This window comes from Ixodes scapularis, unplaced genomic scaffold (genome assembly GCF_016920785.2).
Source record: "Ixodes scapularis isolate PalLabHiFi unplaced genomic scaffold, ASM1692078v2 PGA_scaffold10__122_contigs__length_95168666, whole genome shotgun sequence".
NCBI lineage: Eukaryota > Metazoa > Arthropoda > Arachnida > Ixodida > Ixodidae > Ixodes > Ixodes scapularis.
The window spans coordinates 89,987,330-90,059,418 of NW_024609836.1; the positions used below are offsets into that span (position 1 = coordinate 89,987,330).

At 45.4% G+C, this 72,089-nt stretch overlaps 5 protein-coding genes across 5 annotated transcripts in view; 4 read left to right on the forward strand and 1 right to left on the reverse strand.

The window, feature by feature from the left end:
* Positions 1–15,233: 15,233 nt before the first annotated feature.
* LOC120850600 (sulfotransferase ssu-1-like) lies at positions 15,234–16,181 on the forward strand. The gene has a single exon (XM_040223157.1). The coding sequence runs from the start codon at positions 15,234–15,236 to the stop codon at positions 16,179–16,181; it is 948 nt and encodes a 315-aa protein (XP_040079091.1).
* Positions 16,182–20,377: 4,196 nt separating this feature from the next.
* LOC120850599 (amine sulfotransferase) lies at positions 20,378–24,919 on the forward strand. Its single transcript, XM_040223156.3, has 2 exons — positions 20,378–21,224; positions 24,263–24,919. Exons 1-2 carry the CDS (start codon positions 20,400–20,402, stop codon positions 24,386–24,388), a joined length of 951 nt encoding a protein of 316 aa, XP_040079090.1. The 5' UTR covers positions 20,378–20,399; the 3' UTR covers positions 24,389–24,919.
* A 1,804-nt stretch (positions 24,920–26,723) lies between these two features.
* LOC120850601 (sulfotransferase 1E1) lies at positions 26,724–35,876 on the forward strand. The gene is made up of 2 exons (XM_040223158.3): positions 26,724–27,006; positions 34,597–35,876. The coding sequence occupies exons 1-2, from the start codon at positions 26,728–26,730 to the stop codon at positions 35,557–35,559; spliced, it is 1,242 nt and encodes a 413-aa protein (XP_040079092.2). The 5' UTR covers positions 26,724–26,727; the 3' UTR covers positions 35,560–35,876.
* A 6,486-nt stretch (positions 35,877–42,362) lies between these two features.
* LOC120850602 lies at positions 42,363–43,593 on the reverse strand. The gene has a single exon (XM_040223159.3). It carries the CDS (start codon positions 43,584–43,586, stop codon positions 42,363–42,365), a length of 1,224 nt encoding a protein of 407 aa, XP_040079093.1. The 5' UTR covers positions 43,587–43,593.
* Positions 43,594–68,652: 25,059 nt separating this feature from the next.
* Positions 68,653–72,089, forward strand: part of LOC8036991 (sulfotransferase ssu-1) — an 8,532-nt gene continuing 5,095 nt past the window's right edge. The window contains exon 1 of the mRNA XM_002412111.5: positions 68,653–68,755. Within this exon, the coding sequence (XP_002412156.4) occupies positions 68,711–68,755 (45 nt within the window). The 5' untranslated portion in view covers positions 68,653–68,710. The remainder of the gene's footprint in view (positions 68,756–72,089) is intronic.

A 72,089-nucleotide genomic window follows, 5' to 3' on the forward strand; every position in this document is an offset into this window, starting at 1 on the left:
AGAAGAGTGGAAACAACACAAGGCGCACTCGCAGTTGAAGTTTATTTAAAAAAACAAAAAAATGTCGGGGCTGTGGTATCACCTGCAACGATGGCCCACTGCACTATACGAAATGATGGACGAAAGAACAGTAAATGCACTGCACAAAAACACTTCATATACAGGGTGTTTCACGTAAGAGTGACAAAAATGACTAAAATGAGTGCATTCGAGCGAAAAAATATAAATTTCTCGGAACCGTAAGCTCGTGGTGGTGGACGTTAGAAAATGTGCGACACTCACCGAATTAGTTCGCTAATAAACTAATATGACTAGTTAACTTTATAATTAGTGAAACTAGACATATGGTTCAAATTAGAAACTTGCTGAGCGTCATAAAATCCTTAAGTCGGTCATTTTCACAAAGACTTTGAGTGCATGAGAAGCGGAGTAGTGCACTAAAGTTACCACTCGTGGAGCAGGTACATGGCTGACAGTTGCGGTGAGGCGCCTGGTTGATATTTCCGTCTCTTACGAGAACCCGACTTGTACATACCGGATCCACGAGTGGTAACTTCAGCGCACTACTGCGCTTCACACGCGCTCAAAGTCTTTCTAAAAAATACTGATTTAGGGGTTTTCTCGTGATTTACTGAAACGAATGCTGCGCTGTATGTATACGCATGATATGCACTTTTCGCTTCAATCGCTGAAGGTGTTTTCCCTGTGAGGACGACGACACGAGGAAATTCCAGAAATCCGATCTGTGAGATCCTATACAGCTTCGCTGTAAAACACAAACACAGAACGACACGTTCTGTGTTTGTCCCTTATCCATGTCCCCAGTCTCGGGTTTACAACTATGCTCAATTCACACCAGCTAGCCTGCACCCTCACCATTGCTTCACTGCAAAATATAATTGCCGCTGTAGAACGCGTATTCATCACAATCACCTATAAAACCCCGTGACAAAAAAAAAAATCCTCTGGGAAGGCAAGCGAGGACTCGCTGACGCACCCATTTCTTTTTGCCCTAATCTCGAAATGCCTCGTGAACTTCCGGGCACACTTTTTCTTAATATTTCGGTATAGAATCTTAACATTATGCAGAACTGGGGAGCATGGTCAAGGACAACAATGGATGGCGAGATTACCATAATATAAAGGAAAGTTGCACAGCGTTTTAAAGTTCCTGTGGCATTTTCAGCCCCCCCGATAAAATGGTATACGTCTTTGCCGCAGTATCAATAGTCCTCGGCCAATGAAAGAGCAGTGCGACATAAAACATGGGACCAAATATTATTAGTGTGCCATGGGAGCGGTGTACAAGATACCGCTGACTTGCGGTTCCATGTACATTGGTCAGACGGGTATACGTGCGCCAATGACCGTGCTCGCGAACATGCGGCAGCCATATGAAAGCAAGCCCTTCTGGCAATCTCGCCAGCCATTGTAGTCGTTGCCCACGCTCACCAGTTCTGCATCATTTTAATATTCTAGCGAAACATAAAGAAAAAGTGTGCCCGAGAAGTTCGCGAGTCATTCGAGATTAGCACAGAAGAACATCTTCGACGGCTTATATTATATGATTTTCTTAAATATACTTCAGTTGCGAGTGCGGCTTGTGCTGTTTCCACTCTTCTCTTTTCGTGTCGTTTTAGGCACTTCCTTGTATTTAATCCTATTACTCCGCAGCCAATAGAATTGCGGCATTGACCAATAAGAACCACAAATAAGAAATTAACCACAAAGCCACAAGCGTGGCCATGACACGGCACGCCTTGCGTCTATTAAGTTGTCGGTGACGACAGTTGTTGTGGCGTCTTGACAGATAATGCTATGTTCACACTACGAAAAAATACGCGCCGATCTTTCACAACACATGCAAACGTAATCGCAAGAAGCGGAACGATTTTGTTCAGACTGCAAGCAATCGTGGTCTGAACGAACTCGTTCCGCTTGTTGCACTTAGGCTTGCGAGTGTCAAACATAGGCTGGCGCCTACGTTTTCGTATTGTGAACATAGCATTTGTTTATTAAAGCTCGGCTACGTTAAGCACAGGGTATCTACACTCTTCGTGCATTGCCGCGTCTCTCGCGACTTGAAGAAAGAAGCGATCAAGGAACTTGATGTCCTGCTTTACTCGGGGATGATTTTTCTTGGCAATGCAGTCAAAAGTACGGGCACGCGTGTCCTCTCCCATTTTGAGCGCTCATTAAAGCTCTCCGCGCTCTCTTCTCCTTTCCTCGAAAATGCCCCAAGAAAAGTCGCCCCTGAGGGTAGGTGTCTCGATACATCTGTTCGTTTTAGGGTGAAGACATCTTATTCGTTGGAGGGTTCCAGCAGCACGTGATAAAGCCGACATATAAATACGCTCTGGGTTACCAAAAAGAATCAAAAGCACGGACTAAAGCATTCGATTAGAGGAATTCCGCATTGCACCCTGTGAAAAAAGGTATTGTGTATGAAAGACTCAAGCCAGAAAATGACGACAGCACAACGCGCGAAAAGTTTAGAACTTTCTTTGCTGACGAAAGAATATAACAACAACCCCCGACCCCGACCCCTCCCCACACACACACACACAATATTCTACACGCGCATGTTCATAAGCAGACCCTTTGGTCTCGCGATTCAGCTACTGTCTCCTCGAAGACGTCCGCCCTACTTTTCGAACAACCAGCGCGGATCAGAACCCGCCTGTTGGTGGAGCAGTAACTGCTGTCTTATACGAGTGTTTTGTTCTATGAGAAATAAAAATCAATGTTTCTTCGTAACACACGGCTCGCTCTCTTGAAATGCAAAAAAAAAAAAAAAATAATAATAAAGAAGCGACAGATCCTTATATAGCCAAGATTACACGTAGGGACGTCGTATATAAAACAGAAAGTAGCTGATATACTTTGTTTCACCTTATGATGTACCGCAAGAAAGGCTGTAAGCGCGAGCTCCTTGCTCTAGGGCACATCTCGGCGGCACAAGCTCTCGTGCGTTAAGAGCAGCTCCCAACGCTATGAGCTTGCGCTTCTAGCCTTCTCTGCGGTACAACATCAGGTGAAACGGAGTATAGTAACAGGCAGCTCAGGAAAGGTAGGCTGGATACGGAGTCTCCAGCGTATTATGGTCGCTTCGCAGTTAATGAGATGTGGGCGTCAGTCAATACGAATGCCGGAGGACTAATCACGAGGCGTGAAGTGATAACATAATAAGCCACCACGTTTTCTTAAACTGTCTGTGACGTGATAATGAACCAAATAGACCAAATTGTCGTTTTGGTGACTAGAAATGTTAGAAACATGCCCATTTGTAGTGCCATTTGGTCAAAGTGCGGACACTATGAAATTGGAATGGGCCCAAATGGCGGGATATATGTACCCCATTGGGATATGTCTCGAGAAGATTAAAATAAGAGAGTTCGACTGAGAATTGGTAAACGTGAGAAATGTAGAAATGCGAATGAGTAATCCTAAAATATACCAAAAAATAAAAAAATGAACGCCTATGTTAGGATATGTATTATATTTCTTTTTTAATCGAGGCAAGACTCCGCACAACGAAGTTGTAGCACCTTTGTGTTATATTGAATCACTCGGAAAATGTCGATAGAAAACTAATCTCGGGTGTCACTCTACGCGACGTGAAAGGGTCGTGCTTACAAGGTCTCACGCCAATCCGCAACTTTCATTTGAGCACCACGCATCGGGGTTGTTTTCTTTTTTCTTTTTTAATTATTTGTGCTTTTTTTTTTCAAATGAGCCCGGACATTTATGTATGTATTGAACTGAAGAACGAACATTGAAAGGATATAGAGGCGCAGACAGCTTAAATAGACGATAGAACGGTTTTTGCACTTTGCCCAAATACCGTTAAGAACGGATTCCTGATGTTAATGTCCTGTAAAAAAAATAAAAAAAAACTGTTCGCTTTTTACTACACGCAATCGAAGTCGCAGAAAAAAATTAAACAAACAAAAAACCGCATCTCCACGTGGTGAATGATGTTGATTGGGGCGAAGCTCTGGTGGTGCTTGCCTGCGTAGACGGTGAGCCGCAGCATGCCGAGCCTTTCGTTCGTTTTCATCCATGTCACGCTGCGGTCAAATGCTCAAATGGGTATATAGCCACGTTCCATACCACACACTCTCTTTTAGGCATGGATAAAAACGAACGAAAGGCCATGCTCGGGTCCAACCTATGAGTCGCATTCAAATATCGTCACTGATCGGAACTGCTACCGTCCAGCTACGTCATCAGGTTTTGCGAAGGAGAGATTGAATGAAAACACTCGGTTTTGTCGTCGAAATTAGACCGCAACAAAGGAGTTTCTTGGTCAATGGCGTTGCGTGCGAGTATCCTTGAGTACCACTAGTGCCCGTAAGCTCGTGTAAACTGAAAAAACATTCCAATTGAATATCGTTGCACCGCCCCTTTAAGGAGTTTCGCTTCTAAAACGAGCAGCGTTCACTTCCTCAACTCGCAGTCAGAACAAGCGGCCACGTGATCTGGAGCCGATTCTATGCCGCCAATGTTGATCATAGCCGTGCGCTGGGGTTGGCAAGGCACAGGACACGCGCTGAGTTCCAGACATTGCTAGGGTTCGGCTATTATCGTCATTGCAGCGATTGGACTCGTGCCACTACCCGAATGCTTCTCGAGGTATCGATTAACGAGCCCAAATCGAGTGCCCACGCAATGCTCGGGTCCAATCTATGAACCGCTTTCAAATATAGTCCCCCTGGGCGGTACTGCGACCGCCCAGAAACGCCATCAAGTTTCGCGAAGGAGGGATTGTATGAGAACGCTCGCTTTTGCCCTTGAAATATCAAATCAAATCAGTTTATTTTCACCTTGCACAAAGAAGATGAGGGACCTGTGGAAAAAAGCCACAGCATTGCAGCTTGACGAGTCCACAGACCCTTAATATTGGCAGCTAAGCAGCATCGTGCTAAGATCTCACTGCAACAAAGGAGTTTCTTGGTTAGTGGCGTTGCGTGCGAGTATCCTTGAATCCCACTAGTGCCAGTAAGCTCGTGTAAAGTGAAAAAAACATTCACACTGAATATCGTTGCACCACTTCTTTAAAAACGCAATGTGTGGCGAGTACCACGAATTTTATTATCGCTTCGTGGCCGATCACATTGCAGCATAAGTTGATAAGGCCGGTTCAGACACTTGCGTTTGAGTGCGTTTGACTGCGTTGCGCCCAGAACCGAATGCGAGTCACCGGCACATCTGTGCTTCGAAGGAATCATCTCGGCACGCGATAGAAGCAGCAGGCATGTCCTGCTGCTTTTATCGCTCTCGTCGCACTCCCAGAAAAATGCTTCTCTGGGAGAGCGACGAAAAATGGGTCGAAGGCTGGCGTTGGAGCCGTTATTGCTTCTGGTTGCTGCTCAGACTGGGCCATGGCGCCAATTTGGATGGGGGGAAACTGTAGCCGCTGAATTGCTACGCTAGCACCGCTGCCACAATGTCGTGGTCGAGATAAGATCGACTGAACTGCGTAGGTTTATTCTAACATAGCAATACAGGTATTTTCAAAAATCAGGGCTAAAGAGTCAGGCGCTCTTCCCCAAGCTGGTAATCGGGGAGAAATCGGGGTTTTCAAAACATTATTCTGCGATTTCGAATTTTCGAGTTATATATAGAAATATGCAATTAAAATATACAATCAAAACCATTGATTGGTTTGAAGGCATAAAAAAAATTAAAGTATGCAAGATGGACATAAAACATGGTACCAGGGCTTGATTTAAAAACTTTTCGTAAATCCTTGTCGCTTACATAATTGTCTACACTCTTAGAAAAAAGGGTACGTATAGTCCTCCCTTACGGGAGGAACGGTCTTGTAACCTATGTTCCTTTAGAAAGGGAGAAACCTTCGTCCCTGAAGCAGGGGAGCAAAGTTCCTCCGTCGCTTGCATCTCAATATGGCGGCCCCGAATCGAGCAAATCGAGCCCAATAAGGCTTAACGAGGACGCTACGTCTCTTGTACGGGACGAGAGCAGCAGCAAATGAAAGCGCAACACGAACTTTCCGCAAACTGTTTATTTCCGAAGCCAGATTCCCCCCACAGGTACAGAAACCTGCGTTTCCAAAGCAGTTACTCAGTCTTCTCGTCGACAGCACTGCGATGTTAAACGGAGACAACCGATACCCAGTTACTTCGCGCACTTTGTGTCTTACCTTTGGTGTTCCTCGAGTCACAATTCCTTCGTCAACCGCACATCACGGAGAAGGGCAAACTCACTCCGCGAAACCAAAAGCCGCTCTCGGAAGAACGAACTCGAAGACGCTGTTTATCGCGTAGCGTGAAAGAAGGTTAAATCGCTAGCGGCCAGATGGCGGGGTCAAGCAGAGTAATTGCAAGTAGCTAGGCTAGGTGGCGCTAGGTACCGCCCAATTCATGTTCTACAAAATATTATTTGCTTCTCTTAGGCCGCTACTGCGCTTGAGGACCCTCTACTATACACACATGACACCCATACACTTATTACAAGCATCAGGTGAACATACATTAAGCACATGCACTGCACACACAAATATCAATACAACGGAGCACCACACTAACCCGAACACTACACCCGTGCTCTGCGTTTCCGTCTTTTATACTGGTCGTTTTGAACGTGCGGAACTTTTCGGTGACTCCCTAAGCAATAAAAAATATTCCCAGCATGTCGATTTTTTCCCTGCAATGTCATACCTCTGAAAGTATTTTGAATGGCCGTAATTATTTGAAAGCCAATAAATCAAGCCGCTCCAATGCGGTTCGAAGCCATGAGTTTGTTTCCCCACACGGCACGTCGTAGCTTGTATTTCTATTTGTGCTGTCCGCGCAAAGCTGCAATTGCCGTTTGAATTAATCTCTGTAGAGCGGATATTCAGTCAGCTGGAAGTGATGCTTCACGGGCAGAGAAATCGCTTTTCGATCAACCTGAATGCAGTCAAAGCCGCGACTTGCGGCAGGTTTAAGTCTACGGAACTACGCCGTGGCGAGCCCGAAAACTTCTAGCGCTCATCCCAGCGCGCCACGGAGGGCAGTTTCTCCAGCAACCGTAGTATAATTAAACAGCAAAATAAAGGGTAGCTTTTTTTTTTTTTTTCGATTTTACCTACTATTGTTTTTAATGCCGAAATTCCATACTGTAAATATACGTACTTTAGGTCACGATTTCGTACTGTTCAGTCCTTGCCCCAGAGCGCAATCGCTGTCGGGGACGAGACCATTCCGACAGTCACATTGGCCACTGTACGATAGGAGCTTCTACTGTTCAGACCAGCGTTCCAACATGACTATCCGCACGTTGATCGATTGCACGTAATCCCTCAAGTGGTATTAAACTTTTTAATGTAAAGCGGAATGTCGACCTGCGACACCCCGCCCCCCCCGATCACAACCCGACCAGCGGCATCAATGCCGAACAGTTTACGATCTCGTCTTGTTGTTACACCACTGATACGCGAACACACGGTCACATCGGCGATAATTCCAGTCTTCTGTTCACAACCCAACACTGTCATCACGATGTTGCAGCTATGTTGCTGACACGCACAAATACAGAACCACGTTGAACGCCGGTTGCACTCGGCATCGGAAAACAGAACCGAACTCAGGGGGGAAGGCACCCAGGCAGCCGGCAGGAAAACCTGCCTGTCTTGGACGCAGTTCCTGCGGTTTCCATAACGTCGAAAACGTCGACACAGTTCCGCGTGCTTTCGCTACTGTAGTCTGTAGTGCTGCAGCCTGCAGTGGCTGTAGCATAGTTCCGTGCCGCGCGAGTCACGCAATCCGGAGACGGCCATCCCCCAGTGTACGTGGCGCTGCTGGCACTGCTCCGGAACTTCGCTGTTTCTAGCGGCTTCGTTGGCCCATTTAATAAAATTAGTGATAAAAACGTCAATGCAACCGAAATGTTCTGGACGTTTAAACTGGAAGACGGAATTACAGGCGGCCTTCGCTGCTGCTGAAGCTCAATCAACTCAACAGCTATTTATTAAACAACGTGCGCGACCTGCTCGAAAAACGAAACCGAAAGAAGATGAGTCGGGAGGGCGGAGGCTTTCTCCCGTCTGCCTGGAGAAGGAGAAAAAAATTTCGTTCCTCCCCTTTTCTCGTGTCCGCTTGGGGGCGCGTCGGTAGAAGGGAGGAAGGCGCGCCGTTGCTACTTTTTTCCTCCATTTTTTCTTAGAGTGTACGAGCACAGCAGCCTCCTTGTCTCCATCCTAGACCTGCCAGGTCTTAGGACATATTTTATTTGAGAGACTGTTTCTCAGGATCTCGGCTTACATAAATTTGCGATGCACAGCAGTATCGCTTCAGCTAGACAGTAACAAATTATCTGCTTATTCTGTCAAAATAAAATTCTGAAAAGTTTTCCACTTTTGTATTTTGATTGGTAGAAAATTTAAGCGGAAACATGAAAAGGGCAAAGGATACTTCACGATGGACATAAAAGGGACATCTGGGGGCTCGACCTATGTTACTGCAGTTCACTGAAGCCCAAAAAGAAAAAAAAAAGATTCAGTTCCTTTTCGAGGCCTGGCGCTAGCCGCATGTATTCTCACCAACTCTATTTCAAACATCTCTCTCTCTCTCTCTATATATATATATATATAGAGAGAGAGAGAGAGATAGAGAGAGAGAGAGAGAGATACTGTGAAATTTACTTCCAGATCTGGGGAAGAAATTGGGTTTAACCCGAGTTTCAAGAAACTTGTTTGGGGTGCAAATATCGGGAAATATATGGTTTTACCCAAACACGAAGGGCACTATACCTATAGGACATGTTTAGGGTTCGGTGGTATTGGTTTAAACCGATAGACATGTGCCAAATTTATATTTCAGAATTTTTTTTTTTTTTACCTATAAATGTTGGCCTGTCACACAGATGACTTCAGTCAAGAGGTGTGCGGACACCAATCATTTTGATAAACGTTTTCCGATCTGATCTATAAATGTTGGCATTTTACAGCAGTATGGCACAGGTGTTGTGTCGAAAAGGAGGGGGGGGGGGGGGGTTGTGAGATCTCTGGGATCAGCCTACGTTATGCTAGGGAGATTTAAACTCTCTTTCGGGTTTTAAACTTTGGCTTTCCTCCGAGATTGGGTTTTGTGTGCCCAGTTTTCTCTCCACTGAAGATAGTGTTTGGGTTGTTTTATTGCCTGAAATGTTCCTCAGCTTGTCAAAGTAAGAAAGTATTTTCTAAGTTTCTGTCCTTGTTTCTAATCCTTGTTAATGAACATACAATCCTCCTGTATTGTTTTTTGTTTGTTTTGTTTTAACAATACAGGGAGGAATATTACAACGTTTGGAGGTTTCCCATCCATTTGGTTCACCATAATGTGAAGTTTAACAGAAACATATAAAAACAAGCAGTATTATGAATCGACTTGCAAATTTGTATCGGACATTCCTCTCGGAAAGTTGGCACGTTGCTCTGGGCCGCAGCCCCAACTTTACTCTGGCCTACACAGCTTCATAAGCAATCACTGCTTCATTCGTGCAAAAAGCTATTTTACTCTGGTTAGTAAAGAAACACATATTTGTCATTCAGCAGCAGCATGTTGATTTTCAACGTAAAAAGCTTGTGTTAAATGAAAAAAAAAAGAGAGATATTGCTATGTATAACACTTTTCAAAATGAATGTTGCTTCGAGATGGCCCATTTTTGGCACTTTCTATTTTTGTGGCAATTACCGGTAAATCTATGGCGGCGTTTTGACTCCCCGGTTATTACTTGCCCAGGGAAGATAACAGCTTGCCTAGCGACTGATTTACTTTTAAGCAATCACTGCTATATAGTCACTGACATACTGAGAACGGCAGGGCGTCTCTTTAAGATGTTTAGCCTCAAACATGTGCTTGTTGCCTGGCGCCTGTCTGTGGCTGCGCGCACACGCTCAAGATCACGCTATAGCAGGTAAGAAACATTCGCTAGAGGCGGGACAACTGGATCTCCTCCCTGACAGTTTGGGCAGGTGAGTGCAGCATTTGTAGTAAGGTATTTCACTAAACTGAAGACAGCTTATGACCTAGTTGGTAAAGTGCTACTCTCTTTTGACTTGAAACATCATGAATTTGTTTGAAGCACAACTGTAACACGCCAACAAGCATGTTGCTGTAAAGTGAACTCGTTTCCCATAGACAACGAGAGTGTCACAATTCGTACACTGTCGCCGCGAAGCTGTATCAGGTACTATAAAAATGACAGCTCTAATATTTACCGGACGGTCATACGTACATTTTAAAAGTATACACACACGGATCCGCCGCTGATCGGAAGTGATGTCTTGAAATTCTTACCCCTTAGTCACACGTCTTCGAAATGGCACGCACCGGCAAGAAACCGAGGTTGCCACACACGTAAAGAACAGACCAGAGGAATAACTCAGCCGTTTACACCACCCCAAATGTTCTCAACGCAGTCAAATACAAATACAAAAACAGCCCGTTTCCTTCACGTGACGAAGACGTCTTCAAATTGACATTCTTTCCTAATGCGGCTTTGGAATGTATGCAGCAGTTTATGCTTGGACTTAAGGCACGAACACAAAGCGCCAGAAGAGAGGTTCACAATATTTTAATCCGCAGGCGACCAGAACACAACAGTCCATCTGCCCGGAAATCCCAATAGACGCAGCCATTTCTCGGAGCTTGCTTGCCTTGGTGCCGAATGTTGAAGACTGTCAAAGCTAGGAATACCCAACGGGCGTGAATTTAACTCAGAAGTCCAAGAAAATGTTGTCACAATCCGGACATTATCATACTCGCAACAGTCGTTTGTAACACACTTTTAGAACCCAGATCAAAACGTTGTGTTTCACGGCGTACCCAAGGGTACCTAGGCCAATCAGACCGAGCGAGTCGGGCGGGCTGCGACACAAGCGCCGCTACGCGGCAATGAAAGGCATCGCGTCACTTTTTTCCAGGAACTTGTCACCTTATCCGATCCAGTAACGCTGTCAGGGTCCGAATCAGCACCAATTTTTCTGAACTTCTCGACCTCGAATTTTAAGCCACCTTTCAAAAGATAGCGCGCAAGTGCGCGTCGTCTGCTACGACAAAAGTCATATTCGATATTTTAGGACAATTAGTACGCTTTAAAAAAATTACAATCATGGAAAGTGATATTGATTACAACGAGAAAACCTTTAATTAAAGAATCGTTGTTTAAATAGCTGTCCTCTTCTCTGAAACCGGATTCTTGTGTACAGGGTCAAGCTTCAAAATAGTCAGATGATTTAACATTACGAGGTGACATTGAAAAGTTTCCGGAATCGCCGCTTGGGGGTCTTTTGTTTCAAAATAAGTTTATGTCACTGTATTGGCAACCCTTTCGTGTAAAATACCGCAAATGTCAAATTTATATCTTAATAGTTTGGCTTTGACAAGCATTCTAGTAGAGCAACCATGAACATTTTCACTGATGGATCAAAACGAAATACGAGCGGTCATCAAATATTTTTATTTCGAGAAAAAAAAAAAACTGCGACGGATGTTAAATACACGTTGAATGCTGTTCTTGGGGAATCCTCACCTTCGGTTCCCACGGTGAGTTTTTGGGTTTCCGAATTCAAGCGTAGTCACACGGACACGATTCATGAACCACCTTCTAGACGTCCAAAAAACAGCTACCACACCAGAAATTCTGGATGAAATTCATCACTTGGTTTTGAAAGACATCCTCAAAAAGTGCGTAAAATTGAGGAAGAAGTGGGAGTCTCTTCTGAACGAGTTGCTCATGATTTACACAAAGGAATGTGATTAAGGAAACGTTCTGCAAAATGGATGCCGCACTTGCTCAATCGGGAGCAAAAACGCATTCGAGCCCGAACGTCAGCCGACAGTTTGCAAGTGTTTCAGGCAAATAAAACAAATTTCAAGCGACGATTTGTAACTATGGACGAGAACTAGGTCCACATTGATAACGCCAGAGACAAAAAGTAAATCCAAACAATTTACTGGGCCTGGTGAATCGGCTTCGAAGAAGGCAAAGACCCTTCAGTCGGCAGGGAAGGCGATGGCATCAGTTTTTTGGGACGAACAAGAAATTGAGCTCATTAATTATCTTGAAAATAGAAAAGACTGTTACTGGCCATTAGTACATACCACATCTGGACAAGCTGAAACAAGTGATTAAAGGAAAACGCTCGGGAATGGTCAAGAAAAAGGTGTTTCCCCAGAACAATGCACCCACCCAATCAAGTGCAGTCGCTCAGCAAAAACTGATAGAACTGAAGTTCCAAATCCTTCCGCAACCACCGTATTCACCTGATTGGGCTTTGTCGGACTTCCACCTACCTATTCCCAAAGCTGAAGAACTTCCTGGCAGGAAAGAAATTCCTGCCGAATGAAGACGTGATGGAGGCTGTGAACAGTTGTTTTGGGGATCTCGAAGAAAGTCACTTCTGGGAGGGAATAAAAAAGCTGGAGAAAGGCTAGACCAAGTGTGTCCAGCTTCGGGGGAATTATGTCGAAAAACAAAGAAATAAAGTATGACTGAAATAATAAATATATTGTTTTCATTTTCATTCCGGAGACATTTCAATCTACCCTCGTATTTTAAGCAAATCTGAATATGAAAACAACCAAACCAGCCTTACAGAGAACCAGCCTATTTCCTCCAGCAGATAATTAAAAAAAATATATATAGATCAGTTGTTAGAATGCTATCTGAGAAAACCAAGAGCGCGCGAAGGGAATTCTCTGAAATTTTATCGTAATCAAGTGGTATTAAGAAAAAAGTGCTGGCGTTGCACTTTTAATCTTTTTTAATGCTTTGTTCCTATGTTTACCAGGAGCATGCCCTTAAATGTCGTCGGTGCGTTATGATGTGAAACTGAGTTGCGACACTTCAAATTCGTATAAAAATGACACTTTTTGAATAAATATGAAAAAAACAACATGAGTGTACTAATTAAGAAAGAAACGTAAGTACAGAAACATACAAGTCCTTCATCCATTCATTAAAAAGCATAAGAACGCGACATGCATCCATTACAAGTTCAGAAAATTAGAACGCGTAGAGGCATATGTCTTTGAAAATATCAAGACTTGCGCTTTTTGGTTTTTTATTCTGCGTGAAATTTTTACAAACGCATGTAACATTCTGCACTAAGACGCTAATGATGAATTGGCAATTTATTTGTAAGAAGACGAAATACGTGCCACGCGCACAGACAGATTTGCACCGCAAACAGGAGCATTGGCACAGCTGGCACCTGTATTATGGTTGGGGCCGTGGGACCGCCACCTTAAGCGTCCTCCGACTTTTTTGTAGCCTCACTTTTAAAGAAATAATGGCTGCGTGCTCATTGAAACTTTTTTTTAAACTTTATAGTTTGACGGAAAGCCAAAAGTTTAGAATTTGTTTTACAACAAAATTCTGGACTGCCCCATAATAGAATACCTTAGATTGAAAGAAAACTTGCATACGAACAAATAACACAATTCATTTTAGAAATTTTTTTAAGAAAAAAAATTGTTGAGTTTTAAAGTGTTAAGGTGCGTCAAACGACTCCCATCAGGCATCACAGGTGCTCACAAAAACATAAACAGGATAACAGTTATTCAGGATTCCAGGTATGTCTACAACAAGAAGGTCATTTTTGCAGGTTTTTACCAGTTCATATTCCACACGCGCATTTTCATATGCAAAGTTAACGCAAATTAAGCCTTAGGCGACTACATACTTTGAGATCGGGCTGCAATAATAGTACGGTAATTCTGGTTCAAGCTCCAGATGTCAGCATCTACTTCCGGAATGCAACGCGGCATTCCCATGATGCCTCGCGCGAAACTGGATTCGATTCCCAAGCTTTTGGCGAGATCTTCATTCGACTTGACGATCTCAAACAACCGACTTCTAGCGAATCGGATCGTAACTGATTCGATGCGCATGACTTCCCATTAGCTCGATCTAATGCGCCACGGCCGCATCCATATAAACGCAGCAATAGTAGATTAGTCCCAGATGACGTGTAAATATCCTGGAGTTAGCACACGCTCTCAGAAAGGGAAGGCCTTGACCGTCTAGGGCTGTAAACCATATCAGTCACACAAACAAAACACGGAAACAAATCGTTCCTCCGAGACGTCCTCACATCCTAGGTTAATTGTTATCTGCATCTCGAAAGAGAAACCTCTGTCCTCACTGTCACGGCCAATCGAGTCATAAAATACCGAGCCACAAGGAAGTCAGTTGATGAAGTCATAGTTGAAACGGCGACACCCGAACCACTTGATGGAGAACGGACAGGAACGTAAGTTGAATAGTTCAAATTGACGGAGTTCTCAAAGATGTCCTTTTTCGAGATTTTGGCCGTGAAGGCAGTCGAGCTCAGCGAACTCTGGAGCACAATGTTTGTGGACTTCATTGTAAATACTTTAACTGACGTTTTTTTTGGATGATTCGGCTACACTCTCAGACGCCTGTTTTTGTATATTGCACCGTGGTACACTCAACACACATATTAATAGTTTTATGAGTGCCTAAACAGATAACGCCTCGATGAAAAGTGACTACAGTAATAGTTAACTAAACCATAACTTCACAATTCAATTCACGCCCTGCTTCTTTTATGCTGTCAATGACCATACTTTATTGCCGGAGTTTCGTGGCCAGTAATTTTCTAACCGGAAATAGTGAAATACTTTTGACCTCGAAATATGAAAGCCTTGCTTAAAACATTTCATTTGGCAAAAACGCCTCCACTGCTTCGTTGTCCGATACGACATACCTCCAAATGTCGAGTGTGCAAAAGAAAACAATGCGTGTTGTTTAATTTCGGAAACAGTTTTTTAACCAGAAAGCATCGTCGTTACCCAACTTCCCTTATAAAAGATTTGCAATTTCAGAGGGTACCATGGCAAAGAGCGTTGATAAAATAAAAAAAAAAACCTTCTCGAAAAGCCCCCCCTCGCCGTCCCCCCTCTTAAAAAAAAAAAAAAAAAAAAATGAACACGGCAGGTTAGTAATTAAACGTTTTTAGGTAAAGATTCAAATTCCACAAACAGTCATATTCTGTTGCTTCCGTTCGAAAATTACGGGCCACAGGAATTCTGATAAAACGAATTAAAATCACCCTGTGGAAGGCAGAGAACATGGGCTAACTCCTGACTGGTCACAGCAATTTATAGTGTCAAAATTATTATATTTTTTTTTTTTCAAAATTCGCTAACTTGTGCCAAATGGAGGGCCGGGAACCTTAATATTTCCACCTGTGTCTCGTAGAAAACAAACCCCCAAGGAACATGCCATTCGGAGGGTGCAAAGACGTGGACGGGGTGCTGGTCAACTCCTTCTTTTCCGAAGAGAACTTGCGGTCAGCGTTGACCTACAGACCAAAACCAGGTGACATATTTGTGGCCACATACCCGAAGTGCGGGACGACATGGATGCAGTACATCGTATACTGCATCATCAACAAGGGTGTCCCTCCCAGAAACCACGCTGAGTTCATGCTGCGATCGCCTTTCCTCGAACTGCTCGGTGCTGAGGCGGCCGAAAGAATGCAGAGGCCAGGAGCCATCAAGACACACATGCCATTCGAAAGGCTGCAGATCTGCGCTCACGCAAAGTACATCTACGTAGCGAGGAACCCTTACGATTGCTGCGTGTCGTACTACTACCACAAGAACGTTGCGCCTAACCCAGAGTGCCAAAAAGCTTCGTTCGATTACTTCTTGCGCATGTTCCTCGAAGGACGAGTGACCTTCGGACACTATTTTCACAACTTAGTGTCCTGGTACGAACATCGCCATAACCCGAATGTGCTCTTTCTGACCTTTGAGGACCTCAAGAAGGACACAGCGTCCTGCGTGCTCAAGATTGCAGATTTCTTGGGAAAAGAGCACGGGAGGGCGCTCCGTGAGGATGATGGACTGCTAAGGAAGGTGCTGGAGATGACGCAAGTGGAGAACATGAAGGAGGTCTTGAATCAGAGCCCGAAGTCGCTATTCAGAGAACTTCTCTCTCTACCTCCTGACAAGGCTCTTGCCTCCGCGGAGGTGTACCGACATATTTTGAAAGATGAGCCCGAAACTCGTCGTCTCAGGGGAGATTTCATCCGTAAGGGCGTGGTGGGAGACTACAAGAGCCACTTTTCGGCGGAACAACTGCGCTTCATGAAGGACTGGATTGCCGAGAATACTCGAGGCAGCGATGTCATGTGTCTCTGGAAGGATCTCGACCTTCCATGAAGAGCACAGCATAGAAGACGTTGAGACACCGTAAACGACAGCAGATCTTCGAGAACACAGCCACAGATGACATGCGTGTTTAGCCACGCCGCAAAATATTTGACGAGCCTAGAATATTTGAGCAACCACGTTGACCTAACGAGTAGAACTTGAAGGAAAGGAGGAGATGAAAGCGAGCGGGGACATCGGAACACCGAGCTCTGGCTATAGAACAATTAGAGGGTAGACGTAAAGCTAGTTGCCTGTTTCTACACGATTTCGAACGCCTTTGCAGATTGAGTAGGGATAAAAGTAGCTCCAGCTGGCTTTGCATCTACCCAATAATCATTTTAGCCATATCTTGGTGTTCTGACGTCCACTGCGCTCTCGCCTCCTCCTCTCCCCCAGTTTCTACCCGCGTAGGTCGAGACACTCGGAGCTTCTGCACTAAAGATAAGGACTGTTTCTTCCAGTATCCCGGCGTAGCTTTCGAAACTTCGTACAGTAGAAGTAGTTTCTTCTAGAAAATTATCATTTTATGCATGTAGCTTTCTTTTGTATAGTTTCTGTAGCTGATGCTATTATCGAATGAATAAAAGAAATAAACAACCTGCAAAAGAGAGTTTCCTGGATGAGGTATATATGTACGTACCAACAAACGCGAGATTAAGTTAAAGAACGGGTTCAAAGAGCAGATAGTTTGCATCGCCGTAGCTTGGCTCCGACCAAAGTTTAATCTGATCCGTTCTCTTACGGTGGGCGAGCGAGGGCATAGCTCGACCATTGGAGTGTGGGCAAACGCTTTTATTTATCCATTGTGTGCTCTAGCTTGCGCGACTATCCTCTGGCGTTGACAACGCGTGCGGTGTCAACACGACCGCATGGGAGAGGGGGGTTGGCATCCCTGAAACCCCTTCTACCGTATCTGTTTCGGCTACGATATTGACGATTAAAGCCGAAATAGAAGAGTAACAGTTGACGCTATCGAATGCGATAGTCTGAACCAGTTCAAACAGCTGTGCAGTTTCCTTAGTGGCAGAGGCGGGAGAAGTGGCGGCGTTGCGATCGCCGATAGTTAGGTTCCTGTCTACGGATCGGTGACACGTCTTCCGGGAATGTTCATGGCAGTATACTGAGTTCTAGTAACGTTGGCTGTACTATTGTTCTGCGATGAGGTGCCCGCAATGTTGCCAAAAGGCTGCCCAACTGTTTTCTAATTGTTGCGGGACAAGTGAGGAACACCCGCAAAACTATGCCACGCAGCTGCGGCATAACTGACTCTGGCAACAAAAGCAAGACATTGTTGCCCCGATCATGGGGAAGCACTGTCGCGAGGAGCGCTGCCTCGTCATGCAGTGCAAATGTTGAGAAGATGCATGCGGCAACAGTTGGCAAAAACTGATGTACAGCTGCAGTCCCATTGTTGAGCGCAGCGTTTGCCGAATAGGTTTGAGCAACAGTCAACCAACAATGGTGCCCAGTGTTTCCGCAACAATTCCTCGAAACATATATTCCATCCTAGCGCAAAACTGTTGTGTCGTACGGTTGGAACACATCTGGAAAGCAATGTTTGACTGCATTCTGGCAGTATAAATGCAAACTGTTTTTGAATCTGCCACGGAAACAGTTTGCTGACTGTAAAAACGGACGTTGCGTTGACTGTAAGCTTTGTTTTCCGAAAGCAAAAAAAAAAAAAAAAAAAAAAAGTTGCGTTGCCACAATATTTTGGAATCAAGGGGCCCGGCGCTACCGCAACATCAGTCGAATAGAAGCAAAACAGCAGCTCTGCACTCTCGCAAATGCAAACGTGACGTTGTTGGCGGAGCTGGTGTTTCGTGATAATGTTTCGCCTACAGCTGCGCTGGTCTTTTCCCGAATGTTTAGCAACATCAGGACAGCACTCATTTTGCTGGGTAAAAGCAATGTTTCGGTAACTGTTGCGAGCATGAAACAGTCAACGGTTGACCGACACAGTTGCCGCAGTGCTTTGGCAGCGGCCACTTCTGCAGTCTTATGACTGCTGCTACAACATTGTAGCGCGATTGCAATAAAACTGTTTTCATGTTGCGAAACATGGCACTTTTGAATCTAGATACTTCGGTACATAATTGGATACAGGCATATTTGTGTTCGCGTCGGCAATGTACGGTTCTAGATGGTGAAACATCAGATTTTGTTGGAGTTACCTCTGGCGTGCCACAGGGGTCGGTACTTGGACCTTTGCTGTTCTTAATATTTATAAATGATATTCACGTTGGCGTGAGCTCTCAGCTAAGATTGTGTGCTGACGATTGTGTTGTATATAGATGTATAAAAAACGATGAGGATTCCAGACAACTGCAGGCTGATTTGGATCAAATTGAACTCTGGCGCAGTCTATCAAAATTGCAGTTAAACGCCAGCAAATGTGTACATGTCACCTTCACCCATAAAAAAAAATAAACTTCACACTCAGTATTATTTAAATAATGAACCACTAAAAAACGACGGTAAAGTAAAGTACCTGGGGGCGACCTTATTAGCAGACTGCAAGTGGAATGCGCAAATTGACGATGTCGTCATGAGGGCGGGACGGGCACTCGGTTTTATCCAGCGTAATCTAAAAAGGTGTACACAAAAAATAAAAGAACTTGCATGCCTTACCTACGTTCGACCTCTTACAGATTATGCTTGCACTGTGTGGGATCCCGCTCAGCAAAATCACATAGACGCTTTAGAGAGGATCCAAAATCGTGCGGCACGCTTCGTCCTGGGGCTGTACGACCGCTTTTCGAGCGTCACGGACATGAAGAGTACATTAGGCTGGGATTTGCTGACATTCAGGCGGAAACATTTGCGCTTAAAATTTCTATATAGCATTTATAATAAACACACTGGTATTAACGGTTTGCATTACCTTCTACCCCCTTACTATATTTCCCAACGTAAAGATCATATCCACAAAATACGCGAATATTCCACCAGGACGGAACTGTGCAAAAATTCTTTCTTTGTTAGGACCATTAGGGATTGGAACAATTTAAGTGTTGAAACTGTTTGTGCCGCAAATGCAGAAATGTTTTTTTCTATGTTGTTCGCCCCCTGCAATAATGCCTCAACGGCGCTGCAGGAGCTACCTGAATAAAGAATAAAGAATAAAAACTTTGTTGCGCCGACTGTCTCCACAACATAAACTGTTACCTGGGGAAGTCAGTTGGTGAAGTCATAGTTGGAACGGCGACACCCGAACCACTTGATGGAGAACGGACAGGAACGTAAGTTGAATAGTTCGAATTGACGGAGTTCTCAAAGATGTCCTTTTTCGAGATTAGGGCCGTGAAGGCAGTCGGGCTCCGCTAACCCTGGAGCACAATGTTTGTGGACTTCATTGTAAATACTTTAACTGATACTTTTTTAGATAATTCGGCTACACTCCAAGACGCCTGTGGTTGTATACTGCACCGTGGTGCATTCAACAGATATATTATTGGTTTTATGAGTGCGTGCAGGCAATTGCCTTGATGAAAAATGACTACAATATACAAAACTAAACCATAACTTCATAGTTCAAGTCACGCCCTGCGTTTTTTACGCTGTCAATGACCATACTTTATTGTCTGAGTTTCATGGCCAGTGATTTTCTAACCGGAAATAATAAAATACACTTGCCTTCGAAATATGGAAGTGTTGCTTAAAACGTTTCATTTGGCAAAACGTCTCCATGGACTGCTTCGTTTTCTGGTAGAAAAGATACGACATAGCTCCAATTGTTGAGTGTACAAGAGAAACCAATGCGTGCAGTTTAATTTCGGAAACCGGCTTTCACCAGAAAGCAACGTCGCTACCCGATTTAGCTTATAAAAGATTTGCAATTTCAAAGGGCACAGTCGCAAAAAGTATTGATATAATACCCAAAAAAATGTTTTCTTAAAAGGCCCCCCCCTCCCCCCTCCCCACTAAAAAAATTAACACGGCGGTGCAGTAATAAACGTTTTGAGGTACAGATTCAAATTCCGCAAACAGTAATATTTTCTTGTTTTAGGTTCAAAAACTACGGGCAACAGGAATTTTGATAAAACAAATTGAAATCCCCCTGTGGAAAGCAGGGCACGTGGGCTAACTACTGACTGGGCACACAAATTCATTGTGTCAAAATTATTATATTTTTTTTTTTCAAAATGTGATAACTTGTGGTGATTGGAGGGCCGAAGATCTTAATATTTCTACCTGTCTCTCGTAGAAAACAAACCCCCAAGGAACATGCCATTCGGAGGGTGCAAAGACGTGGATGGGATGCTGGTCAGCTCATTCTTTTCCGAAGAGAACTTGCGGTCAGCGTTGACCTACAGACCAAAACCCGATGACATATTTGTGGCCACATACCCGAAGTGCGGGACGACATGGATGCAATACATCGTATACTGCATCATCAACAAGGGTGTCCCACCCAGAAACCACGCTGAGTTCATGCTGCGATCGCCTTTCCTTGAACTGCTCGGTGCTGAGGCGGCCGAAAGAATGCAGAAGCCAGGAGCCATCAAGACACACATGCCATTCGAAAGGCTGCAGACCTGCGCTCACGCAAAGTACATCTACGTAGCGAGGAACCCGTATGATTGCTGCGTGTCGTACTACTACCACAAGAACGTTGCGCCTAACCCAGAGTACGAAGAAGCTTCGTTCGATTACTTCTTGCGCATGTTCCTCGAAGGACGAGTGATCTTCGGACACTATTTTCACAACTTGGTGCCCTGGTACGAACATCGCCATGACCTGAATGTGCTCTTCCTGACCTTTGAGAACCTCAAGAAGGACACAGCGTCCTGCGTGCTCAAGATTGCAGATTTCTTGGGAAAAGAACACGGGAGGGCACTCCGCGAGGATGATGGACTGCTGAGGAAGGTGCTGGAGATGACGCAAGTGGAGAACATGAAGAAGGTCTTGAATCAGAACCCGAAGTCGTTATACAGAGAACTTCTCTCTTTACCTCCTGACAAGGCTCTTGCCTCAGCGGAGGCGTACAGACATCTTTTGAAAGATGAGCCCGAAACTCGTCGTTTCAGGGGAGATTTCATCCGTAAGGGCGTGCACTCTAAGAAAAAAGGGAGCGTGACTTAGTCCCTCGGGGGACCAAATGCGCTGCCACCACCATTAGTCCCCTAGGGGAGCAACTGTAACGGGAGCAACTGTTGCGCCCCGTCGGTTAGTCCCTCGCACTAGCACCGTTGGGACTAACTGTTGCACCCTTTCAGTTACACCTCGAGGACTAGCTGCTAGGCCCTTACACTTGGTCCTTTGGGACCAACTGTTCCACCGTTTCAATTGAACCTCGAATACGAACTGTTAGACCCTTGCGCTTGAACCCCTGGGACTAACTGTTACACCGTTTCAAATGAACCCCGAGGACTAACTGTTAGGCCCTTGCACTTGGACCCCTGGGTCTAAACGTTGCGCCCTTGGATTTAGGCTTCTGGGACTAAACGTTTACCCTTTACATTTGGTCCCGAGCCACAAATTTACGAAACAAAATTGTGGAGTTCAGGTTAAACGTAGCTTTATTGCCTCGTAGATACACATCGCATTCAAGGATGAATGAAGTCGAAGTTCCTGGGCGGTAGAATACACGATAAGGCCAAATTCCGAAGAGTGCACTTGCGTCGACGATGGCTTGGACACTGGGACGTCTGTCCAAGTCGGTTGTAGTCCCAGCACCGTTTATTGGGGCACCGGCAGCTTCTTGCCTGTTTGCGAGGAATTTGGATTATTAGTAACAGGGCAGCGTAAATACCCAATCGCTTGACAAATATATGAGATATAAGTTATAACACACGCAAAATAAATTAACAAATAGGCTGCATAAGTGATACAATGCTTCACATCCAACATGCGGTCTGTTGACAGCAGACCAGCGCAATATTAGATTTTAGTAGACCGTTCGCTGCGAATTACAGACCCAGCGCGTGCGTGCTCAAACTATGCTTCAAAGTGAACACGATCTCCCGCCATCAACGCGAAACTCTAGTGTACAATCAAATAAATGCCTCCATTAATGCCGGTTCTCACACGCAGCGAAGCGCTGATGTAGCGCTGCTCACGTGTCATGAGCTACTTTTCGTCTGCCATGAGCAAGAGTTTTGTCGGTGCGGTACAAAGCTGGTGACCGATCCCGTCAGCACGCGCTTAGCGCAAGGTCAGCGCTATGCCTGTAGCGCTCCGCTGCATGTGTGGACAGGCGTTTATGATCAAGCGATCCTGCCAGGGTCTGCCAAACACACAAAAAAAAAAAAAATAAGCCATCGGTAGAACTGGCGTTTCGCTCGATACGATTGAATATGAGGTCTCTGTGCTGCATAACAAAATCAGCAACCATGGTGCCAAAAAGAATAGAGCATGGCGCGCGCTTTGCAAGCTAGAGAACGCGCTCAAAATAAAACACTTTCTGAAGCCGCGTTAATAAATACACCATAAACAGAAGCACTTCAACATACCTTAATCGAGTTCCCTCGACTTGTGAGGTCAGAACAGATCAAGTGCAGTGCTTCAGTACCGCGAATCCAAACCCGATACCGGCATGATCGGAGACGACACAAGGCGACCAGCCTCCGACGAAGGCTGTATTTCGACTTTCAACTTACTAAAAACAGGTTCTTTTCAACCAAAGACATTTCCCGTTTTCCCGACGGACGCCATCTGACCAACGCCAAACCCCCCGCGTGAACAAGGAGCAAAGAATGCGGGAGGGATTGCGGGGAGGGGGCAGTGCGCGCAGAAGATGATCTCTTCCCGCTCCCACTACACACGACACAAGGACACCGAAGAGCTCCAAGGACGGGAGAAGGTCGCCACTTTCAACACGCCGGTCAAGTGACCTCAAGTAAACACTTTTTTTTCTTTCTTTTTTCTCTCTAAAGCATTTTCAGCATTCTCGGGTGGCTTTTTTTTTTTTTTTTTTTTTGCATTTGTTTTGTATTAGTAGGGTGCTGCCAGGTGTGACGTTCCGGGCGTGGTTTGTTCTTCGTTGTTCACCTGGATTGTTTTGGAAACAACGACGACGATGGCATGAAGGCGTCTGGATACTGCCCCTGAATGTGCTCTTTAAGTGGAACGTGCCGTGCATCAAGTGTGTCGTTGCGGATATTGAGTTCGACATTGGACTACCCAGAAAGGTTTGTCACACAGAGACGGAGGCGCAATCCCACCGGCGATGCAATCTAGTAGCGCGATAACTTTCATTGCAAAAGCGACCATCGCGGGCAAAAAGCGACGCGATTTGAGCAGTTGCTTCTCGACCCAACTTTTTTGCGATGCGATCTAGACGCGGAGCGGCTGAGCCAATCAACGGTGTTCGGAGCGAGAGTTTTCGAGAAACGACTCGCCAACGAAGGCATTGGACTCGCTTATCGCACACGCCGTTGTGACCATGTAATTTTTTTTGCGATGCGATCTAGTCGCATCGCGCGACTAGATCGGCGGTGGCAGTGCTCAGTTTTAGCGTTTGAAGTGACCATTTATCCTGACTGCGAGACTCCGATGTTAAAAGCGTGGTTTCTACAAACTGTTAAGTTTCATTTTAAAAAGAAAAAAAGTGTTAGTATTTGGAGGTGTTGCGTTTGGATAAATGCACATTTTTTGCGCGTAGGCAAATTACGTAAATGGGACTTGTGGAATGTCAACACGTCATTTTTGACGAGATAGTTGGGTGAAGTCGAGTCAACACATTCGTTCACTCGGATTCACACAACGCGTGAAGCTCTACCATGTAATGTCTTAACGCTCGTGGCACATTAAACGAAGTCGCCAGTTTCGTCCGAGTTTTGTCAACACTTTCAGCCGTGCTGGGATGAGTCTCGCCGATCCCCAAGACAAGCGAAATAGCATCCGTCCTCCTGGCAAACATTCCGTTTGCATTCGGGGACTAAATCATACAGATGCACCCTGTCTGAGGGGGACTAATGGATGCTTTTGCTCGCACACGCCTATCGGTTGGTCCCAGTCGAGCGCAGTTAGTCCCCAGCTTTTGCGCACGGTACCTAGCTTGAACCAGATGGTCCTTTCGGGGAGCGACTGGGAGTTTAGAGGACCAAATGCTGCCGTTAGTCCCTTGAGGCCAACTTTTTTCTTAGAGTGTGGTGGGAGACTACAAGAGCCACTTTTCGGCGGAACAACTGCGCTTCATGAAGGACTGGATTGCCGAGAACACTCGAGGCAGCGATGTCATGTGTCTCTGGAAGGACCTCGACCTTCCATGAAGAGCACAGCATAGAAAACGTTGCGACCCCGTAAACGACAGGAGATCTTCGAGAACACAGCCACAGATGGCATGCGTGCTTAGCCACGCCGCAAAATATTTGACGAGCTTAGAATATTTGCGCAACCACGTTGACCTAACGGGTAGAACTTGAAGGAAAGGAGGAGATGAAAGCGAGCGGCGACATCGGAACGCCGAGCTCTGGTTAGAACGATTAGAGGGTAGACGTAAAGCTAGCAGCCTGTTTCTACACGCTGTTCGAACGCGTTTAAAGATTGTGTAGGGACAAAAGTAGCTTAAGCTGGCTTTGCATCTACCCAATAATCATTTTAGCCATATCTCGGTGTTCTGACGTCCACTGCGCTCTCGCCTCCTCGTCTCCCCCAGTTTCTACCCGCGTAGGTCGAGACACTCGGAGCTTCTGCCCTAAAGATAAGGACTGTTTCTTCCAGTTTCCCGGCGTAGCTTTCGAAACTCCGTATAGTAGAAGTAGTTTCTTCTACAAAATTATCATTTTATGCATGTAGCTTTCTGTTTGGAGAGTTTCTTTAGCTGATGCTCTTATCGAATGAATAAAATAAATAAACAACCAACAAAAGAGAGCTTCCTGGCTGTGATATATATATATATATATATATATATATATATATATATATACACGTACCAAAAAACGCGAGATTAGCCTAAAGTACTGGTTCAAAGAGCAGGTAGTTTGCATTGCCGCAGTTAGGCTCCGACCTAAGTTTAATGTGATTTGTTCTCTTACGGTGGGCGAGCGAACAAATAGGGAGTTTTAGTAGACCGTGTTTCCCCCTCCGCGAGGCCTCCGCTACGAGGAAACCGCCACTGCGCCTGCGGGCCGATGGCCTTGGCTGTAGGCTTCCGGGTAGCGGAGGGGCCTTAGCGGGGCGGGAAACACGGTCTATTAAAACTCGCTAGTAGCTCGCGCATTGGAGTGTAGGCAAGCGCTTTTTTTATCTATTGTGTGCTCTAGCCTGTGCGACTGTCCTCTCGCGTTGACACCGCGAGCGGCAGGGACGCCTTCAATATACAGACACCAAACACATTGCTACCTTTTAGATTTTGAATTCGTTTCACTGCGAGGGCTAGTACGCATCATCAGTGTAATCCGATGCTTGGACCCTGGCTCTCGTTGGTTCCACCGTACTTCGAGTCAAATTGGATTGAATCTTTATTTAACATCGCACTGATGATTGAGGGAGGGGAGGGGGGGGGGGGGCAAATAAAAATGCACATTAGAGATTCGCTACAGATGAACGTGGAGAGTGGCAACATCCACTCTGGAATTTACATAGGCTGTGTTTACATGGATGCGACTGTAGCGCATCGAATCGATACTTGACTATTTTGATTGGTAGCAAACGGGTAGAAGAGGGAGAATTATGAAAACAGGCTGCGTGGGATTGGGTTCTGCTCGATTCGATGAGCTACGATCGCATTCGTGTAAACGTATATCCATAGACGCGTGGTTGAAGCCGTTTCTCCTCTCGACTGGGCTACATCCACGCGCGTGGACGTAGCCTCTACCAGGATGGAAATCATAGCAGCTGTTAGGAATGTAGAGCAAACAGACAGGAGGCAACACACCGTAGAGTTATTATAATGTACGCTAGAGGTTCAACTGGTGCCAATGTCTATGCGACGTTCGGGATGCAAATTGAAGCAGACAGTAACCAGCCTACTATATTGCGGTGCTCCTGTGCATTCCTATATAGAAAAACACGCGTGCATTTTGTCCCTTCGCCGGAAAATAACGTGGATCACTTTTGTTATTTTCGGTCGAACCAAAGAGTAAGTACTTTTATTATCATTGTAGAAGTGTAATTGCTTTAGTTAGAGTATTTTTCTTCACCAGTGAGGGATGTTAAACTTCGCTATATGTAAGGCCCAAACCTCTGTTCCATAGCAGGTGTGTATAAACGAGCGACGATTCTAAGCCAAATAACAATCGAAAGGAATGTAGAGTGTTCGCAAGATACGCCAGCATTCCGGTGGCGCCTATACATTGCTAATATGCCCGTCCCATCAGTAAATGAAAATGACCGCGTTGTGCATCTTTACATCTTTACGAGTTATGATAGGTGCTTATTTTTATTATTTCCTATTCCGGGCAGCTTTTATCGGGCACTTGTTCTCTGGCGTCTATCTATTTTCAAAGATTTCCCCTCGCGGGCGAGGCTTTGAACGCAGAACAAAAGAACAGACACACACACACACACGCACACACACACACACACACACGCTGGAGGCACTTGCACCCAGCATGGCGCCGCGCAAGTGCTAACGTACAACTTCTTATCTTGTGCGGTTAAACGGCAGATGCGCCGTCTCCATTTTTGTACGGCCGAGCTGGCCGGCAGTCCGATTAAGATAAAATGTAGCCCTCCTTGCGAGCTCTTATCTGAGACAACGCCGAAAAAGCCCAAGATGTTGCTGTCGAAACGCGATAGTGAAGCAGAATGGACTCGTTGGCCGAGGTCACTTGGAGCCGTTGCCGGACCCAACGATGTTCCTCTTCTGAAGCAAAAAACGAGCACCGAAAGCTTTCGTCGTGACTGCAGCGAAATGTCTACGGCAGCCAAGTCCGAAGGAGTCGACGTACGTATGGCATTGATGAACGCTGTATCGATATAGATTGATGGATGGATGAATCCGGCTGAGCCCTTTGGATCGGGCGGTAGCTTACGCCACCTAGCCATTTTGTTTTACCATTTAAGCTTAGAATATTTAAATGTGAAAACTATATTCACTCCGCACTGCAAAGCAAATCAAGCAAACCCCTTTCGAAAGACTGCCCTCTGTTGGCAACTCTGGAATCCCCGGTCACGGTGGTTGGATTGGAAGGCAAAACCACACCGACAGCAAAAGGTGATGAGGGCAGTGACGTTGCACTTTCGACGCTGTTTGATTGGCTCGTCGGCTCCCAGCGTTGGCCGCCCTCCGACCTTCTTTATCGTATGGAATGACTTGCACGTTCCACGATGACAGTTGTTGCGCCTTCGTGCAGTGGTTTGGACCTTCTAATAATCGGTACGTGACTTTCGAAAGGAGTTTATGAGGATGTTATGTGACAGTTCTTGACGGCAATTCAGGTCGAACGAAGAGAGTAGAGGAATTCATACTTCTTGCTGTGTTCCGCAAGGGAATGTCCTTGGCCCTCTTTTTTTTCAATTTTTATTAATGACCTCAATTTTTGTATAGATAAAAGCGTGAGTATTCGTTTATTTGCGGACGACTGTCTATTCTTCAAGGATATTAACTCTACTAGGGACCAAGTTGTTCTGAACGAAAGTCTTAATGCAGTTTCTAGCTTGTGCGATCGTTGGGAGATGAAGCTTAACCAAGAAAAGTCCTTGTACATGCGCATCACTAACAAAAACTCCTCTCATCAGTATGAATACTTTATTGGTGATAACTACATCTTATCTTGGTCCTCACACATTGTACACGTTTGTGCAGCTGCCCGTCGAAAACTGGGTATGATAAGGCACAAGCTTAAGCACTTGCCTTCTCATGTGAAACTTTTAGCCTATAACACATTGATAAGAACGAAGTTAGAATACGCCTGTACAGTCTGGGGTCCATTCACAAAAAAATATATCAAGATACTGGAAGATGTTCAAAAGCAAGCAGCTCGTTTTATATTTAATCGCTACCACCCGCATGACTCACCTGCTGCCTTAATTCAAAGTAACAACATCATCTCTCTTGAATCACGAAGGAAGCTAGCTAGACTAAAATTTCTTTATCAACTCTGGTTTAAAAAACTCCGGCTTAAATCGTCGTCCTTTCTTCACCCATCCTCGACTGGGTGCACAAGGCATGACCATCCGCATAAAATAACTCCAGTATTCGCTCGAACAAATGCATTTAAATACTCCTTCTTTCCCAGAACCATAACAGAATGGAACAACCTACCTCATCACATATTTATATCTGACAATGTTTTGGAGTCGATTGAGCGTTTATTTGATGTGTAACTCTTCGAATTGTGTTGTATTTTCCTGTTCCCCACTACCGCCACCCCTCCCAACTTTGTTGTTAGCTATTACATGTGCTTTATTACAATTTTTGCACAATTTTCCCCTGTTCCCCTCTCCCATTTTACGGATTACCTGGTGTTGCGCTTTTTTGACTCTACTTTTGTAACCCCCAATCCTGCTTGGGCCGCCAATTGGCCTGCAGTATTCCAAAATAAAATTTAAAAAAAATGCATTTATAGGGCCAAACGTGTTCATACGTTTGGAATACAGCTTCGTTGGTGACATCACGCGGATGGCGTCGCGGTATTCGCGTGACTCGTTCAAATTTTATATGGTTCACCTTAACTTCATCGCGGTGTTCATAACACTATGACGTCACGGCGTCACTTGACGTAACAGCATGGCACGTCACGTGATACCGTGACGACAGGTGGCACCATAACGTGCAAGAGAACCTATGAGGGCTATGCAATTGGAGCGCTTTCGGGATATACCAAAAGAAAAAAAGTTTTTTTCGTGATGTAATACAACTTTTGTTGGGTAATACTGGAGTTTTGTACTGTTCCGTAGGCCTGGCATTTGTACTCTTGCCTATAGGGGGAGAGATGAAATTCTGCTAGAATCATAACCTTGCTGCCACTTACATGCAAACCATTTGGGGTTTTCGTTACCGCACGTTGCCTGCAAAAACATGGCCACACAAATATTTCGCTTTCTCGAATTTTATAAACCCGTTTGTGTTTTAGTATATAGCGTTTTACGCAATTTTATATTTTCGAGTTTCTTTTTTTTTTTTTTTTTGTATAACTACTAAGAATATCGAAAACAGTTCAACAACGTTAGGTAATGAAATGGCAATCCAACGAAAACGACGCGTTCCCCCAGGAAACTCTCCAGATTCAGATTAGGAAACAAAGTGCATTATAGACCACTTCCGAAAGTCACGTGCCGATTATCAGAAGGTTAGAACCACACGCATTATGTCGGAACAACTGCCATAGTAAAACGCGCAAGTCATTCCATGGATAGCGAACGTCGTAGCGCGGCCAAAGATAGGAGCCTACGAGTCTATCAAACTCAAGTCCTCCGATGCAACAAGTAACGACAACTAAACGAATGACGAAGCACATGTCGTAGAAACAAAATGACGTCATTCAGTTCAGTCGTCTGCTGTGCGCCGCCATTCGCTTCCTAAAATCTGCACCGGCACGCAGTCGGCGCTTCAAAGAATGTCGCTACTTCTAGAAACCTCTTACAAAGGAACTTTATATTAAACAACTTCGAAAGTGACACGTCCTTGCGCTCATCGCCTTTTTTTGTGTGTGTGGGTGAGTTTTTGCGATATCCTATTAACAATAAACGACAGAGGTTCAGGTGGCGCTAGTGTGCTGTTGCATATTGAAGCAGACAACAACCATTCTAAATTTGACTTCCGGTAATGCATTCCTATGGGAAAACGCAAATGCAATTTCTCTTCGCGCTCGATTATAAGAGCAAATATCATTTAGTGTTGTGACAGAATAAAAAGTTTGGAACGTTTTACAATCGGATGTACAAAAATATGTGCCACTTAGAGCGCTTTTCTTTAGAATTCATGGCGTCGAACACTGCGCTAAAGGAGCCCAATTCACATGTATAATACGTGTTGACGTTACAGACTGCTATGATAGAGCACGTATTTACGCCTATAATAAATTCTATATGAAGCACACAAAATGAATAAGCTTGACAAAACACCGAAACGGTGCTCATATATACCAAATCCAACAATCAAAACAGACGACAAGAACGAAGCATGGAGTTATGGGACGAAGAACACGTACTGGTTCACTACGTGTTCTATTCCAGCTCGAATGCTATTACAGTTTGAATTAACCCTACGCACTTTTTAACTGTCCATCTTGCTCGAATTGATAGCTTGTATGGACATATCATGCTTTACAACATAGACCTGGGCCTCAATTTTTGCCAACTTAAACATCATTCAGTAACAAAAAAAAAACAATTAACTAAATCAATTACACTTTTATAATGCGAATAAAACGACATAGTACCCGTTACGAGTAAAGAAACTATAGCTGATTTCTATTATTCTCTGACGAAAAGAAAAATATCACGCACGTTTTCCCTTAGGAATACACAGGAAGACCGGAAAAGTAAGACTGGTTGCTGTCTGCTTCAATTTGCAACCGGAAGTCCCGTAGACACTAGCGCCAGCTGAGCCTCTAGCGTTTATTGCAATGACACTATGCTTTTCTGTGTGCGTGATTGGCTCAACCAGTGACGGCGAGCGCAAAAAAAAAAAAGAAACGAGCGCTGTGACGATGCATTATTGAGCGCTGCCTGATTGTCTCCGTCGTGCCGTACCGTCGCTGCGCCCGGACTCGAGCTGAAACAAAGAAAATAAAGGAAAAAAAAAATGCCCTCCATTTCTTTGTCCTCGCCGGGATACTGCGCTCCGGGCAGATGAAAAACACCTTTTCCATCTGCCGCTGACGTGCGAAAATGACGGTCCGACGAACTACAGTTTCGTGACCGCTATCCCGAACTTTCTCCCGTTTGCCCCAACACAGCAAGGAGGAAAACGCGTGGCAGCCCTTCCCCGCTTTCTCTCTCTCCCTCTTTCGGTAAAACGGTCGGGGCTATATAGACGCTTCACACACGCGCCAAATTACAGCCGCCATGGCTGACCTTCTCTTGTCTTACCAAGATGCCGAGCAACTGAAACGGTAGTTAACGATCCTCTACAGAAGCCGATGCTTTAGAAAAGGACACAGTTGAATCTAATGTGGCAATAACCTGGCCTGCTATGGTAATGGTGAAGTGAAATAAACGAAATAAGAGGAAACAAAATCTGAAGGTCAGTTATGGCGGCGTCCATGCACAGCTGCTGCAAAGCGTCTATTCTGTTTCACCTAGGGTGCCTCAATGTCCTTCTGTTTAGCGTGATGCCATCGTTTGTAGTACCCGATGCCGACAGCACGCGCACACAGGCAAAATACAAAGAAATCGCAGGAAACAAAATGTCGCCGTAGCACAGTCAGCGCCACGAGCACGTGCAGGGACACGCCTTTTTACGCGCTTCAGAACAAAAAATAAAAAAAAGCGTTCGAAACAAAATGGCCAGATGTCATCACCCCAAGCAAAGCGCACATGAAGGCTCCCTAGTTTCACCTTATGATGTACCGCAGAAAAGGCTACAAGAGTGAGCTCCTTGTTCTAGGGCACATCTCGGCGGCACAAGCTCTCGTGCTCCAAGGGCAGCTGCCAACGCTATGAGCTCGCGCCTTCACTGCGGTACAACCACGGTGTGTACAACATAAGGTGAAACGGAGTATACGCCTCGCATGCAAGTGGGCTCATTTTCGTCTTCTGCGCATGAGAAAGGAAGTAGCGGCGACGTCAGAACGCCGAGCCCTGATTGGCTGATCGCGACCCACTATCTCAGCGTCGTCTGCTCCTTTGCAGCGTCCTCTGCTCGCAACGTCGTCTGCGTCTGTCTTACCTTTCCTGCGACTTTCGGAAGTGCAGGTCTTTACGAGCAAGCTCGACTTCGCCTTTCAGAGAGGGCGGACGAAATAACTCGAGCGGTACGTTGTTTTTGTCTGACAACTAGCAGACGCGCATCAAGGAGGGGAGTCAAAAGGCTCACTGGCGAGGTGTCCCGAGGCGCCGAGGTTTGTTTGCTAAGAACCGAGAGGTGAGCGTGTTAGTGTCCGCAAGTTCCCTCCCAAATACTTTTTCCCTCCTTTAGTGTGCGGTGAGACCCCTCATTCTTTAACGGCGTCGGCGGGTTGGCGCAGTTAACGTAGTCTGCTTTACGTCTGCTAGTCAAAGCGATGGTTGCATTACCTTTCCTGCGTCTGTCGGAGATTCACCGCTTTTTTACCGGCGAGAGTCACCGTTGCCTCGGGAAACAAGGAGATAACAAGAGGAAGAAATTGACCTCTTAATCTAAAATTGAGGTCAGCGATCAAAGTATAATGCGGGAAGGGTTCACAAGGGTCGCGCGGGCATATTCCATTCAGCACGCCAGCCGGTCGTGGGCAGACGGTCGCCGAGTCGCGGAGTGCCTGCTATGCCTAACTGCCGAACTCGCTTGGTCGCGTTCGGTGGAATCGTTGCCGTTGGAGCTTTTCCCGGGTGTTTTTGACTCCAGCGTTCTTGTTCGTCGTGGTCTGTTTCAAGTGCTTTTTACTTTTTTCTTGCTGCTTGAAGTCGGGACGCGTGAAAAGCGCACGTAGAAAAATAAACGTCCGTGGGTCGTCGCGACCGCGACGCTGTCGGCCATGCTCATTTGATCGTAAGAGGTGCGTAAGACAGCTTCGGAGCTGTCGTAGGATTTCGTCGTAATCTGCGCCAAACTTACGATAATTTCGATTCGTGAATACGAATTTGTTCTTAAGTTTTGTCTTAAGCACATTTTTGGCGTAAGATCGTTTCGTGAATCTGGCCTCTGCACTTCCGAAAGTCGCAGGAAAGGTGAGACAGACGCAGACGACGCTCAGATAGGGTGTCGCGATCAGCCAATCAGGGCTCGGCGTTCTGACGTCACCGCTACCCCCTGCGCAAGGAGCAGACGAACTTTCCCTCCGCATAGTTGGTACTAAAATCCCTAGATAAGAGCATCCTACAAGGCGACATTCTTCGAAGCGCCGACTGCGTAACAGTGCAGGTTTTAGGAAGCCAATGGCGGTGCACAGCAGCGTTTTGAACTGAATGCCGCCATTTTGTTCCAGCGGAATGTGCTTTGTCATTTGTATTGGTCCGTCGTTACTTGTAAAAGAAGTATCAAGAGACTTTAGTTGGTACACCTGTACACGTCCTTGTCGCACGTGTGTATTTTTTGGTCCCGCTTCCGTTCGCGCCTTTTAACCTTCCCTAAGCTGAGACTGCAGGGGAAGCCACGAGCACGTTGGACCAGTCATACGTCGATCCTTCGTGACGTGATCACGCTCTCCCCATCTGTCTCGCGCGGAGAGCTGGGTCAGGTGATGAAAAGGAAGGCGTTTGATTGGCCTGGCGAGAGCGTATCTCTCACCGCAGTGTCTGCTTAGGGGTGAACGGGGTGTAGTGGTGTGAACTGCAAAGGGGGACGGGGGTGGTGTCGTGACCTACCCCAGGATTTGTGGCGAGGTTCTGAAAAAAGAGCGCTTTAAAACCAAATGGAGAAGAAAAAAATACTGAGGAGCATTTGCTACGGTTCAACTGAATGTCCAGCAGAAAATACTTCAGAAAACTTCCTATAATGAAGATTCAGGATTTGTATGAATCTTGCATTTGTGTGCTAGGTATAAAACTGGTAGATGAACAGTCGCTATAAATAAATGAACAAATTTAACAGAAAGATATTATATATGCAACACGATCGTATGTGACCTTGGGAGGGACCATTTCTTGGGACAAATTATGGCAATGGCACATTAACATACACTCTTCCGACCATTCTCAACCGGCTTAGCGTCATAAATATTGAAATTAACAATATATCGATGGGCAGGGGTATGTTTATTTAACCTATGTTAACTATAAAACTTATTTTGGAAGATTATTTTTCTTGTTATGTTTACGTGTGTATGTAGTGTGCACTTTTCAAATGTGAAGGTTCCTGTCCTACCTCAAGAGGACACTCTAACCGCTCATTCACACTGGAAGCGGATCCGCGTTCGCAAAGTGGTTGCGAACGCGATTGTCTAAAGATCCAGTACAATTGCACGCGCACTTGATGCCATCGAGTGCGCGTGCAATTGTACTGGATCTTTATACAACCGCGTTCGCAACCGCTTTGCGAACGCGGATCCGCTTCCAGTGTGAATGAGCGGTAAGGCTTTGTCCAATGACGCTAGTGGAAAGTGATTTTAGCACCCCTCCCCCTCCCCCGGCAACAAAAGAAAACGTACTAAAGCGAACCGGAAGCAAGGTGGAAACCTCCGCTTCCGTTAAGGTAACAGTGTGCAAAGCAAACAGCGTGTCCTGTTGTGTTGACAGCCCTTAACCCGGAACCTGACATCTTTGTTGTTTTGTACACATTGCGCATTGACTCCCCTACTTCAGAAGACCCTGTCCTTGCTGCCGCGCTGAGCTATATACTCGTCCACTTTGACTGACTGGAAGTTGCCCCCGCAGTGTTGTTTCCTTACACAGTTCCCCATAATGTTCTCTTGTCGAACTTGTGGTGCTAATTCTACAATTTCTGTTGCTGAAGGATCAAGACAAGCTTGGAGTAACATCGCCGTTCTACAAGGAAGTAGATGGTATCTACATCAGCTCATTCTTCAAAGAGGACAACCTCCGATCGGCGTTCGCTTACAAACCACGGCCGGACGACGTCTTCGTCGCTTCCTACCCAAAGTGCGGCACCACCTGGATGCAGTGCATCGTCCACTGCATCCTCAACGATGCCGTGCTACCAGACAACTCCATAGATTTTATGCTGGCGTCGCCTTTCATCGACTTTACCGGCGCCGAAGGTCCGGATAGAATGTCTCGACCGGGGGCCATCAAGACGCACCTCCCTTTCGACAAGGTACCGTACTCTCCTCAGGCAAAGTACATCTACGTCACCAGGAATCCTTACGACTGTTGCGTCTCGTACTACCATCATATACTGAGTACACCTCTCAATCGGCCCGAAGACAGGGACTTCGGACGGTTCCTCGAAAGATTCATGAGGGGTCGGGTAAATTGGGGGGACTACTTTTACCACCTACTCTCCTGGTACGACCATAGACACGACCCCAACGTCTTGTTCGTGACTTTCGAAGAGCTCAAGAGGGACACGTCTTCGGGGATTCTCAAGGTCGCCGACTTCCTCGGAAAGTATTACGGTTGTAAGTTGAGGCAGGATGAAGCTCTGCTTCGGAGGATACTCGAGGTAGTCGAGGTGCGGGAGATGAGGAAGATATTTAATGATGACATGTTAGGCATGATGTCACGGTTTTTGTCGCTGCCCCCCGAGAAGGCTCTACGCTCGCTTGAGGTTTGCAAGGCTCCGCTTGATGCAGTTCAAGACGAGCGGAAGAAGGAAGAGTTTATTCGAAAGGGCGTCGTCGGCGATTACAAGCTTCACTTCACGACTGATCAGGCAAGCAGAATGAAGGACTGGATCACTACTAAGACAAAGAATAGTGACGTCATGCTGTTGTGGAAAGATATTGACCTTCCGTGATTGCGTTTTCAGCTAGGTACCCAGAGACATTTAAGTCTGCGGGTACCTTTAAGTGCTTCATTTCCAAACATGGTGTCTGTACAGCGTGTGATATAGCTCAAAGGCGTATCGGTCTGTGTTCATTCAATTGATCTGCATTTACTATAAAAACAAAATTAAGCGTTATCTTGATTCCTGTAGTGCTCTTTAGACGACGCGCACTCACTACATTAAAACTGTATGAAGTTAATGTGTCTAATACGCATGACATAACGAACGTTGGTGACGTAACACAAGTGTTTATTTCATATATACGAATAAAGCATAAAGCGAGCATACACAACTGTTATTAATAGTTGACGGAGCAGTTCACGCAACACGTCGCAAATCAGGTTGCTTCTGCCGGACTGGCATATATTAAAATTTATTATATATTTTACCAATTCACATGATGTACTTCGCCAGTTCGAACAATATATTTAGAATATGCATTAAAATGGCTAATGTATTTAGTTGGCTTATCTTAAACGTAACACGCCAAAATAACGAGGACAAAGCAGACGACGACAACGCCGTGTCTTGTTGTCCTCGTTTTTTATTTACGCATTACGCTAAATATGAACGATACACAAGTAGAATCTGAGGAGTAAGAGGTATATTGTTCCAGGTATTTGAGGGCCTTGGCAGACACACTCAAATGAGGATGCTTTGTTTTACAGCTTAATAATAGAGCTTAATCGAGGCGGTGCCTCCACTTTCTCAGTCCCTTCTACTTCGTCTTCAAGCTTCCTTCCCAGTCCCAGGGTTTACACATCATGATTAATACCCACCAACTCGCCTGCACTTTGACAATTTTGTTTTGTTAATTATATGTGCTGGTATATTCTAGACCAGTGGTTCTCAGCCAGTGATGACTGATGTTTCGCGGACCCCTTGTGGATCGGCGGAGACGATATAGGACCCCGTTCGTGGTGAGTTGAAGGGAAAGGCATACTTTAAATATGATAATAACTTAATAAGTGTGTCTAACTAAGGGCTAGTGTGAAGCAGACTTCTCTCACTGACGTATACACGAGAAAACTCACCTGGAAATTGAAACGGTTCTTCTCAATGTGAAAAAAAAAAACTTTTATTGCCGGGCTTGACTGATGATGCAGAACTTCGCGTACCTCTACCTTCGTTGACCCCACAGGGTTTGCATTTTAGAAGCACTATTCTGGACAATGTCGGAAATATTTTTATAACCTTTGTAGATAAAAACAGAATCCCTGGAACGATATTGGCGCGTATACGAATGATAAGACGATTCAAGGTAAACAATAGAAACATTTCGTAGATAGCACGCCGAGGCTTCTGAACCCTGTGCACTGTCGACACCACCTTGATTAATTGAGGCTTGCCAACATCCTCCTCTCCCTCTAATAATAATTGGGTTGTGGGGATATTTATACAGCGTGTAGTTGGTCTGCCATTAAACTTGCGACGAGTCACACGCTGTAGATGAGCAATTTTGCCAGTGCAGTACGACTGCTAACCTGGGGTCTTTAACGTGCATCACGCAGTAGTGATACACGACCGCACGCCGGTACGATGCTCATCCAGATCGAAACGGGCAGGGGTGGGGCTCGAACCCAGGATCCCTGGGTTCCTCTCCCTCTATGGAACATGATCACGGTCAGATGGCGGCAACTCAGCGATTGGACACGAGCCCGAAGCCGAGAGTTCTACGACGCGTTGATTGGTCACGAGGAAATGAGATCGAGCGTCCTCGTCTGATCTCAGTGTGGTGACGTAAAACTTCTAGATCAAAGGCTGTGACTCGATTCGCGTTTCCAGCTGGTTGCTCGCACTCCCGCGGCGGAAACGGGAAACGCTCGAGTGAGGGTCCCCCGATTCTCCTGCCTAGCGGGCACAGCGGAACTGCTCGTGATCATGGCTCGCCAAATGTCATTTCCGAATGCAAACAACACTCTTCATTGTTCCAAATGAAGTGCTGCAGCCAGTATGGAGATCGAACTACTCATTAGAGAGTTTTAGTATTGCATACAGAAGCAAACGGAAGCGTTGTGCCTTTGCATTACAGTTGCCCACTCCACGTGGCGCATATGCGTTATCGCCATGCGCCAACCCAAGGCCGAAATTTTCGGGCTCCGCACACGCGCGGTGTTAAATACGCAAAGCTAACGCAAACACACAGCACTTGCGTTCGCTCGTATACGGCATATTAGAACTCACTACTGTTTCACCGACTTCCAACGCCTACCAAACGTGCTGCAGTGAGCAGACGCGCATGCAGGTAGGCGTTTCTTCGAACTGGAAAGGCTAGTAAAACAACGGGGTGTAAAAATTAAAAAAAAAAGATTGTTTTGAAAAGATTGGTAATAAAAAAAAGATGGATTCCGTTATCTTTTTTTATTAATTTTGGGTTATTTGGTTCGGAAGGATATTGGAGGCGACTTTGGATATTTTGCCGATTGTCAAAAGTCGCGACTTTGATAGCGCCATACGCTTTACCCACAATTAATGTAATTTTACATGGATTTCTCAAATTACGTAAAATGTATGCATTGATTTAGATTATTTTTATTTTACACCTTGTTAATTAAAAATTCAGCAATTGGCACCAGTGATGATAATTTGCTCACTTTTGATTGTCATACTTAATGTTAGCGCGCTTGAAATTAGTCCATAAGCAACAAATATTATTAGAGCTTGAAAAACTATGCATTAAAATACCTTATTTTATTATTATTAATAATAATACCAATTGCGCCCTATTGAAAATTCCATCAAGCTACGTAATTTGGGACACTGACTGCCAGTCAGCAGCCTTGGTGGGACGTGATGGACCATCAGACGTCATCTGATGGTCCATCAGATGACGTCTGACTGCCACTGCCAAGGGAATTTCATCAACAAGGGCAGCATTTATATAAGAGTAAAGCTATACGCACTCATAAATATCGCCAAATGCCTCGATAAAACAAAAAGTTCGAGAAAAAAAAAAAAAAAAAAAAACAGCACCACCGCGCATCGAACCCGCGACCACATGCGTACAAATCGGACACCTCAACCGCTATGCTACGCCCCACCTTTTTTTTTTTTTTTCTTTATTACATGGAAGTTATAGAACAAGAGAGAGCACATCAGCCAAAAAACATTCAAACAGGCAAACGAGCATAGTAATATACATATAAAGATGAAATGCTATTTACAGAGAACATTCAATATGCAGTCAACAATAGGCCTCTTTCACGCTGATGTCTTGATTAGATTATTACACACTAAACAAATGATAATCAAATCTTTCAAAACCTACTGACACTCAGAACCCATCTAAAGTCCTTAGTATCACAGTGCTATATACATAAATCACGGAGGGGTTGACAATGGGCAAACAAGCAAAATGTTCAAAAATCTGGTAGACCTATGCAGGCATCTAACAGTGGAAACCAATCAGGCTGGGATGGCTGTGCCGCGTAAACACTGCGCAGCTGAGCCATATTCTCCACAAAAATAGATTTTGTGGTGCGTGGCGCTTCTGCGTTTCTATCTATCATTCTACATCTCCACAAACTGTGGAGGCCTAAAATAACGAATATGTCGTAAGGAACGCTTTCCCCTTTTGAGAATGGAAGGAAACGAATAGTTTGATCAGTGATGTCGAGGTCTTTCTTTAGTGTTCGTTGAAGCACATCCCAGAAAAAAAAGGCGTCATTGCAGTAAATGAAGCAGTGTTCTATGGTTTCTGGCTTATTGCATAGTCTACAGTTAACCGTCCACGGCACAAATATCCCTCTACTATGAAGCCAAGTTTTAACGGGCAAGGTCGAAGTGTGCAGTTTGAAAAAGAACGATTTGGTTGACGGTGGAACAGACATCTTCTTTACTCTGTAAAGGACATCATCTTGGGGATCGACAGGAAAGTGACTTCGGTAAAGCGGGATAGGAAAAATGCTTTCGATTATCGCCGCTGATAGTTTCTTGCGTGTTACACTAAATAAATATTCTAATGAGAAACGTGCCTTCAAGAATTCAATCGTGTCCACAACCTCTTTTAGGAAGCCCCAAGGTCTTCCCTGAAACGAATCATCACTGGACACAATTAAATAATTTAAACTTGTGGCCAGTCGTAACTGAAGAACGGTTTTGAGGAAGGGATGGTCGGCATTCTTAAAGAAAAAAAACCGGGATACTAATTGCCGAACAAATAGATGACACAGACTTAGTCCACCTGCTTCCAGGGGAAGGAAGAGGTTGTCCCTTTTGAGAGGCTCCCACGACGAACGCCAGATAAATGTCGCGAAAATTCGATGAAATTTTTGAATGTTTTTACGCGCACAATGCATTACCTGAAGTACATACATTAGCTTAGACACTAGGAACACGTTGCACACGTTTGCCCTGGTGAACATAGACATGTCACGTCCTTTCCATGCTTCGGCTTTCCTCCTCAACGAGGTTTCCATTGACGTCCAGTACGATGAGCTACTCCTGATGTGCGAGAGTGGAACTCCCAGGTATTTCAGCGGACCACGATTCCATGCAATACCGGCAAAAAAGCGGGGCGTGGTAGCCCATGAACCATACCAAAATCCATTACATTTTCCCGGGTTCATTGATGCTCCAGTAACACTACAGAAATGTTCCGTAACGTGTATGGCCTCTTCCACACTCTTTTTATCAGCACAGAAGACGGCAACGTCATCGGCATAAGCGAGTACCTTTACCTCAACATTATTAAGTGCAAATCCTTGAATACTCTGACTTGCAAATATGCTCCGGCACAAAGGCTCCAGATATATGGCGAAGAGAAGAGGTGATAATGGACAGCCTTGGCGAACGGAAGCTTTTATGTGTATTTTATCGGAAAGCATGTTGTTCACAATTAATCTTGTAGTGCTATTATGATAACATAAGTTGATGCCTTCGGACACTGTTTCGCCTACGTTGATGTGGCGTAGGAGTGCAAACAAAAATGCGTGGCTCACACGATCAAAGGCTTTTGACAAGTCAATTTGTGTCAAAGCAACTTGTGTGTTACTGTCAGAGGCACACTCGAGAACCGAGCGCGCAATGTGGATATTGGTTTGAATACTTCTTCCTTTTATGCCACATGTTTGGTGCTCACCAATAAGGTTTTCGATTACTAGCTGGAGTCTGTCATTCAATATTTCAGCAAAGATCTTGTAATCTACATTGCAAAGTGATATTGGTCTATAATTTTCAACTTTTTTTCTCAGTTCCACGTCTTCCGTCTTGGGTATTAGGACAGTATGGCAGTCGTAAAAAGATGGAGGAAGCGTCTTCCATTGATAGGAGTTATGAAAAACGTCAAGTAACACTTGACATAGTTTGTCTCGGTATTTCTTATAAAACTCTCCACTAAGCCCATCGGGTCCTGGTGTTTTGCCATTTTGAAGAGAGTCTATTGCGGCCCCGACTTCATCTAAAGTTATAGGGCCTTCTATGATCTTTTTATCATCTTCACTAAGTGCAGGCATCAATGATAACAAGTTACTTACATCCTTTTCATTGCCTGTGTGAATAGCCTTGCCAAAAATGCTTAAGTAGTAGTTTTGAAATGCTTTAACAATCAAGGTTGGCTCCTTGATAGTTATGCCTTCTTGATCTATTTCTAATATTTCTTTTGATAGGGCATATCGCCTTTCATCATCCAGGGATCGTCTGGTGGGTTGCTCGCCAAGCAAAAACTTTTTCGTGCGAGAACGTATTACAGCTCCCCGATATCTTTCTGCCTCGAATTTTTGAAGCTGCGCTCTGGTGACATTGATGTCGTCGTTGTGAAAACCAGGATTGATGCTTTCCATCTCATGAAATAACGAGAGAGTTTTATAGAGTTCGCGCTGTTCCTGTTTGTTTTCGTAAGATATTGTTGTAGAGCGTTCAATTGCCAAGTTTTTTACTTCTTGCTTAAAACTGTCCCATATTGCAAAGATATGCATATTACTATTCTTAAGGCTCTCTGATAGAATTAGTAAAACTCCTTTTGAAAACTTGCCATCTTTTAAAAGCTTCAGATTAAGTTTCCACAGTTCCCATTTGGGCCGAAAAACACGGAGGGTTTTGGTCCCCAAGCTAACAGAAACTAAACAATGGTCAGAAAAGAACACCGGTTTAACGTTATAGTTGTTCATTAAATTAAATGCATCGCCTGATACATATATTCGATCAAGACGAGCGTGTGAAACACCTTGAAAGTGGGTGAAGCGTATTGATTGGTCTTTCCGACATGCCACATCTACAAGGTTGCGCTCCTGGAGTATGTCAATGAGTAACGCAGAGCTTTTGTCATACCGTGTCTGCTGTAGCGCACGGTCTTCTGCGCTACAGACACAATTAAAATCTCCCATTAGTACAACTGTTTTGTCGGTGTTCAGAAAATGTGCTAGAAACTGGAAGTAGGAAGCCCTTCCATTCACCGTATTAGGAGCATATATACAAATAAAACGCCAGTCGATCTGTCTTAAAGAAAGGTCACATAAAATGAGACGCCCTTCCTGGTCACTGGTCAAGGAAACAGACGAATAGCCAAGCTTTTTACGAAGAAACAGAAAACAACCGGCAGAAAGGCCGATTGCCTGACTCACACATATTTCGTAGTCCTTCCGAAAAGGCTCTAAAGCCTCTGCCACGTCTTCATCTGATGACAATTTCGTTTCTTGTATTGCGGCTATGTCAACATGCTCGTGATTCAAGAGCCTTAGAAGTTGGTACTGTTTCCTTTTAGACCTTAAGCCCCTTACATTTAACGTTAAAAAATGCAAAGGCAGGGCGGATTTTATGAGGGGCATTAGGGTGAGCTAAAGCCCCTCATGACCATCTTCAAGCGTCTTATGGCTACTTTGTTTTCGATACGGTTGGTGTCTGGTTCCTACCTGTTTTCTATCTTTTCTCAATTTTGCGACAGCCCCTTCATCAGCTACAACAGTGTCAGACTGATAGCCGAGTCCTTCTGAAAGATCTTGCGGCTTCAGCGCGTCTGCATCCAACCCGATGGTCGTTGCTGCTACCTCAAAGGTGGTGGTGGTGTCGTCACCACTTGCTGTAGCATCCTCCCCGACGACCGTGGTTGTGGACGAGTTGTCGTCATCATCGTCAGGTGGGGGGGATGGTTCAGGGAGGAGTTCTGGATCGTTTTCCGTGGTTTGGGGGTCGGTCACTGCTGCTGGTAGGTCACCTTCGGCTTGGCTCCTAAAGGCTTCTGCGGATGGTGTGTGCCCGGAAGCATCGACAACCTCCGAGACATCCATCAGGAGCTCAGACCGTTCCTCTTCGTCCTGGGATATCGTTCCGCGAAGCTTGCTTGCGTAAGTTGTGACGCAGTCGTCTGCGGTGTGTCCGTAGCGTTTACATTCCGAGCAGCGCGGTGTTCTGCACTGTCGGCGGACGTGTCCTACCCTGTTGCACCTGAGGCACAAGGGGGGCCTTCCTGGAATAAGGATGAGCGATTGACACCCATACACTTTAAGTAGGAATGGGATTCTCTCCGTGGTGATTCCTTCGTGCAGGGTAATGTTAACTTCCCTGTTGAGGGTGTCCATGTGCTCCATGCCAGGGCAACGCCACTTCTCTCGGCTGATGTTACGGACTGTGCCGTAAGGGGCCAGAGCTTCGATGATACGCCTATCTTCGAGGTAGTCCGGAAGCCAAATAAGCTTGATCTTGAGGTCCCGGGTGTCTGGGTCAAGGACAAGGCATTTCTTGCCTTTCACGACCAACTCACCACGACTGCAAAGCTTCTCTTTGGCGAGGGCGTTGACGCAGGTCACCATCCACACATGACTCATCTGAAATTGTCCGGTGGCTTTGACATCTTTCAGGTCGATAACATCTTTGATGGCGTCTCGAAAGTCCGGGGCCGTGTATGGCCTAGCAGTCAGATCGGCGTGGAGAAATACGGAGTTGAGGACGATGTTGCCGGTTGGCAGACGTGGAAGTATGACCTTATATTCGTTGGAGACGTCATCCGAAGACTTAGAAATAACTCGGCCAGTGGCCGATGCGGTGTTTCCACCAGAGAGCATTTTTTCCACGGCCGTTCGCAACGGCGTCTTCTTCTTCCTCATGCTACGCCCCACCGTTAGAAGATTCGATTTGACTATTCGTTTTATACAACATGCTTTGGCTGCAAATGCAGTTAAGCCGTCAGCATGTTATGCAAAGCACTCGTACATCACTCGCCGTACATCAGTTCTACTCACCTGCCATGTAGAGTACTTTCGCGTCGTAGAACGATCCTTTTGTTCGCGCATCACCGGCCCAGTAGACCTGGTACACCCTGTCGTCTTCAACTACACCGCTTAAGTCCCTTACATCGTCGGAACTCACAGGAGGCTGGGTCTTGTCGAGTAGAAATTCTACTAAAACATAAGACATTGTAGAGCCCGGGCAGGATCGACAGGTTGGAGCAAGCGGGCAAACAAAACGAGTCGAGAGCGATCGTTCATGAAAGCTCGGCGCAGCCTCTATGGGCGAAGCGAAGTGCGAAGTGTCGTATTCGACGCTTCGGCGGGCTTCTGATCAAGGTTGTCGGTCGGTTGCGTGTCATATCTCTAACGTCAGCGGTTTTATGGGCTCACGACCCAAAATCGTTTTCTCGTGCATAGATTACTTTTCGTATTCATAGATTTGACGAAATAGTGGTATCCGAACGAACTTTACGCCCTTTGACCGTACGTCTGTCTGCACGTCAAAGCTTTCTGACGTACAGTCAGAGACAATCGATGTACAGTCAGAATCACCACCAAGACATCCTGATGGCATTTCGCGGCGGCCGACTGCCACCAGGAAACCATCAGAAAGCCGACTAGTAGAGTCTGACTGGAGTTTGACTGTCGGTCAGAGTAACTTGTTGGCCAATCAGACATGCTTGACGTACAGTCAGGCACAGTCAGCGGTCCACTAGAAAACATTGACTGCCAAACAGGGTTACATTGATGGATTTTTCCTTCGGGCGGCAATGTAGGCCTCTAATAAACGCCACGATCACAAAAATAGATCATGTAACCATAATAGTGTTTCCAGAAAGGTTTACCATTTCTTTAGACGACCTGAGACTGGGTGGAAGAAACACGACGACGTCTCAGAAAGTACAGTTCACACGGAAAGAATAAAAACACAGAAAATATACGAGGGACAGACACGCACAGTTCTTTCAACGAGCCACTACATTTAAATGATGCCCCTTACACTATGATGAACCGCTTTGGTCACAGAGAAAATTAAGTGAAGACGAAAATACTAAAACATACTAGAAGAAGATAAAAGTAAAGATAGCTGAATTTAACTTCCTGAGAAGGAAGAAGAAGAAGAAACCGGAGATGTTTTCTATGACCACTCTGGCGCTAGGAAATCCATCTCTGATGTCGATAACGACATCAGAGATGGATACCCGCCTTCTTCAAGCCGGGTATCCAGCAGACCTCCTCCGTACTACCCTTCAGCATCTTATTACAGGCCCCAACCGTCCGTCGATCATCTAACAACAAAGGACACAGCCACACACGCCCGGCTCGTATTCCATATGTGCATAATACTGCCCATCGCCTCATGAGTCTCGCTGCCCGCTTCGTCACGAAGGTGGTATTCACACGTCGGATGAAGCTACAACAAATGTGCCAAAGGGTAAATAACGACAGTCGTCCACCAGAATGCACCATCAAACACTTCAACAAATACATCAAATGCCCAAGAGAAGACAATTTATTCTATTCCGCTCAGTTATGGCAGCCAATAACATCGGCCAGACGGGACGATGCCTGAACGTTCGCCTCAGGGAACACTTTCTCGAAGTCAACAAGGCGTCATCCGACTCCTACCATCCGATCATTGTCCATGCCCGCACCTGCCAAGATTGCTCTCCTGGCTATGAAAACACTACCGTGCTAGCACCACACAAGGACAAGTACGGCCGAGAGATAATACAGACAATGTATCCGAGCCCTCGATGTCGTTATCGACATCAGAGATGGATTTCCATGCGCCGGAGTTGTCATAGAAAACATCTCCTCCAGTTTCTTCTTCTTCTTCCTTCTCAGGAAGTTAAGTTCAGCTAACTTTACTTTTATCTTTTTCTAGTATCTTCTAGTATTTTCGTCTTCACTTAATTTTCTCTGTGACCAAAGCGGTTCATCATAGTGTAATGGGCATCATTTAAATGTAGTAGCTCGTTGAAAGAACTGTGTGTGTCTGTTCCTCGTATATTTTCTATGTTTTTATCCTTTCCGTGTGAACTGTAGTCCATCCAACGCGCTCTGCTACGTATATCTCAGAAAGGTCTCATTTTGGTTTCTTTTTGGCATATTAAAACCTCTGACATCGTTATCAAGATAGATAAACCGCCAAACACTCGATGTAATATAAAATACTATGCGTCACGCGTTGCTTAAAAAAACAAACACACAATTCAGCTCTCTGATTCGGACTCTGTCTTTGGTTTTTTGTAGTGAGAACAGCGTTTCTTAATTTATGCGTTTTGTAAACATAGTGTTAACATTGGATTGATTTTGTTATTTTTATGCCGGGAATAATGTTAAAGTAATTAATCATTCAAATACCCCAAAACCCACTAAAAGGCCCACAGTTTATTATTTCACACGGAAATTATCTGAGCGAGAAAAGGAAGCAAGAACGCAGCAATATCAGCACTGATTCGTTTAAAAAACACAATATTGTATGTTACATTAAAGAGACACTAAAATCTCCAAAATATCTTGAAGTGAATGGATCGGACACGGATGCCATAAAATAAAGTTTCCGCGAACAACTTTTTTAGCTCAATAATTACGCTGTAAGGCACATCTTAAGTTTAAAAAAAAATTCGAAATTGACACCTATACCGATAAATTAAATCCAAAATGGATGTTAGTTTCGGTCACGTTCCAGAATTGAAACGTGCCTCTTGGCGTAAATATTACGCTAAACCCCATTTTTGTTTTCAGAATAAAGAGATGACCTGCGCTCATAGCACTCTAGCTTCCTCGTATTACCAGAAATAATTTGTGTCGCTCAGTGAAGACAACAAAATAGGCAGGCACAGCAGAGGCACACACCAGGGACCCTCATTATAACCGCCATCTTGGAAAACCAGTGGCGCCACCTATAGTGAATTGGAGTCGCGAATAGGTGGTGTTTTCTAGGGGGGTACTTAACGGGGTCTCTAAGCTCTTCAAACACAAAGTTCGGGCCGAAGGTTAAGGAGCGCACCGATTGGCCTATCGCAACGACGACTTCGCGCTTTTTTCACCAACGTCAAATCAAAGTCAAAGTCAAATTGGACGTTTGAGTGATTTATACAGCGTAAGGTTGGTCTGCCAGTAGGGGCGACACTGGTTTACACTGTAGATGAGCAATTTAGCCAGTGCAGTACAACCGCTAGCCTGGGGTATTTAACGTGCACCACGCAGTAGTGATGCACGACCGCACGCCGGTAGGATGCTCATCCAGATCGAAACGGGCAGGGGTGGGGCTCGAGCCCAGGATCCCTGGGTTCTGCAGCGCGAGCTTTCGCTCCACGCGCGTCGAGCTGGGTGTGCGCTTCAGCCCACTCGGCCACCGATCCCCCCGCCAACGTCCAATCGGGAACTTTCGGCTCCAACTTTGTGTTTGACGAGTTTACGAAGTGACTCCACAAGCTCCCTCTAGGGTAAGTTGCTATACTCCGTTTCACAATAACTTGGCGGCGTGCAAGCACTCGTGACCGAATAAGAATGTTGAAGAGAGGCACGTGACACCACGTCACGGGAGCATTTGTGTTGACCGTGGATTCGTCACGTGCCTTCCTCTGATGCTTTTATTGGGTCGCGGGAGCCGCAGCCTCTACAGTTCGCCAAGTTATCGTGAAACGAAGTGTATAGAAACAGCGTCCCAGCTGAGACTGGTGTAGCCTCCTCTATTGGCGACGTGCGCTATCGAAAGCGTCGCTGTGGTCGGCCTTCGTCGATTGGCCGAATGCTGACTATGTCGTCAGCAAAGATTTATCATCGACGGAAATAAGAGAAAATGTAAGAACTTCAATTTTGACGGTGTTCGCAGTGTTGCTTTGAGGGCGCAATGATTTCAAGCTTGCACCGTGCTAATTACAAACACCATCGAACTTGTTGTTTGCAATATAATGACGTCACGAGAGGGAACCTTGGGAGGGCGCCACCAAAACATCTCGCCGCTAATATTTACAAAGCCTGGCAGATCGCCGCAAGACGCGGCCGCTGAAATTGAAAAGGTAGAGCGGCAGACAACGGATGAGGAGAGCCTTGGCGCGCGGCACGTGCCTCGAGCACTTCTACAGCAATGAATGGCGCCACTTTTCCTGCAGGTTCGAGGGGTTTTAGGAGAGCCAGGTGACGGGAGCCCCGCTGCGGCGAGACGCCGAAACACACTTGTCTCGAGCGATAGAAAGTCCGCTCGTGCTCCTCGCGTTCCTCGCCGCTGCTAAAGCTGTGCGCTCACGACCAGGTTCCCCAAGAAATGCTCTGTGCTACCAGATTTTCGCGCTCCGAATTTGCAACCGGCACTTTATGGCTCTGTCGTCGAACTGCGAGGCTTATGTTTATAAAACAGTTTATTTGTCCTCTTGGAACTCCGAATACAGCATCTTCACATTTTTGATTGATCAATACACAAAATGTTGCATCTGATGTCCCTTAGAAATTAGTACTAGCAGGCGTTTACCTTGCCGATCGGTATCAATGCTTTACAGTAACCTCCAGGCGTATACGATCAGACCCCTCTTAGGTGGTTGTCTTCCATCATCCTTAGAATCTTTAAAAATAAAAATGCAGCCTCGCTTTTAGAGGTCCAGAGATACAACCGCACATATCATCAATTCGTTAAATGTAATGCAACTCGGAAATAGAAGATTAACTGCACATTTCTCTCTTTTGTAGGATTTATTGCAGCAATATTTTTTTCATCAAGAGTGCATTGTATTAGTCGGTCAATTATTTACTCGTTCTAATTGCCTCGACAAGATGACTCATATATGTGTTCATCCCTTGCCAGGAGAGCAGCCTTGTTGAAAAACATTGACTACCATTCCTTTCAGTCTCAATTGACTTTTTTCAAAAGCGTGGGCTGTCCATACTTCGTTTCACCGTAACTTGGAAGAGGGCAACCACCACAGCCCCGTCGAGCCAATCAGAGAGACGGAGTGAAGGTGTGTGACAAATCTGTGCAGATGAGCACTCTGATAATATGTTGTCATGTGCCTCTCTGCAACGTACATATTGGATCACAGAAACTGTAGCCTTTGCCGTTTGCCAAATTGTGATGAAACGAATTACAGTAGCCACTAATCTAATTACGGAGGGCCTTCTTACTTTGGGCATTTGTCCGACACGAATGTTATGTAAGCAATCATTTGTGAACTCGGCTCAGCGCCTATGGGACTCGAATACTGCATTAGCGTCCGACGTGAACTGGGGCCCATTCATGTGCTTTACACCGAAAATTCTTTTTTTTTTTTTACACATGTTGCCTGATGGGGTTTTGTAAAGGGTTTATTGTGTCATACGTATTAGCAGCGAGATGTTTTGGTGGCGCCCTCCTATAGTTCCCCCTTGTGACGTCATTAGCTTGCGAACAACAAGTTCGATGGTGTTTGTAAATAGCATGGTGGAAGCCTGAAATCATTGCGCTCTCAAAGCAACACTGCAAACACCGCCGAAATTAAAGTTCTTTCATTCCTCTTATTTCCGTCGATGGTATACCCTTTCCGACGTCATAGTCAGCTTTTGGGCCAATCGTGGAAGGCCGACCACAGCGACGCTTTCGGTCGCGCACGTCGCCAATAGGAAATGTCCTGCTGTATAACAATGCATCGACACATACCATTAAACTAGATGCTCAGAGGTGTGTTTGTTTTTTGTGATTAACAAGGTACAGCAATATTTGTTTCTTACGAGTGTAATATTTATTTTCTGTAGCTCCGTTTTGTGCTCATTAATGTCAGTCTTTAACGTGCATCACGCAGTAGTGATACACGACCGCACGCCGGTACAATGCTCATCCAGATCGAAACGGGCAGGGGTGGAAATTGAACCCAGCAGCGCGAGCTTTCGCTCCACGTGCTGGTGTACACTATACTCTGTTTCACCTTATGATGTGCCGCAGGAAAGGCTACAAGCGCGAGCTCCTTGCTCTAGGGCACATCTCGGCGGCACAAGCTCTCGTGCGTCAAGAGCAGCTCCCAACGTTATGAGCTCGCGCTTCTAGCCTTCGCTGCGGTACAACATAAGGTGAAACGGAGTATAGCCCACTCGGCCACCGATCCCCCCCCCCCCCCCCCCCCAACTTTTCTGGAAATGAGCCTTGCAGACTGTCGCCGCAAAGCAGCGTGAACGGGTGGGCTGGGTAAATAATACGCGCGACGAAATGTCCATACAGCTTGCAAATCGCGTAACGAGTGTTGATGAAACTTTGGTGTCGACAAAACGTGCCACATACCAGCGGAATTTATACCAACTGCAACACCTGTGCTCCGTGAAAGTGCACGTCTACGCCAGAGCAATTTAGAAAGGAGCACAGCACCACGTAAAGTATGGTACAGGAACTACCAGCTTGAAGCCAGGGGGGCTATGTTGCGCTTTTTGCACTCCCAGGAGACTTGGAAGAGGGAAGTGACGTCAACAACGCAGCAAATGCAGATTGGATGTTGATTTTGTTTTCTCTGTCAACATCCAACCTGCGTTTGCTGTATCGTTGACGTCACTTCCCTCTTCCAAGTCTCCTGGGAGTGCAAAAAGCGCAACATAGCCCCCCAGCTCTTCGGTGCGCCGCACACCTGTGCTCTGTGGAAGCGCGCGTCCACACCGGAACAATTTGGGAGGCAGCACAGCATCATTTAACACGGTACGGGAAGTACCAGCTTCGAGGCAGCTCTCCGGTGCGCCGCACAACCAAAGTGAGCCTTCGGTCATTTGAACGAAGCGGCACCACGATTGCACAATGCCAAGCACGACTCACGCAATTTTCGTCGCTAATTTGTGTATCCAGATACACTGCACACGCTTCAATGCAGACCTCGAAGATTCCAATGGTCAATGAGAGCACAGAAACGTCGCCTTAAAATTTATCCTATAGCGAAATCCGAATCAATCTCAGGTCCGAGCAACGCAGGGCCGATTGTCTCTTTCATGGCACTATCCCCGTCGATCACCAGCGAAATGCACACCGTTCCTCCGTATTCTCATGTTATAACTACGTGAAACACTACGTTGAACTCTGAAGTCGCTTTCGACCGGCCTCATTTGACGGCTTCTACATCTGAAATCAACTCACTGAGACGAACGACAACGAACAAAGCGGCCGACAAGCTCCTGCCAATGGTCCGGTCCAGCTGGGGCCAGCCGCTGCCTGGGCGTTGCCATCTTTCCTGTGACGTCACGTCTTTGGTTTGGTCACGTGACGAAAGGTCACATTTGCGTACAATGGCAGCGGCCTTGTGGGGGTCACTTTCGAGTGCAAACCGGAACCCCGGTTTATCGCTCTAAGCCCCTCTACCTCGTTGCCCCATCGTATTTGTGCGAACGTGGGTTGTTGATAGCAGATGGCGCGTGTTATTAAAACTGTTTATTTGAACATTTAAACATGTAGAGTACGCGGACTATAGCTCGGTAAATGCGGTACGTCTTTTCGTTTGAACATGCATTCTTGAGAAGCGAATCAACTCAAACCTTGCCAGGAGCATCCACTCAGCCTGGAATTTCGCCATCACCGAGAAATTTATTGACTTAAGGAATTTGCACGTTGATTTAAACGACGTCCTCCTCCTTTCCTGTCAAAAAAGGACAAAGCTCTCTTCTGAGATGAAGATTTAGATGGCAAGTCAATTTTTGATAATGTCTGATTTGCCCCCCAATCGGATCAACACATTAATAAACAAACCTGAACTAAAAATCGAAATCGCAAATGACAATAACATTTTTTTCGCGCAGTTATTGGTGAGTTTATTCTCGTTTTGACGTTAAAACCGTAGTAAAAAAAAAAAAAAAGCTCCGGCTCCTCGCGGAGCATTACTAATTTCCTCTTTTATGTAGAGAATTCGGGTATATGCAGGTGTATCTTAGATTATATATATATATATATATATATATAGGTAAAGTAAGGTCAATATAAAAACAATGGACCGGGAAAAGTTAATAAGTGAAAGATGCGTACTGTCGGAGTTACTAATTCGAAGTTTATTACGACGTTTCGAGCGGTACCCGCTCGAAACGTCGTAATAAACTTCGAATTAGTAACTCCGACAGTACGCATCTTTCACTTATATATATATATATATATATATATATATATATATATATATATATATATATATATATATATATATTATCAAGACGCCTAGATTTCAAACGCCAATAGCATCATGCTTCTTCCGACAACGGAATCTTGTAAGAACTACTTTGCGTGGCGTATGAACAATGCGCAAAACTTCCTTTTTTCTTGAGGTGAACGCGAGTATAGTTTGGTTTGACAGGCTCAGAGCCTGTACTGACAATACTGAAACCTGGCATCATATGTTGTCGCACGGGGAAATAGGGGGGCATTACTGCATATTCCAGATGTGGTTTACAAGACGTTTGATGGTCTGAAACGAATACGAAACATGGGCAGAATGGCGTGTTTCTTTAGACTGCCTGGAACCACTTGCAAGCTATACAGTATGAGACGTCACCGCATTCGAGAGAGCTGGAAAATTTGAATGTTGGTCTTGCAACGCCTTGATTTGCCGTTTTCTCAAATAGCCATTTTGAATTTAGAGACGATCAATAGCATGCCGGAAAGAGTATAAAATGTGGGTGTTCTAAAAAGTAGGTTTAGCTTAAGTAGCTAAAAAAATAATAAACAAACAAACAAAAAAAAACATCGGAGCTTTTTTTTTTAATACTGCAGTGCCACCACGACGGCACGGTGACTTCATGCGGTGCAGGTCTCGCCTTTAAACTGTCATGTCTATAGAAACCCCGACTGGAATCCCAGCTGTGGGATAACCTGCTGCTGTTTTCGTGCGCCACGACGTACTTTGGCTCGTGTATACTTGTGTTTATCTGCATGCGTACGTCTGTGCCCACCTGTGTTTTTTTTTTTTTTTTCTGCGGATATGCATGTGCGAGTTCGTATATTTGCTTGTCGGCTTCTCTGTGTGCACGTTATTGTGTGTGTGAGTGTGTACGCGACTTTGTTTGACTGAACACGCCTCTGTACTGGTGCGTGTGCATAAATGCGAGTGTGCACGTAGTTGGTGCATTTGTGCGTAGTTACGTGCGTGTGCGCGAGTGCAGGCACTGTCTTTCAAGCTATGATCCTTGGGAGGGGGATCGGTGGCCGAATGGTCTAGCGCACACCAGCTCGGAGCACGTGGAGCGAAAGCTCGCGCTGCAGAACCCAGGGATCCTGGGTTCGAGCCCCACCCCTGCCCGTTTCGATCTGGATGAGCATCGTACCGGCGTGCGGTCGTGTATCACTACTGCGTGGTACATGTTAAAGACCCCAGGCTAGCGGCTGTACCGCACTGGCTAAATTTGTCATCTGCAGCTGGGAGACTCGTCGCCCCTGTGAGGCAGACCAAGTTCTAGGCTGTATAAACACACACACAACCCAATTAAAAATTAAAGATCCTTGGGAGAAATTTTCATCTTTAAAAGCAGGGGCGCAAGATTCCTTTGTCGTCTGCATCTCATTGTTGCGGCCACGAATCGAACAGATCGAGCTCAATAAGGCTTAGCGAGGGCGCCAGGCGTCCACTGTCCGAGGCAAGAGGAGCAGAAGACAAAAGCGTAACACGAGCTTTCCGCGAACTGTATTTATTTACAAAGTCAGCTTCCCACGCAGGTAAACGAAACTTGTGCTTCGGGAGCAGTCACTACAAGTCTTCTCGCCGTCAGCACGGCAATGTTAAATGGACACAACCGATAAACAGTCACCTCGCGCACTTTACGTCTTAAGTCGGGCTCACACTGTTCATACATTCATACATTATACAAAAGACAGCCTGCATACAGATTCGAACGAGAGTCACCGCGAGATCCGTCCTTTGAAAGTCGCATGGCAATGTGTTCAAGGATCTCGATCCTTACAAAAAATATGTATGGACACTCCTAGGACGTTCTATGGAGCAGCGTCCATAGGCAGAACATCAGGCATCTACTACGCCGTGGTGAGCTCGAAAAGTTCTAGAGCTCATTCCAGCGCGCCACTTAGAGGACAGTTTTTCCAAGAACCGTAGTATATTAACACAAAAAAAAATCAAGAATCGTTTTTTTTTTTGTCGATTTAACCTACCATGTAAAAATTAATGCTGAAATTACAAACTCTCAATATACGAACTTTCCGTTATATTTGAAGGCTGTTCAATCCGTCCCCCAGAGCGCAATCGCTCTCGGGGGCAGGGGGCAACCGGACATCGCAGACGACAGTCACATTGGCCATTGTTCGATAGTAGCTACGGTTCAGACCAGCGTCTCAACATGACTATCCGCAGACCGGTCGATTGCACCGTTATCCTTTAAGCGGTCTGAAACACTTTAATGTGAAACATACTGTCAACCTGCGACACCACGCCCCTTCCGATCACGGCCCGACCAGCGGCATCGATGCCCGACAGTTTACGTCAAATCATCGCTGACGACACGTAACGTCGTCAGCGTCTTCAACGCAATCGATCGACCTGCGGACCGTAGATCCTATCGTATTGTGGCCTATGTGACTGTCGACAGCGATGTCCTCTTGTCGCCTCCCCGAGAGCGATTGCGCTCTGGAGGAAGGATTGAGCAATTTTGAAATACGACGGAAAGATGTGCAGTTCTGAGTTTTAGCATTAGGGAAGATTGTAGATAAGATCCACAAAATAGTTTGCCTTTATTTTGCTGTTTAAATATACGGTTCCTGGAGGAAACTGCCCTCCAAGTGGCGTGCTGGTATGAGCGCTAGATAGGGTGCCTACATGTCTGTCTGTGTCAGGGTGAAGACATCCATTGTTGCCCTGAATGTGCCAGCGCGTGACACTCTCGCGCACTCGGTGCGTGACTTGGGCGGTAAAATGGCGTCTATGCATTAGCCAAAGCTATGCGCTCGAGCTGAGTGACACCGGATTGCGTGTACTTCAAGATGCATATAAGAAAAAGATCGGGCGGAAAAATGGCTGAGATGTCACCACTCAAGCAGAAGCGCGCGTGTGTATGAAGGCACTCTAAGCGCTAGAAGTTTTCGAGCTCACCACGACGTAGCTCCGAACACTTACCACCTGCCGCAGGTCGCAGCTTTGACTTCATTCATGCTGTTCGAAAAGCGATTCGTCTGCCTGTGAAGCATCGCTTCCAGCTGAGTGAGAACCCCCTCTACAGAGATTATTTTAGTACGACAATTGCAGCCGGCAGGCGAACAGCACAAATAGAACACCAAATACTTCGATATAAAAACTGGCTAGGACGTGCTGTGCGGGGAAGCAAACACATTGCTTGGAACCTCAGTGGAGCTGCTTGTTTTATTGGCTTTCAAATAATTCCAGCACGAGCGTTTGCATTTTACTAACCCCTGAGTTGTTAAAAAAATGCTTTCAGAGGAATGACATTACTGAAAAGAAAAAATCAACTTTCTGGGAATATTATTGATTCCTTAGGTGCTCGCCGAGAAAATGCGTACCTTCAAAACCACGAGCATAAAAGGCAGAAATGCAGAGCTCGGAGGAAGTAATCGGGTTAATGTACTGCTGTATTGACGTTTGCATGTGCCGCGTATGTGTGTGCGCTAATTGTACATATTGAGCTGATGCTAGTGAGATGCGTAAAGTACTTGCTTGTGTGTATAATGAAGGTTCCCGAAGGTCCCTCATCTCAATGACGGCGCGAGGAAATAAAAACATTTTTGTAGCATATGAATTGAACGGTACCTAGCGCCCCCTAGCCTAGCTACTTGCAATTACTCTGCTTAACCCTGCGAGCTGGTTGTGAGCGATTTAACCTTCCTTCACGCTTCGCGATATTTTCTGATTACCGTGGCACAATGAGCCCGGTCGGCTACTTCGAATTTGCTCTTTTTGGAGCGGCTGTTGGTTTCGTGAGTGATTTACCACTCTCTTTGTAATGTGTAGTGCTGACGAAGGAATTGTGTCTCGAGGAATGGCAAAGGTAAGACGTAAAGTGCGCGAAGTATCTGGGTATTGACTGTCCTCGTTTCACTTTGCAGCGCTGCTGAGAGCCGTGTATAGAGAGAGTTTGGTCAATGGGAGGTGCGGGAAGAGTCAGGGCGTGCATTAGACGCAGAAAGAGGGCTTGATATGCTCTCTTGGCCAACCAGAAGCCGAAAAGAATCCCCTGGCGGTGGTAGCGAAAAGCAGTTTTAATTATAATAAGCGCGCAAGAGTTAAATGTAGCAACCCTTCCTGGTTGAAAATAGGGTGCACGTGATGTTTCAATCATGATCAAGCAGAAAGATGAAAAAGACGAATGTGCCGCTCGAACTCTGTTTTGTTCGGACAGAGTGTGACCGCTCAGACGACAGATTCCAGGCCCTCGGCGTTTGGCGTACGGATTATGTAGATCGAACTGCTGGTCGCGCTTTTCCCCCATGATTTTGGGTGACCATGATTGAAACATCACGTGCACCATATTTTCAGTCACCGAGAGTTACTCCGACGCACCTACTAATTTCGTTTCTGGCGACCACCGCCAGGGTATTATTTCCGCCTTCTGGTTGGCCACATTCGACTTTGTGAAGACGCCCTGGAACACACCCAGCCCGCTTTCGGCCAATGGCGCCTCCTAATTTGCTTTCTATACTTCCCAACGAATGGCCAAACTCTCTCTATATACGTTTCTGGACTGATTGACTGCTTTTGAAACGGTTTCTTTACCTGCGAGGGCAGCTGGCTTCGGAAATAAATAGAGTTCGCGGAAAGCTCGTGTAACGCGTTTATTTGCAGCTCCTGTCGCTCAGCAAAATAGAAGTAGCGTCCTCGTTACCCTCACAAAAAATGAAACGCGTTTCAATCAAGTGTAAAGGATTCACTCAATACGCCGCGTTGAGTCTCAATTTAAACTAAATGGTGCTTTCTTACGAGTTTCCATTGAACCGTCGCAGAATATAGGCCATCGAGTTTTAAATAAATTTTTAGCAATTGAATTTGAATTGAAATTTTAGCTATAGTGTTTGAATTGAATTGCTGCTTCTGCGTTTCAATGGAAATTTTGCCATTGAGTCTAAATATATTTTTTTCAACTGTGTTTCAATATATTTTTTGTACCTGCGTTTAAAAAAAATCCCGCTACTTGTCGTGTTGTGAGATTTTAGCTTATAGTTCCTTTAATGCATAGAATATGGAGGAAACGAAGTGCATAAATTAAACGACCGCAAACATCATAAAGCACCCACAACACACTAATCATACTCCGCTTGAGTACTCCACCGCCTTACTCCACCTATGAAAGGTATTCATTTGGTCGGTGACCACCTCAGCATTTAATAAGGTTCTCAGTATGCTATCCCTTTTTCAGAAGTCTGTTAAATGATAAACAGTGTTTCGACGTCATTGGACGGTAACCCTTACTAAAAGAAACGTTGGTATAAAAAATAATCGTTCTGTGCAGTCGTTAAATCCGCAAAAGCGATTCCTAGCCAGTATATTATCGCTTCTCTGCATAGCAGCACTCAGTACAAGACGGTATTTGCCCGCTTTCAAAGATTTTATTCCTTCTTTCTTTTTTTACAAAGTGGCGAGTATAATAAACTCAATGATGTCACTGAAGTCACTGACAGAGTGAAAACGGCATGGCGTGTCTTTCAAACCCTTGGCCTTCAGCACGTGCTCCATGCCTTCCACCGTGTTTTGGCAGCGCGCACGCGCTTGATGTGCACCAGACGTTGAAGCGTCTTCGAGGGTGTGACTCAAGCTTTAGGGGACACAACTGAAGCTCCTCCCCGTTGTTCGCACCTTGTCATTGGCCTAAGAGGTAAAATAACGCACGCAATTTTTTCGAATGTGTGAAAAGTTTGATTTCATTTCTGGCGCAAATGAATCTGAGCAAATATGTTTATTCGGAGAGACATGAGTGTACTCATGGTTACTTACAGCTGTGCCCTTGCTGGGGTCCTCAACAGCAAAGGCCGCAACCCAGCTGTTGTCTACTACTCAATGAAAAAAAAAAAACAAAAAAAAACACGTTTGAATCTCTAACGACGAAACAAAGAATGGTGTGCCAAGTAATAAAACTCAAGTGTATGTCCGGTGACTAAGCTCAAATTGATGAATGACAAAACGTATTCATATATTTAATGAGTAAACTTAAGATGATCAATATTGAGGTCTTTATCATGAAACTCATTTGCAAATGGAATAAGTAAATTTTAAAAAATCGATATTGAGTTCTTGATGATAAAATTCATTTGCATTTCTAATGAGTAAATTAAAATAATTAGATATTGAGTAAATAATGAGCAAATTATTTGCGTTCCTAATAAGTAAATTCAGAAGAATATATACTGCATTCTTTAGGAACAAACTCAATTTCATTTTTAACGAGTAAATTCAAAAGAATATATAGGGAGCTATTAATCATCAAACTCAATTGCATTCCTATTGAGTTAATGCAATAGAATCGATATTGACTTTCTTATGACAAAACTCAATTCAATAGTTTCTTATTACCAAACTTAATTCAATCAAATTTACTCAGTAGGAATGCATAAATTCTATTGAAATCCTAAATTTTATTCCTAAATTTAATAGAATCGATATTGAGTTTCTCATGATAAAACTCAATTGCATTCATAGCTAGTGAATTCAAAAGACCATTTATTGAGTTCTTAATAACCAAGCTCAATTGCATTCCTAATGAGTAAATTCAATAGAATCAATATTGAGTTTCTTGTGATCATTCTAAGCCAAAGCTTATAGGCCAGGAAGTGCCTGAATGGATTTCATATAGTGAGCGTGCATCATATATTTAAATAAACACCAAGAGCAACTTCACCTGCTGTCTTTATTAAAAAAAAAACCCACTTCAAGAAATGTTTCTTTTTTTACATGCCACACATATAACACATTCTGGCTAGACGTCTTTTTTCATCTCTGCATCAGTTTTCCTTTCACATTGGAAACAGACGACCCCAATCAATCCGCGAACAGAGAGGTGTCGGTCGGTGCTTGAAACCAGGAGTGTTTCTCTTTGTGTGTGTTGTAACTTGTAACCCACGTTGCACCCCGGCACAAAACAACACTGCTCTGTCTTTTTCTTCGCCTTATTTGACATGGTTAGAGCCCTGGGTATCTGCGGATTATCCGCGGATATCTGCAGTAAACGGGCGGATTCGGATAAGAATGGATAAGATTTGGCGGATTGCGGGATCGGATGCGAATATCCGCTGTGCCAATCGGGGAGAAAATTGTTCGTTACGTAATTAAAGATTTGATTCTTACCAAAAAATCGTTTTAGAACGTTATATCTCGCCAAAGCTTATGTCCCTGGAAAAAAGTAAAAAATGCAGCTGCCCTTACAAAAATGATCAGTGAGTTTCAATTGAGTTTCTAATTGTAATCCTATAGAGTCAATAGAAACTCAATATAAACTCAGCATCTAATGAGTTTTATCATAAGAAACACAGTATCGATTCTATTGAATTTACTCATTCGGAATGCAATTGAGTTTGGTCATAAGAAATTCAATATCAATTCTATCGAATTTACTCATTAGGAATCCAATTTAGTGTGACCGTAAAAGCTCGATATCGATTCTACGGAATTTACTTATTAGGAATGCAATTGAGTCCGGTCATTAAGAACTCAATATATATTCTTTTGAATGTACTCATTTAGAGTGAAACTGAGTTTATCCATTAAGAATGCAATATATATATATATATATATATATATATATATATATATATATATATATATATATGTATGTCATGTATCAGCCCAAGAACCCTCCAACGTTGAACCAGGACGGGCTGACCTTTCATACTTGGTCAGGCGAGGGTTTACAAGTCCTTGGAACGGCGAACGTGCATGTCAGACATAAATCTAAAGACTACATCCTGCCATTGCCTATTCCGCGGGTCGTCACCCGCGGAATAGGCTGCAGTCTTCTGGGAAGAAACTGGTTTCAAGACCTCAAGATTCGGGTGAGTGGAATTCACCATCTAGGCACCAAGGACAGCGTTGCGAATATTTTGAAGGCTCATGAGGATGTTTTTGACGCCAACATCAGGGGGCATAGTGGTCCACCAGTAAACCTGGAACTAAAAGAGGGCGCTACTCCTCATTTCCTCAAATCACGACCAGTGCCGTTTGCACTACGTCCGGCGGTAGAGGCCGAGTTGAAAAGTCTTGAGAGCCAAGGTATTTTAGAACCAACAAAGCATTCCGAGTGGGCTACACCTGTGGTGGTGGTCCGTAAGAAAGACGGGACCATTCGACTATGCGGCGACTTTCGAAGTACAGTAAACAAGGAGGCGAAAACAACCGTGTATCCAATGCCAACAATTCCAGAAATCCTAACCAATTTGCAAGGAGGATTGGTATTTTCTGCTCTAGACCTCACGCAAGCGTATCAGCAGCTAGGGTTGACAAGAGATACAGCTGATCTGTTAACCATTAACACTATAAAAGACCTATACAGAGTCAAGAGGATGCCGTTTGGGATCGCCGCGGCACCAGCGATTTTCCAGCGATTCATGGAAACAGTACTTGCTGGAATTCCGGGGATCGGGGTATACCTCGATGACATGATCATCAGCGGTGCGACCGCAGCCGAACATCTGACTCGACTGGACACAGTACTGACGCGACTCGCTCAGGCTGGACTTCGACTCAAGAGATGTAAGTGTCGTTTTGCAGTTGAACGAGTAGAATACCTCGGCCACACCATTGATGCTGCTGGAATACACCCGACAGACGAAAAACTGAAAGCCATCAAGGAAATGCCCGAGCCAACATGCCGAAAAACGCTACAATCGTTTCTGGGACATTTAGCCTTTTACGACCGGTTTTTGGCAAACCGGGCAACAATTGCCAAGGACCTCTATGCACTGCTGGAGAAGGACGTCCCTTGGACATGGCAAGAAAAGCATCGGCAAGCTTTTCGACAGTTAAAGCATGCCATCGCAGAGCGAACTGTTCTCGCGCATTACGACGAGAACAAAAGCCTGATTGTGTCATGTGACGCATCACCCTACGGCGTGGGAGCGGTATTAGCTCAGCTCGATGCCGATGGCAACGAAGCTCCAATCGTTTTCACCTCGAGAACGCTCGGCAAAGCCGAAAAGAATTACTCACAGTTGGATCGTGAGGGGCTGGCAATTGTTTTCGCCATAAACCGTATTCATCGCTACGTCGCGGGACGTCACGTGACGATTACAACAGACCATCAACCGCTGTTGGGGATCATGGGCCAAAAATCTCCAGTACCAACTGTGCTTTCGCCACGGATGACACGCTGGTGTGTTAAGTTGACAGCTTACGATTATAATATGATCTACAGGGCAGGAAAACAGAATCAAAACGCCGATGCCTTAAGCAGACTGCCATTGCCGGAAACTGACGACGAGCAACATCCTCCAGGCGATGTCTTGATGTTGGAAGCGCTCACGAAACCTCCCATGACTGCAACAGAACTGGCGGACAACACAGCAAAGGATCCCATACTTGCTAAGGTGTTCCAAGCGGTCAAACATGGCGAAGAGAGAAAGCTGGACGGTGATCGCTTCGTCGCATACAAGCTCAAGGCAGCAGAATTGTCAATTCATCGTGGTTGTCTCATCTGGGGATCGCGCGTGGTAATTCCCGCGTCAATGAGATCTGAGGCCATAGCACTTCTACATGCGGGGCGCCGGGGCATCGTTGCCATGAAAGTATACGCTCGGAGCTACTTGTGGTGGCCTGGGATCGACAAAGAGATTGAACTCTGTGTAGCTCAATGTGACACGTGCCAAGTGAACCAGAGAGCAGTACCAACGGCCGAAAACCTAACCTGGGAAAGGCCTACGGCACCATGGGACACCATCCATCTAGATTTTGCCGGGCCGATCGAGGGGCAAGTCTACCTTATAATTGTTGACGCGTATTCCAAAGGGCTAGAAGTTCGCGCAATTCGGAATATGGCGTCATATACGGTTATTTCAGAACTGCGCAGCGTGTTTGCAACCTTTGGCATACCACGGAAAGTAATGTGCGACAACGGGACCGCCTTTGTATCGGAAGAAATTAAGAGCTTTTACTCCTCCAACGGCATCGCAGCGGTCACCAGCGCCCCTTATCACCCTGCAAATAACGGCCAAGCTGAACGAATGGTCCAGCAGTTGAAGAAGGCGTTGGCGAAGGGCGGAAAAGGCACGTTGGACTGTACGTTGGCGCGCTTTTTATACAAGCAGCACACTACCGTACACACAGCGACGGGAAAACCTCCCGCGTGGATGCTACTTGGCCGAGAGTTGCCGTCTCCGCTCGAGAGACTCCTCCACGGACCCAACTATGAACCCACGAGTTCGACAGTCCCGGAAGCATTTTTGGTGGGACAAGCAGTGTGGATTCGCAAGTTTCCAAGTGGACGCACATGGATGGCGGGTACCATCACTAGACGCCTGGGCCCTCGGTCGTGGATGATCGACACCGATCAGGGGCAAACACGGCGACATATGGAACATATACGACCTAGAAGTTCCACGCCACCGCGCAGAACGACTACTACACCTTCACCTGTGTGGGACTTGGCCATGGAGCCTTGTGAGGTGTCAATCACCCCTCAAGGGCCGGCTACTGCTCCTACACAACCTACAGGACCTTCATGTTCCACCCAGCCGATCCTACGCACCAGCACTCGCGTGCGACGGCCGCCAGAAAGATTCGGGTTCTCAGCCAAGTGAGGGGGAAGTGTCATGTATCAGCTCAACGTCTTGTGCACACCAAGCGCGTGCGCGCTGTCAAAACACGGTGGAAGGCATGGAGCGCGTGCTGAAGGAAAGGTGTTTGAAAGACACGCCGTGCCGTTTTCACTCGTTCAGTGACTATAGTGACATCAGTGAGTCTATTATACTAGTCACTTGGTAAAGAAAAGAAACAATAAAATAGTTTAAAGCGAGCAACTACCATTCCCGTCTTGTGCTGAGTGTTGATATGCACAGAAGCGCTAACATACAGGCTAGGAATCGCTTTTGTGGACTTAGCGACTGCACCGTACGATTATTGCCTGTAAAAATGTTTTTTTAGTAAGGGATAGAGTTCAAGGACGTCGAAATACCTTTCATCATTTATGAGACTTCCGAGGATTGGATAGCATACTGGAAACCTTAATAAATGCTGAGGTGGTAACCGGCCAAATGAATACCTTCCCTATGCAGGGTGTATAAGGCGGTGGAGTAGTCAAGGGGAGTAGTGTGTTGTGAGTGCTTTATGATGTTTGTGTTTGTTTCCTTCATGTGCGTCGTTTCCCCCTGTTTCATTCGTTAAGGATGAAAATGCTTTAGATGAAAATTCTCAACACGTTGCAGGAGTTCTTTTTTTCAAACGCAGTTGCAAATAAAAATTATGTTGAAACACAGTTGCAAAAATTCCATTGAAACGCAATTGCAAAAAATTGAATTGGAAATCATTTGCAAAAATTTGATTGAAACACTATTTCAAAAAATTCAGTTGAAATGCAATTGCTAAATATTTAATGAAAACTCGGGGGCCAATATCCTCTGACGGTTCAATAGGAACTCAAGAAGAAAACAAAAAAACTATTGAGTTTCAATGGAGATTGAATGAGGTCTGTTGAATGAATCGTTCACAATTTCAAATGAAAATCGTTTAATTTTTTTTTTTTGTAAGGGTATAGAATAGACCCTTTTCTTCTTTACAACTTCAATTGAAACTCGTTTCATTTTTGGATATAGGCCGTTTTTCTAAGAGTGCGCATGCCTAGTAGGGGTGCGCCTGTTTGCGTGTGCTCGATTGCGCGCGAGTGAGTTCGTGAATGTCTGTGCGTGTACGTGCGTGCATATTTGAGCTGAGTCGATGTGTGTGCGTTTTAAAAGCTGTAGAAGCCCTTACAAAAATTTTTAATGAATTTCATTTGAACGTTTATGGAGTCTACTTATCGTATCTTTTCGAGTCTCAATAGAAATGCTAATGAGTTCTGTAACGAATCTGTAAGGAGTTTACGAAAACTATTGGCCACCGGGATAAAGTTTCTAATATCTTTCATATGAATAAAATTTTAAAGTCTATTGACACTGTTTCGAGTCTGTGTTGAAAAACAATTGATTTTTTGTAGCGAGTCCCAAAGGAATCAAGGTTTTGCCGTGCCACCTCATAGGAACTTCTAATACACTTTATTTGAAAGTCTTGATACACTGCTTTGAGTCTCTGTTGAAAATCAAATGCTTCTTTCTACCGCCTTGTAATTGAGGTTTTGACGTGCCAACTCAATAGGTATATTCCGACGAGTCGGAATATACCTAATGAGATGGTTCATGAAAACCTCAATTGTAACGCGGTAGAAAAAAAAAAAAAACATTTGATTTTGAACAGAGACACACAGCAGTGTATCTAGACTTTCAAATGAAATGTTTTAGAAATTATACTCCTAGGATGGGTTTCTAGATAGAGAGCTCTAAGAGGGAAGACGGCAATAGGTTGCATGACATGTGGTCCGGATGTAACCGCTGTTTTGAGGGAAGGGGAAAGTTGGTGCAAGTGTCACTACTATGTATGCCTATATACGCATGCAGGGTTCAGAAAATGCCTGCATAAAACCGTGGGAAGGAGTACTAACTAGTTTATTAAAAATGCTAAATTCGAGTATATGGTAAACTGCCTTCGTGTCCATGAGGGACCTTGTACTGCCTTCGTGTCCACAGGAATACAGGTAACTTATAAAAAAATGAAAGCCGTTTACAACTCCCTGTAACGCCGATTTGGAGCGCAGCTCTTGAGGAGGAGGAGGGAAGGGTACTAAGGGGAGGGTGTACCCCTCCTCCCTCGTGATCCTGCCTGCTACTCCTCTCCTCATCCTAGTCCTCCACCTCCTCCTTCTCCTTCACCCCCTCCTCATTCTTCAACCTCCTCCCCTCGCCTCCTCCTCCTCTTTCCTCCCCCTCCTCGGGGGGTCACGTGGTTTCGGGGGAGGGGTCACGTGGCCTCGGGAGGGGTCACGTGCCCTCAAGGGGGGTCACGTGGCCTCGAGGGAGGGGTCACGTGGCGTCGGGGGAGGGGGGTCACGTGATTTGGGGGGGTCACGTGATTTGGGGGGGTCACGTAACCTCGGGGGGGGGGGGGGCTCGAACATTATGCATTATGGGATATTTTCCATAATGCACCGCGCGGTTACGCCGACGGCGACAGCGACGGCGACGCCGCTCAAACCGGAAACGGACGCCTAAGAGCTGCGCTCTAAAAGATGCACGGTTACATATTGATTTGCTTATCTAAACTTCAATGTCCGAGCAAGGTATACTGTTCACAGCGCAGCACTATACCTCAGCGCTGAATCAGTATTACAAACCGGGACATCAGTCCTTTGTATGAAAGGAGGCAACTCAGAACACACGATACAAGCCATGGAAGTAGCAGTGACTCGCTGCCTTAAAAGGAGGCTGAACCGAAATCTGGATTCCCCAAAACACGCGGCAGAAGCGTGCAACGGGATGCTACAAACACCAACACATCACTCATACAGCGATATCTCGAACGGATGACCCTATTTTTCAAAAAAAAGAGGCGCATTTGGCAGGAATGTTGACGCCATGTTTCTCCGAGAAGGAAAGGGAACGGCCTCGCGTCTTCTCCGCCTCGCGGCCCTGAGGGAGCGAAGCGAAGAGGGGAGGAAACTAGGTACCTTGACGGTCACGCGCCTCGTCGGCCTGGTTCAATCTCGACTTCTTTTTCCAAAAATACGGCCGTCCATTTGAGATATCGCCTTACTAGTAGTGTTGTACTGATTGCAGCGTCCCGCCTACATCTCCAGCATTGTTTTTTGAAATCCAAATTTCGGTTCACCATCCCTTTAACAGGGCTGAGTTAGCGCTACACTGTATGTGTGAACCAGCCTTAAATGCGGAAAGTCACATTTAAAATTCCAACATTTCTGCTCGCCTAGGCACTTGATTTACACACTACTTCGATAGTGTAATGAGTGGCACTAATAACATCGTCAGGGACACCATGGTGCAAAGGTATATTTTGCCCCCGAGTCTGTGAGAATTAATCTCTCACTGTTTTTGCCGCCACATTGCAGTCTTTCATTTTGGCGTTTGACAAGGTCTACCAAAGATAAGCGAGCAGATGTTGTCGCTTATGAAGTTTATCAAATTTGAACATAGAGAAGTTATGACTTATAAGCATCTCGAAGAATTAATATGGCAATTCGGGCCAATTGGTTCATGATCGTAGACAAGCGCCGCAAAAAAACACATGGACAATAAGTGGTGGTAAACACTGGCGCCAGTGTTTTATGTCCACTTCTTGTCCCTGTGTTTTTTTTTTGTGTTTGTTTATTATCTTGAAAAAGTATTTTTAATCACAACGGACAGGAAGGAAACGATAATAGAGTTTTATGTGGATCATAAAGCCATGCTCCGAATGGGTGTGTGTCAACTGCAGCTTTCACAATCGATGCAATACACCAAGTTTGAATTATTGGGAAGATCGATGCATCAGTGGCCGAATTTAAAAAGCAAACTTACGATAAAAAATTGCGCATGACAAAACACGAGAAGAAATCCGTATTAACGAAACATAATTGTCGCAACTTTTGTGTGACTTACAACAGAATATTACGACATCATCCAAAGTGTCTTACAAACTTCTTAGGGCAAACGTAGCCGCACGTCACTTGGCTATTTCACCACGACCAGTAATGAAGTAAGAAGCGTGGGCAAGAGGCATGTGTTTTGCACACCGTTCACATGCATCCCTACTTGAAGCAGCACAAGGACCAAGCTAAACCACTCACAGAGGATTCAGCAGACGAGTCTGCCGAGATGTCCATCCTGCCGGTTAGAGCTAACGAGGTGCAGGACTGCGATCAACGGTGAGACGCGCCAATGAATCAGCGAAAGAAAATGCCCACACAAATCTTCAGTGCACCCAACCTGATTTGGTGATAACTAGTGCCCCCTCGTAGTTCAGTTGTGATTTTCGAAGTGGTGGGCAGCTGTGCGACTCTACCACACGAAAAGGCACATTCCAGACTGGATGTGCCTTTTCGATGCGAGAGCATTATATGTCTATGGAGCCGAAGGTCCGGCGGCGTTAACCGAGTGGTACCAAACGCCAACAGAGGAATAGAAGGAAGAATAAAATGGTGCTTCCTCGGCTAAAATTCGAACCCGGTGCTGCTATGGGAGAGCCAGGCATGCTAGCTGCTGTGCTACCTCAGCCGCCTCAGAATGCGACATTACTCTCCCCTCAAAAAGAAGCTTGTCCCATTACGGCAAAAGACGGCGTCAGCGTTGGTGTGCCCGAGAGATGGTCATAAAAATGTCCTCGGTTCGATGACATCACGCGTCACGTGACGACATGACGTATCATGATGTGTGACGCCATATGATGTAACGTAAAAGAAATATTACAGGGGCACTTAGGTATCCCTACGTGGATTGAATGCGAAAGCATTGCCATTCCTAACAATAGAGAGAAAGAAAAAAAGAAAGTGTCGTTAGGAATAGCAATGCTTTCGCATTCAATCCACGTAAGGATACGCATACCTAAGTGCCCCTTTACTTTTTTTGTGTGGAGTAGAGCTCAAATAAACGCCGTACAGTGCGGTATATCCACGACGAAGTTGCGGCTAGTCGTGAGGCTTAATATTTTGCACCAACAATACCGTAGCGTTTTTCCTCGGCTGCGACGAAACGTCACTGCGCTCCGAACTTGCTAGAAACTTCTGTATATGCGACCGCTATCTTCTTAAAACCTATGGCGACTTGCCACTCACTTTTGGCCAAAGAACAGTGAAAACATCAGGTGTGAAAACAGCCATAACAATCATTAAAGAAATCAAGATGGGGGTCATAGCATTAGCTTCCCAACGTGGCCAGACTAGCACAGGATTTCTGTTACTCGCCGTTTATAAGACAGGAGTCGACTTTTTTCGGTCTGATTTTGAAAACAAAGTTTGGTCCGGTTGATTTTGTAGCAGAAGGCCCGTGCTTTCCCGTTCGTGGGGTCATTTTCTCGGGTCAAAATATGATGCAGGGTCCTTCCCATAAAAATGCATGGATGCCCGCTAGGACTCTTCGAAATGATTAAATTAACCGAGGTCGCGCTATATTCTGTTGCCACTCTAGAATGGCAGAAGCCCCCTCTCACAGAGCCCTTCACTCTTCTTAATAAGCAAACACTAGAGGGAAGGAGAGCCGAAAGGACACCGCCAATCATATGGCGAGCAAAGGGAATTGTGGGAGGGGCTTCTGCTCTTCTATACTTGCAACGGACTATAACAAAAGTTTACAGTACCATGAAAACAAAAAGACCAAGCGTACAGAGAAATTCGCAGGACTCAAGTGTAGCAGCTGGGACAGAATAGAAAAATACTGATTGAGTAATGATAAACCTCACTTGAATTTGTAATGAGTAAATTCAAAATAATAAATATTAGTTTTGTAATTATAAAACTCATTTAACGTTGAGTTTCATTTGACTCTATAAAAACACACTAGAACCTCAATTGAAACTCATTGTTCATTTTTATAAGGAAGTGCTTGCTCGAATACATCCGGTATACTACAGCCGTATACCACTATCCCCTGTCGGAAGTGAAAAAAAAAAAAAACGTTGTTATCATAAAATGTTGTCTCTTTCCGTCTGTGAACACCTGGAATAACACTGCATGTAGGAAACAGAACAGGTCTCACCGCGACAACGTATACCGAGGTAGGCATTTAATTGTACCCCTCGAGCAGAAACCGGCAGCCAACCGAGCCCCCAATACAAGAAGTGCATTTCGTGTGGCGCATGGGACGAAATATACCTCGCTTGTCAGTGGTGGGCGGCGAATGTTTGTAACGATAACATTATTCGCGCCTTATCAAAGCCCGTAGCCTCTCCTGTGCTCTCCAGCTAATCACCCCCCCCCCCCCCCCCCCCCGGTCTCCTCCATAACTACGTAAGCGAATGACCTCTTCGAGTGTGCATTCAAGTGCGAAGTTGAACAGACGACACAATCCCTGCGGCCAAATGGAGGTTCATAAGGTCAAGCACGCGACGTCGCAACCTCCAAAGGTAAGCAACACAGCACTCGTACGAGGCGGGCTACAGTTGAAGGCAGGGTCTTGTTTGTGTCGTTATGCCGAAAGGCGTCGTTCTGTAAACAATTGAAGCTGCGCTATGCGAGTTTTTTTGTGACCACGTGAACGAACATGTTGGCGACTTCAACATGGACTCCAAACTAGAACGAATAGCGAGCATCGATTTGGTTTCGTCCAGTTTCTCGCTTCTACCGTGTCTACTCGCGCTGCCTCAATATGAGCATCACTTATTCATCAAATTCGACAAATCTGGAACAAGTGAGGGCAGGCTGCCCTACCTTCCGTGTGATATTCTGCTATTCTTGAGGCGCAACTTCCACTCAAGCCAAAGCGGCGAAGCGGGCATGTTGGCTCATGATTTATAATATGAAATGCGATCACAACAGACAAGGACAAAAAGAAAGGCGAACAGCACAAGCGCTCGTCCTATTCGCCTACCTTTTTTGTCCTTGTCTGTTGTTAGCGCTTTTGATACAATACGTTCCACTCAAAACACATCGCACAACTCACAGCTCTTCTGACATAAGCCTAGCAAACCATTTCAAAACTTCCTTTTTTTTTTTTTTTTTGCCAAGTCCGGTGCATAATTGATGCTCGCTGTTTTGCAGTCGATGCTGAAATCGCCGACGTGCTCGTGCACCTGGTTACAAACATAACGCAGCTCGAAACATTCACAGAACGATGCCTTTGGCATAATGACCCAAGCTGCACACCATTGTTGGATAAACATCGGCCCACCCTACCCGATCCAACATTGGACCATTCTTTAATGCGGCCGCCCTATTGAAAAAATTTGCAAACTGGGCCAGTTCGAACAGGCTTATTGTCACTGGTTAAATTGGTTGAACTGGACGAACTGAAACTGTGCATACTGGTCTTACTGCAAAAATGTGTATGCTGGTAATACTCTACAACTGTGTATACTGGTCCACTCCATGCAGTTAAACCAGCTTAACTGGTCATACTGACGGTCGTAAACTAATAGAATCCACTTTATTTCCATAAAAAAATACCCATACTTCAGACCGCAATAAATAAACATAAAAACATATTTAGAGTTAAAAAAAAATTGTCATGATATTATTCATTAGACCCAGCCGGTCGGCGAGATTTTCCACATCTTCTGGAGTGTTGTGGTTCCTTTGGTGGATAACATAGTACCTCGAGACATCTGAAATAAGAATAAACATCAGAAATTAGAGCCATGGCAGATTTATTTGCACCCGTCTGTTGTAAAACGGTATGTAACCAATGCCACAAAAAAAAAAATATGCACCATCATGAACAGTATGAGAGAGAATATGGAAGCGTGCGCCAACCGACGAGACAAGCGACGACGATCCGCTTCGCTGTCGCTCGGTCACTCGCGCGACGAGACAAACCGCATGAAAGTGACGGCAGCAGGCGACCAAGGCGATGAGTGACGATCTTTAGAAATTCAAAAACCGAGCGACGCGACGACCGATTGCGGGAAATCTCCGTCGCTCGTCGCTGACTCTCGTCGCTGTCACCGTCGTTCGCTTAATCGCTTACATGCGGTTCAGCCTTTATCCAAAGCAACGCCCAGGAGTGAAAAGTCCTGCTGTTGTTACCCCCTTCCTGCCTCTCCAGTCTGTCGTCCGCTACGCAACTCGCAACCACTGGATCTCTAAAGCTGCATGCACACTGGCGGTTGTATTACTAGCATAGCTGTTCCAAATCGGGTTGCTGAAACGTTCAGTTTCACATGCACCTGGTTATGAAAATGAATCCAAATGGCTGTCTCCGCGCCGCAATGAGGACGAAGCGAATTCCGAACACGCCGTTCTGGGATGCAGCCATTTCGCCCGCGTCAGTACAAGGAGCGTATGCTCCTTGCACTGACGTCACATCGCATACTTTTGAACACCATGTGAAAGGAGGGGAGGGAATCTGCTTTTGTAAGAATTTTGAGTGACAGGTTAATCTATAATCTTCTGGGAATAGAACAGCGACGCGGAAGGCACAAAGGAGGAACTTGATAAGAGGGCAGCTTCTTCTTCCCCTTTTCTCTGGATGTCATCACAAATGACGTCATGTGCAAGCCACGTATTAGAACCTATTTTGTTACCTTGACATCTTCACTCCTTTACTTCGCGCGCACTTCTGCAGAGTATGCCCCCAGCTCGTTCCTCCGAAGTCAACACAACTCTCATAGTTGGAAGACGGCCCGCGCCAGTCGTTTGCAAAGCGACGTGGATGGAAACGAACCGCCGCGGCATTTCTCGCGGCCTCGGAGATGCAGGAGCGAGCCGACGTTAAAAAACTATGTCAGTAAGAGCCACGTAAATACCTGTGCACACTCGGAGCGGACGCGCGCGTTTGATCGAAGTGCTTCGGGACCGATCTTTTACGATTACCACTTCATACTATTGTGACACTCGGCAAAGAAAAGTGGGACCGGCATTGCGCAGCTCCCAGTGACATACAGTCGTGTCAGAATAAAAATGGCATATTAATAACAAAGTGCAGATACCGTGTTGCGGAGGTAATCCATACGGCGTTCATTTGAGCTCCAAGTCACATAAAACAAGGAGATAGAATCGATGAGAGTCCCTTTTCGACGACAGCGTTCGTCACGGCTGCCTCGGAAAACAAGGAGATGACAAGGGAAAGAGATTGACGTCTTTGTCTAAACTTAAGGTCAGCGATCAAACTATAACACGGGTAGGGTCCACAAAAGTCGCGCGGGCGCGTATTCCTTTCAGCAAGCCAGTCGGTCGTGGGCAGACGGTCTTGGCCAAGGACCGTCGAGGCCATAATAGAATTCAAAGACATCAAACTAAAACGTAGACTTTATATCTACACAGACTGCGAAGAAGCAGTGCAAGAATGCTGCAAACACTACAATCGCAGCAAGACCGTCAGAACAATCAAGACGACGGCCAAACAACTTCGAATCAAAGAATATGACATTAAAATTCGATGGATCCCTGGTCACCAAAGTATCCAAGGGAACGACGAGGCGCATGCAGCCGCACGGGAACAGCTACAGGCATCCCTGCCCGGCCGAGGCTCAACTCGCCCCGTCGACAGAAAGGACACAATAGAAGAAACCGATCCGGCTGAACTTAAAGCACAAGAACATGAAGAGAGAAGAAGACGACTCAACGAACAACTCCAACAAGACGAACACCCGCTCCCCTCGACGTCGTACAGCCGATGGGAGAGGGTGTGCCTGCGAAGACTCCGCACAGGAACGGCCATGACCCCAACCAGAATAAACAAGTTTAAAAGAAAAGACAACGAAGAAGACTTACAAGCCGGATTATGCGAAGAATGCCTTGTGC

Bases quoted from the DNA above. Each gene is read 5' to 3' on its own strand.
- LOC120850602 (XM_040223159.3), bottom strand. From the start codon at position 43,586: ATGCTCTCTGGTGGAAACACCGCATCGGCCACTGGCCGAGTTATTTCT.
- LOC120850600 (XM_040223157.1), top strand. From the start codon at position 15,234: ATGCCATTCGGAGGGTGCAAAGACGTGGACGGGGTGCTGGTCAACTCC.
- LOC120850599 (XM_040223156.3), top strand. From the start codon at position 20,400: ATGCCATTCGGAGGGTGCAAAGACGTGGATGGGATGCTGGTCAGCTCA. The intron at 21,225-24,262 runs GTGCACTCTAAG...CTTTTTTCTTAG, and splicing joins GAGATTTCATCCGTAAGGGC to AGTGTGGTGGGAGACTACAA.
- LOC120850601 (XM_040223158.3), top strand. From the start codon at position 26,728: ATGCGCCGTCTCCATTTTTGTACGGCCGAGCTGGCCGGCAGTCCGATT. The intron at 27,007-34,596 runs GTACGTATGGCA...CTGTTGCTGAAG, and splicing joins CCAAGTCCGAAGGAGTCGAC to GATCAAGACAAGCTTGGAGT.